The sequence below is a fragment of the Zingiber officinale genome, chromosome 6B, assembly GCF_018446385.1.
Source record: "Zingiber officinale cultivar Zhangliang chromosome 6B, Zo_v1.1, whole genome shotgun sequence".
NCBI classification, from domain to species: domain Eukaryota; kingdom Viridiplantae; phylum Streptophyta; class Magnoliopsida; order Zingiberales; family Zingiberaceae; genus Zingiber; species Zingiber officinale.
In genome coordinates this window covers 100,778,826-100,850,914 of record NC_055996.1, presented here as the reverse complement: position 1 = coordinate 100,850,914, position 72,089 = coordinate 100,778,826, and the positions used below count along the sequence as shown (strand labels likewise).

The window sequence follows — 72,089 nt, the reverse complement described above, 5'->3', positions numbered from 1 at the left end:
GAAATTTTAATTAATAATTTTGTATCAAAAAAAAAGTGAGAAAATTAAATTTTATAAAAATAATATTTTAATTTGTTAAAAAAAATTTAATCCATTATTTTCGATTGAAAAAAGAAAGGAATTTTTTCATAAACAATGTGTTCACATCTAATTTTTTTTCCGCCTGGAGCTTTAAATGAGCGTGAGCAGACCCTGCCTTATTCTTTTCTTCTTCCCATTCTTTTGACACTTACATCTTCATGAATTTGTGATTCACAAGCCTCCACTAGTTGCCATTTTTACCGGCGCCCTGCTCTATAAAACGCACGCGGCCCCAGCAGCAAATTACAGGCCGTCGCAAGTCAGAACGTTCTTCTCCATAATTTTTCTCCTTTTCCCTGCACCGTATTGTTGCCGGCCGGGATGGCGGATCAACTGCTCTCCACCGCGCCCCACCAACTCGGTTCCTTGCCGGAGTTCTTGAACTGGGCATGGAGGAATGCTATAGGCGCCCTCTTCATCATCGGCAGCATCTCCTTCTCCAGCACCGACCGCCAGGTCGGATTTAACATTCTTTGAAATTTATTCAATTACTGTTCAAGGTTGTTTACTAAAATTCGATTATATTATAAATAATTAATTAACTTGAAGACGGAGCTCCAACGTCCACATGCGCTAGAACAAGGCCTCGAGGCAGCGGCGGGAGTGACAGCGGAGGCGGCGGTCGAGCTGCAACCTTCTTCATCACATGCTCCGACGATAGATCTGGTGGCCGCAGAGGACAGAGCGGTCTCAACCAGTAGTGGCGGTGGCGGGGGCGCCCGCAGTGGCGATAGTGAGGGTCGGGCAGGGAGAGGGCTTAGTCCTACGGCGGCGGCTGAGAAGGCCAGGGCTTCAAACACTAGTAACTTAAAGTCCATCGGAGTATTAGCCATGCCGATGCTGGCGTGCATTGGAATCTACTCGACCATCCACGCCGAAGAGCAACAGCAGCACCTCCACCCCTCCCTCTACTTTCCTCTCCTCACCTTCCTCGCCTCCGGGGCCTGTGCAAGCCTTTACTCCGTTTTCTACGCCCTGGGCAATCCCACCGCCGGAGACGGGAGAGGAGGAGGAGGAGAAGAGAGGGAGTTGGTGAAGCGCGAATGGTTGAAGGTGGCTTTAACGTGCACTGGTTTGGCTGTAAGTTTCAGAGTTGCACTGAGTTTGATTAATTAGTTAAATCGTTAAGCTCGCTGTTGCAAAATTGCATAATCTTTTGGTAAGCAGTAGCAAATTGAGACTTTGTGTTCTCAATTTATAACTGTTTTACAAGTTAGTTATTCCTTTGAACCGCCAGGAACTATAAATAAATATGGCAGCTAGCTGAAATATATGTATGTTTTTTTTTTCATGTTTTAATGAATTAATTAGCATTTTTAATAAGGCAAATCAAATCTGTCTGAATCTCCCAAGCTCTTTTTTATGTTCATTTAACAGTATTTAAAATTATTTATGTTCATTCTATAAAATCCCATTTATTTATATTCAACTATATAAAATATAGTAATAGGTAAATTAAAGTTAGAAAATTAAATTAAGTAAAGCAAACAAATTGAAATATAATAATAAAAGAATTTATTGTTTTCTCTGCTTCCACTTATCGTAGGATACTGTATGTATGTATATATACCAAACTACCTACCTTGAGCTTGCCCAGATCAACTAACACGTTTCGATCAATTGGCTTGATCAGTTTAATTAATTTAATGAATTCTATTAGCATGATTTGTCTATTCTGTTATCCCTCGAATGGGTATAGTGACTAATATATGAAATGTTATCATCATGAAGTTTGGAATTTGAATCTTGGTAAAGGCGAGGTAAATATCTCCCTTGTGTGCTAGTCACTATTCCAAAGGTTAATAGCCGTCCGTGATTTACCTCCTCCGTGTTGATCATTGGACGAGTTGACGGAGACGTTGGAGACGAACGTATTTATCTTTTTTTTACCACCATGATTTATCAAATCTGCTAATAAAAAAAAAAAAATAAGAACTTTTTCTCCATGCGTCAGTTTAATTAGTTTAATTAATGCATACGAATAATTTTTCTACCTTTTACCCCACTATCATCATTCAAAAAAAATATTAAAATTATTAATATTATATATATATATATATATTATATAATTAAAAAAAATTAAACATTTATAATACTACTTCTAAGAGCATCCACATCTATTACCCTAAATTAAATTTTTACCTTAAATTTTACATTTTGCATTAAAAAAACATCCGCATCAGGTACCCTACTCATTCCCTAAATATACATTTTATGAATAGTAGTTCTTTAAATTTAGGGAATGGATTTCATTCCCTAAACATTAAAATATTATTTCTCTCTCCTCCCTTTAATAATAAAAATTTTCTCTCTCCTTCCTCTATTAATAAAAAATTTCTCTTTCCTCTATCTCTTTCTTCCCTCTAATAATAAAAAATATGAAGGAAAGAGAAAAAATAATAAAAAAATAAACATATGACAAATTATAGGGAAGCTGATGTATCATGCAGTGAAAAATAGATATCTAAATTTAATAAAGTAGTTCTTTTATCCTAAATTTTAAATTTTGGATGAGGATACTGATGTGGATGGTCTAACGTAAAAATATAATTAGTAAATTTTAGAAATATATATATATATATATATATATATATATATATATAATTTAATCATGTATTTGAGTTAAATATCAAAAGTCTCTCTGTATACTCTCCTATTCGAGTTTATTTGAGTTGAATATTAAAAGTCTCTCTGTATACTCCCCTATTGGAGTTAAATATCAGATTTTTTATTAGGTTTAGAGAAAATTATCATCCTTAATAGAGTTAACCGGTTAAAATTTGGAGAAAACAAATATTTATCACCTTTTTGAATGTTTATTTTTTTTTCTTGACACTACTAAGGAAGCACATTTAGACTCCTTACACTTTATAAACTCATAGAATTTGGAATGAGTACAATTGAAGTTATCTAGCTAGATTGATCAATATTTTTGACTAAAATTTACTAATTAACCTAGATTATTTAGATTTCTATGAATATGTAACCACATAAAATAGTAGAGTTTGGAAAATATAAGTTTGATATCAAATTTTAGTTATGATTTTAATAGTTAAATTAAAAAAAAAAAAGGTGGTAAATTGATAGATAAGAGGAAAAGCGAGAAATTTCCAGAGATACATTGAGAGAGAGTGCGTGTGTGTGGAAGGGAGAGAAGTTGAAATTGCACGCATTCAAATCACGGAAATAATTTTTATATTTAATGTGACTCGAATACTTTGAAGTTAGGATAGATAGAACGGGAAAGTCGCCTGTGCCCTTTAGTCAATTTTGACTTTGACTCTTCAAATATTCCCTCATTCCCTGCCATTACATTTGGTTTAGCAGCTCCTTCAGTGTTATTTTTGACGTTGTAGAAATCAACGGTTCATCCATTTCCAAAACATACAAATGATAAAAACACAGAGTCATTGATCAAAACTCTTAATAAACATTTAAATCCTTGGCTACCCAATAAATAAACAAAGATTTGCTTCAGATCTTTTGGCATTGGCCGGCTCTGCACACATAAATCATTTTTTTTCACTTTTTTTTTTCCATAACAAGGACAGCTTCTTGCATGCAAGCTGCCCAAAAAAAAAATAATAATAATAATTATCACCCATATTATAATTCAGTTGCTTTATCTATCTTTAAATTTACAGAGCCACAATGGAATCTCTAAAGGAATGTAGTTCCTTAATAACATCAACCATCTGCATTCTTTTCCTTGGATCTTCCTCACAACACCCAAGACCAATTCTAAACAATGAAGTCAAAAGTTCACACAGCTTACCAGCTTCCAAGTCTTCATCCAGGTACAACTTAGGATCAACCACGTCAATGACTTGCCTGGTTAATGACTCATTGGCGTAGATCCGAATGTTTAAGCCGTCGTTGAATAATTCGTTGGTCGGCCTCAATCCGGTAAGCATCTCTAGGAGAAGTATTCCGAAGCTGTAAACATCACCCAGAGGGGAAACTTGACTTCCCATCCCATATTCTGTAATTAAAATTTTAATGATCATGTGAACTCAAGAACAAGATTAATCATGTTGCTGATAGTTCTTTCCTAATTCTTATTAATGGTTGTTTAATTTCTTAATGAAATTGCTTTGAGCAAAAATGAAAGAGATGAATGCGTACCTGGTGCAACGTATCCAATGGATCCTTTAAGTCCAAGGGAAATGGAGGAAGCAGTAGACGAGTTGCCACAGTCGCTGTCGAGAAACCTTGCCAACCCAAAGTCACCTACATGAGCCACCAGGTTATCGTCGAGAAGAACATTGCTTGGCTTTAGATCGCAGTGGACAATTTGTCCTTGACAATGAAGATACTCCAGAGCTGAAGCTACATCAATGGCTATGCTCAGCCTTTGAACCAGGCTAAGTCCCTTTGACTGCTCATGTTCATACCTCTCTAGCTGCAGCCACTCATCCAGGTTTCCTCTTGGCATGAAGTCATACACGATTGCTTTGAATTCTTCACCTTGAGAATCGATGCTTGAACAGGAGGTTATGACTTTCAATAGATTTCGATGCCGAATGCTTCTCAAGGCTTCGCACTCAGCCATGAAGCTCTTTGAAGCTCCTCTTTGTTGAAGATTGAATACTTTCACTGCAACTAGTTGTCCATTGTGTGTTCCTCTGTACACAGACCCAAAGCTGCCTGAACCTATCAAGTTTGAAGAAGTAAATCCATCGGTTGCTTTGTGCAAATCAGCATATGATACTCTGGGATATTGGCTCCCATTACTCTCCAAGGATGATGATTTCATTCTCGACCTATTCGGCACACCTCGAACGAGCAATAGGCAAGCTAGAAGGCAGAGAATCACAGCTCCACCACCAACTGGTAGTGCAATTCTTATTACAGAAGTGATCTTCGTTTTGGTTTCCTGCCTGATGCATGGATGAAGATGTAGTGTCCAAGGACCCCCACAAAGGTTATCATTCCCTGCGATCAAATCAAAACTAATATTTGCAAAAATACCTCCTGTTGGAACTGCACCTTCAAGATTGTTATAAGATAAATTTAGGTACTGCAATGAATCAAGACTCGCAAAAAAGTCTGGAATTCTCCCAGAGAGACGATTTTGAGAGAGATCTATTTCTTGAATGCCTCTTAAGTTGCTCAAAGATTGAGGAATTATACCTTCGAAGTTATTGTTTCCCAAGTACAAGTAATCCAGAACTCGGCACTCACCCAGACTGCTAGGGATTTCACCCGACAGTTTGTTGTTAGAAACGTTGAATTCGTTTAGGTTTTTCAGGTTACTCACTTCCATTGGCAGAGACCCAGTGAGCGAGTTAAATGACAGATCAAGGTACCAAGAGAGAGAGAGGGTAACAACTTCTTTCGGAATTCCACCGCTGAGGTTATTGGAGGAAAGATTCAATGAGCTAAGAGCCTGCAGATTGCCTAAACTTGAAGGTATGTTTCCTTGCAGATTGTTTACTTGAAGATACAGATGAGTCAGCAACGTCAGATTTCCAATGGATACAGGAATATCCCCTGATAACTTGTTGTCGAATAACCACAAGCTATTTAAACCCTGAAGCTTCCCAATGGCATCAGGAATGACACCAGTTAGAATGTTTTCTTCCATGAAAAGTGCACTGAGACCGACGAGATTCTCAATCTCAGGAGGAATGCTTCCTGATATGTGATTGTGTCCGATAGTAAGCCAGTTCATTGTCGCAGAGAAGTTTGCAATCGACCGCGGAAGCACACCTCGGAGCTCATTGCGATACAATTCAAGATACACTAAATTGGTGCAGTTCGTCAAAGAAGTGATGAAACTCAATTCACTGTTTTCTAGCTTATTTCTACTAAGGATTAGCCAGGACAGATTCTTCAAAGTTCCTAGATTTGCGGGTATTATACCACTAAAAGAGTTGTTATCCATGCCAATTACCTCAAGTCCAGAAGCATTTGCAAGAGAGCTCGGAATGGAGCCTTGGAACTGGTTGCCATACATCCCAAGAAACTGAAGCTTGGGAAGTGTGTGGCCTATGTCTGATGGAAGCTCTCCATGTAGTTGGTTGTTCCCCACATTGAGGTAGTAGAGTCCCGAAAGGTTATAAATGGAAGAAGGAACTTTACCAGAGAGCATGTTGGCAGCTACATTGAAATATTCCAAGCCTGAGATGGTTGCTATATTCTCTGGAATTCTCCCTTCCAAGAAGTTTTCAGCTAGTAGAAGCAATGTGAGGGAGGAAATATTCCCAAGAGAAGATGGGATTACCCCTGTGAAATTGTTGGAGTAAAGAAGGAGCTGAGTGAGCTTCGACAGAGAACCGAGCTCGGCCGGGACTGGTCCAGCAAACATGTTCTGATTGAGACTGATAACTTGGAGATCCTTGCATTGAGTGAGGTTTCTGGGCAACTCGCCACCAAGGGAATTGGAGCTGAGGTTGAGGTATTGTAGATGGATCAACTGGCCAAGCTGTGAGGGTATGCGTCCTTGGAGATTGTTGTTAGGAAGGTGGAGCCTTTTGAGGAAGGTGAGGTTGCATATCGAAGGAGATATAGAACCAACCAGGTGGAGTGAATCAAGGTCCAACACGATGACTCTTTGTCGATTCGCAGAAGCTGCGCCGCATGTCACTCCTCGCCACTGGCAGAAATGGAGAGTGTTGTTGTTCCATGACTCTAGTGCTCCAAGGGGGTCGCCGGCGATGGAATCCTTGAAGGAGAGAAGAGCGAGTTCATCGTTTGTCTTCTCCGAGGACGAGCTGCTCAAGCTGAATAGAAGGGTAAAATGAAAAAGTGGTCTGATAACTCTGTGAATCTGCATGGTTATCAACAGAAGAGGAAGAGGAAGAGGAAGAGAAATGTAAGCAACTGTGCTAGGGTTATAATACATCAGAAAGAAACCAAACACCAAGTCAATCGCTAGAACCATAAGAAAGGCACCAGAAGAGAAGAGGCGAATGTGAAATCATAGGTGATGCAAGCGGACACAAACAATTCAGTCGTCACATCATGAACCAACCATGCATATAATTTGACAGGATGATGCAAACAAATCAAACAAGAAATTTTTTTTTTCTTGAAAAAGATGATAAGATTGAAGAAATGCGTTCACTCCAAGCAGGCCAAACGAGTGCTAGTTTGACAAAATCATCAGGAGGGCTATAACTATGTCCATGGAGCTCCAATCGTCAATGGAATTATCAAAAGAACCACTACAGGAAGGATCAGAACAGCGTATCCGTGCAGCGCGTGTCACTCGCTGCGAAGTCATGGACGAAGCAATCCACGCAATTTCCATATCCCACGCTTCGAAACATTTCCACGCGGTCAGAGAATCTCCGGCCGTCGCAGGACGGCCAAATTTCCACGCACCTTCGGCTGAACTCCACCGCAATCCATATAGAGACGAACCACGCGTCGCCTAAACAAAGCCAAGCCAAAACCCTCAAAGTTGACCTCAGACCAGTTTTCTGGGATCAAAGTCCCGTTAAAATCTATTAGTTGATAGAATCAGAATAAATATAAAGTTAGAGTCAACATTAAATTTTTTAATGATTTATTATTTTATATCATTATGTAAACATAAGATATATTTTTATAAAAAATTATTTTTTCTTAATAATATTTAACATAAATAATATCTATGTAAAATTTTTAAAAAATTATAGAATTATTTATAAATTTCTAAATTTCAATCAAAATTTGAGTTTGAAACCAGATACCCAAATAGGGTTGCAAACAAGCCGAGCCGAGCCGAGCCGAGCTTTGGGGTGTTCAAGCTTGTTTGATAAGATAACCGAGCCGAGTCGAGTCGAGCTTAAAATGAATCAAGCTGTTGAAATGAGTGTTCAAGCTTGGCTTGATTGATTTTTTATGAGTTTGAGCTTGGTTCATTTAAATGTTATTAAGCTCTCAATTCAAGCTTATTTGATTGTTTTAAACTTTTAGTTTTTTGATTGGTTATTGAGTTTGATAATTTAAATTTATTTATTTATTTTATTGTTTATTTAGCATATTGAAAAGAGTTTTATTAATAAATATAGTTCGTAAATATTGTTCATGAACGTTATTCACGAACATTGTTCATAAATATTTTTCACGAATATTATTCACGAACGTTGTTCACGAAAGTTAACGAACTGAACACATATGTGTTCAAGCTTGTTTATTTAGCTTAACAAGTTGTTCAAGCTTGTTCATTTAATTAACCTTATGTATATTAAACGAATATAAACAAGTTCTTACCAAGCCAAACACCAAGTTTGTTCACGAACGTTTGGTTCATTTATAGCCTTATACCCAAATACCAATTGATTGGTAAGTGGAACAATCGATTGACAGCTAATGTCAATCTATTGACGTAGGTAGAAATCAATTGTTAACTAATGATAATCGATTGATAGTGGTTGATTTTGACTAAAATGATTTATTTCAATTAATTGAGTCTCATTTAACTAATTAATTATCTCTAACCTTTTGAAATGTTTGGATAAATATTTAAGGATAATTTTCTTAATGAAAATCATTAGAAGATTATTAAAGGGGAATAATGTGGAATTTAGGATGAAGTTTTTGATTCAAGGTTGAATTCTCAACCTCATACCTTAGACTTTAGGATTTTTTAAAGGTTTAGGAATTTCAAATCATTATTGGTGCAAATAATAAAAGTTAAAACATATTTTGAGAGGAGGTTCACCTTAAAGGAGATGGTTTGGATATGAAAGAAGGATGATGGATGAATGCTTAAGGTTGAACATGTTAGACACAAACAATCTACCGGAGATTTTAGGGGTATTAGCTGAATTCAAATAGCACTGATTTAAATTCAACTTACAATAGAGATGACCTGAGCGGATAATCTCAGGCTGCCAGTAGGGGCTGGTTTCTACTCCGAGCAGAAGAATTGCCGAGCAAGAAGATCGGCTGAGCCACTAGTCTGTGTTGCCGAGCGGGCGGATCGACCGAGCAGAGGGCATATTGGCCAAGCAGATCGGTCGAGATGAGGTCGGTTGGTCGGCCGGGTCGGTCGGTCGGCTGGGTCAGCGGTCGGCGGTCGGCTGGGTCGTCGTGCAGCAGAACAGGTCTTGACAGAAAGGAAGACCAGGTCTGTTTAGAGTAGAATGACCAGGTCTGTTCAGAGCAGATCTGCATAACAGAAGACCAGGTCTGCAGAGCAGTCTCGAAAGAGCAGTAAGGTCGGGCAAAATCCCGACCGGGCAAGCTGACCGAGGCCTGCAAGTAGCAGTTTCCTTGAAACAGATTCGCCCCCACCTCCGGCTGTGCTTCGAGGCTTATTTGGGAGGTCTGTTTCCCAGGATACAACGGTCTGACCGCGAACTCCACCAAGCACCGTTGGTCACGGCGAACTGAGTGGTACCCGAAAGCTACCGCGGGCAATCTGTCGAGCAAGAGTTGCACGACAGAGAAGGGGAATGAGGAGGAGAGTTTTTTCTTGCTTTTGCTGTGTTATCTGTGTAACCTTTTGCCTGAGGTCGCAACCTCCTTATATAGGAGCTCAAGACCAAAGGACACCATTAATGATCATTACTCAACGCCAACTTTTCACTTGGTCGTTTTGATTATGCATTAATTTTCCTTTAATGCATCCGTTACACAAGCAGCAGCAAAAAGATATATGTGGCAAAATGTTGGTTGTTCCGCTTGGGCAATTTTTTGCCTCGACCGGTCCGACATTCGTGTGCGCAGGTCGCGCTCGAGTCAACTTGGTTCAATGCAATCCGGGCCTTGGATTTGCACCCCCCCTGCGCACCCACGCGTGAGAGAGAACCTCTCCCCATGCATTTGTTCACATCCTCAATGCATGTGAATCAATATAAACCAACACACTTGCCTTGAAACTTCCAATGTGGGACTAAAGTCTCATTCACAATGGAGCTTCTTCTCTTCCACCTCTTCTCCATTCACACTTATTCAACAGAACATTGGAGGCAATAGAAGGTAGGGAACCTCCATCAATGTTTGAAGGATAAGATAAATGAATCTTTAGAGAAGATTTTTGATGTGTGTCAAAGGGGGACAATGTGGGAAGAATGTAGTGTTGGTGCAACCTTAGGTCAAGGTTGACCTGGGTGACCCGACTCGAGTTGACCTGACTCGAGGTATATTTTGATGTTTGACAAGAATGGAGAAGTTGTACTTCGATGTTTGACAAGAATAGGAACTTGGGGAATTGTGGGTGCAACCTTTGGTCAAGGTTGACCTGGTTGACCCGACTTGAGTTGACCTGATTCGGGAAAAGTCCAAGTATGGAGACTTGGCACGGAAAAGTCCAAGCAGGGAGCTTGGCACGGGAAAAGTCCAAGTATGGAGACTTGGCACGGAAAAGTCCAAGCAGGGAGCTTGGCACGAGAAAAGTCCAAGTATGGAAGCTTGGCATGGGAGGTCAGAGAGGGCTCGGTAGCTCGTTCTCTGGACTGGATGGAGTCGGAGAGGGCTCGGTAGCTCGTTCTCCGGACTAGGTCAGAGAGGGCTCGGTAGCTCGTTCTCTGGACCGAAGTAGAGTCGGAGAGGGCTCGACAGCTCGTTCTCCGGACTAGGTCAGAGAGAGCTCGGTAGCTCCACTACAAGAATTTTTGCATTCAACAACACCCAATAGACAACGCTTTTTAATAAAAACGTTGTCGTTCTTTGTTTTACAACGCTTTTAGTGAAAAGCGTTGTCTATGGTATTTACTTTTTACTAAAGACAACGGTTTTTAATGAAGTGTTGTCTTTAGTGTTGTTGTTTATGGTCAAAGACAACATTTTTTTAAAAAACGTTTTTTAAAGTGTTGTGTATGTTTCCCCTAAACTCACTTAAAATAAATTCGCAGCCCTCGCTTTGCTAAACTCTAAACCCTCAACGCGCGCGCGCCTTCTCCTCACCACTCCTCTCCACGAGTTCTCCTCTCCACTCCTCTCCACGAGTGCCTTCTCCTCTCCTTCTCCTCTCCACGAGTGCCTTCTCCTCTCCACTCCTCTCCACGAGCGCCTTCTCCTCTCCACGAGCGCCTTCTCCTCTCCTTGCCGCGTGATCTCCTCTGAACCCTAATCTCGACCCAAACTCCTCACGCAAAACTCCTCACGCCGGCCCAACTCCTCCAAGTCGAGATCCCTAACCTCGCCTTTCCTCCTCCCTCTCCTCCGCCGCCCCCTTCTCCTTCGCTCCCACCGCCGCTGGCGCCGCCTCATCTTCCGCCACTGGTTTCTCCCTAGGCGCTTCTTCCTCCGCCGGTTCCTCCCCATCTCTCTTCGGCCTCTCAACCTTTGGCTCCTCATCGGCCGCATCCTCAGCCTTTTCTACCTCCAGTCTTTTCTCGACGTCTGCTCCATCTTCCGCCGCTTCTACCTTCAGTCTTTTCCCGCCATCTGCTCCATCCTCCGCCTCTACTACCTCTAGTCTTTTCTCGCCATCTGCTCCATCCTCCGCCTCTACTACCCCCGGTCTCTTTTCCTCGCAGGCGGTCTCTTCTCCCAAACCCATCCCTTTTCCCTCAGCATCCGCCGCACCTTCCGCTTCCTCAAGCCCTAATTTTGGTTTTGGATTGGGGGCTTCGACTCCCAACTTCGGCTTCGGTTCGTCTTCCACTGCTGCCTCTCCGTTGTTTGGTACTTCCGCTTCCCCTCCGGCGCCGGCCTTGTCCTCGGCTCAGACACTGTTTGCTTCGTCAGCTAGTGCCGCACCTTCGGTGCCTTCGTTTGCTACGTCCTCATCTCCCCCCGCCTTTTCTGTGCCGACGACGTCTGCTCCAGCTCCATCCTTCGTATCCCCGTTTCCTGCCTCCTCCTCTGCGTCCCCTCTATTCTCTTCTTCTGCTACCGCTACCTCCTCTCCTGCCATCACCAGCATTTCGACCTCTCCTTTCTCCTTTGGAAGTGGCAGTTCCTTTGCTCCGAGTTCGTTCGATGCCGTGTCGTCTGGTAGTACTACTTCGTCCTCACCTGTTACTACCACGTCCACCTTGGCAACTGGCTTTTCTTTTGCGACTCCGACATCTGCTGTGTCCCAACCTTCCTTTGGGTTTACCAATGCTGCTACATCAACTCCCTCCAGTGCATCTATGTTCTCCGCTCCTACTGCTGCAAAGCCTTCAACTCTGTCATTTGGATTTGGGGTGCATGGGACAATTCAATTGATGACAAAGGCAGTTGCTCGGTGAAGTTTCATCAGAAGAATATTGAAGAAGATGACGTACAGATTGTGGGTAAAGACGAAGTTTTACAGGTAAAATACAAGTTATAGTGATATTCATTATTATTATAGCATTATAAACTAAATATAATCAACATGTTTTTTTTTTAATATTTTAGGGTCAATCAGTTGCATTGACATTGGAATCTTGCTCAAATATTGCTGCATATGGTACAATTGTTTGTTTCAATGGCATGGAAAAAATGCTTCATGGTATTCCATTTCCCAAGAATTGCATTCGAGTCTCCATTGATCAAGCAGTGGACAAATCCGCTCCTTTGCCATATCCAATTCCAAGTGAATGTGAAGTAATTGGTGATGCCATAGGAACTGTTGTGGCTTGGCCTGAACAAGCAGATTGTGAAGCAAGATGAGGTATATGAGATATTATATTTCTAATTATATTGTCACTTTATTATTATATTTCTAATTATATTGCCACTTTATTATTATTCAACCTAGCTATATCTAACTTGTTTATATTTGAAATTATTAGAAGCCTAGAAGGAAGAAGTTTGAACGAAAAAAATCAAAACCTACTTTGTCAACAAGTGTCCCAAGAGCATTACATATGTTATATTGTTACAGTAAGCATGCTTTAGATGGAGGAAAATGTATATCAATGTGCTTAGATAATGAAGTGTTTGATGAAGATTGTGAACTTTTTCTTGACCTTGAGGACATCAATTCTTTGTATCATTTGGAGTCAATTTCAGGAAATTTGATCGTTGCCTACATATGGTAAGTAAGTTTATTTAAGCAATTTCAGCAACTTTTTCATCACATGTTTGCTTCCCAATTTTAGCAACTTATTATGGTTTATTGTTACAATTTCACCAACTTATTATGAGTGATCATTATTTTTTAATCCACATGATTGTTTTGTATCTAAATTTTATTATTTAGTATCTAAATATTATTTTCTCGATTAATTGCATTGCTTTACTTATGCTGGGAAATTACTGCATTGCTTTATGTTTGCTGGAAATTCTAATATCTAGCAAGACAGAAAATCCCTGATTTGAACTGCAAGAAGTTTACTAATATTGTTGTGTGAACAAGTTTACTCTTGAAAATTCAACTTCTAGTAATTTTCTCATACCATGTTATTCTCATTAAGTTAATAGTTCATCATTTCTATTGAGAGGTTTACTAATATCAATTGATGTGGTACACTTTACATAAATATAGCTCATTCATTTTCAACCGCCCTTAATGTTTGCCTTTTGCCATTTGTTCTTCTAGACAGGAAGTACTTTGCTCATATCTTTTTCTTGTATATTTTTAAGTATCTTAAATGTGCTTGTCCTCAAGAAATAAAAGAATTTGCATGTATACATTTCTGGTATGTTTAATATGCAAGACTGCTCATAGTAAGTTCTCATGTATGGATGTTACTATCATCACCATAACTTAGTGTTATGAGTGATCATTATTTTTCCAACTTATTATGAGTGTTTTGTATCTAAATTTTATTATTTAGTATCTAAATATTTTTTTCTTTGCAATGATAGGTGTCTGTATAAAAAGATGGTGAAAGATACCAAGACAAAGAAATTCAGATTTATGAATCCTCACAAACTCCCATATCTGCCAAAAACGGAACAAGACAAATCAGTTAAGCTTGAAACCCTGAATCAAAGGGCAACTCTTTTAGCAGATAAGCTGACAAGTGCATCAACAGATCAACTAGTGTTAGTGCCATGTAATGTCGGGTAAGCAAGAAGTAAAACATCACTTTCAATTGCTTCCTTTCGATAATTTATTCAATTTTATGATCTAATCCTATGTATTTGCCTAGTTTCCATTGGAATCTTAGTGTTATTGAACCTTATAAGGATGCTATTTACCTGCTGGATTCCCTAAGTTGCCGCATTCGCGATGATGATTCAAAATACGTAATGGAAATGTGAGTTCAGATTTCTTTTAGTAAATATTTATTATAATAAAAATCTTATTTAACAAATATTCTTAACGTATGAAGGGCCTTAAAATTGTTTAATTCAACCAAGGGAAGGAAAGGTAGGAAAAATGTTAAGTGGGAAGTAGTTAAGGTATGTGTACTTTTGTTTAACATATATTGTAATGTGTATAATTTTCATTAACAATTTGACTCTAATTACTATATATAGGCTCCTCAACAACCGGATGCGAAACAATGTGGTTTTTTTGTGATGCGATTTATGAGAGAAATTATTGAATAAGTTGAGACTATTGAGAGAGATTCGCTGCAATCAATAGTAACATTATTTAGCTTATCTCAAATTATTTGACATAAACTATTTAAAATTGCAAAGTGATCAGTGTTGATTATTTTTTCCATTAGCATAAATTGTGTATGCTCACAGTTCACAAAAATAGGGTACTCTCGTGAACAAATTGATGAGGTTCGGTCCGAGTTGGCGGAGTGCATACAAGATCATATTTATGAATAGGTATGGAATGATAGTTGCCATAATTCTATTTAGATTTAAGTTCATGGAATGGTGGTTTTTTTCGGTGGAATCATAGTTAATGCCAATTTTTTTGATGCAGGTATAGTTACCAGATCGACCTTGAGCAATTGACCCCAAAGAAAAGTTGTCACTGAAGTTTAAAAACTTGTGAAAATTTTTAGTGAATGATGATGTTTTGTGAATGATGATGTTTTGGAAAAATTGTCACTTAGGTGAAAGGATGTTTTCTGGATTAATATGCAAGTACAAAGCACTGTATTATATGTTATTCTGTAAAGTTCTGTCAGTGTAAATTATCTAGTTTCTTTATCTAGCTTTTGTTCCACTATTGGGTTTGTTTTTCTAATAATTACTCGTGCAGCAAAATACTGAGCAAGAAGTAGATCTTATAATCAGGTAAAGTAGAAAAAGTTAACTACTTCATTATGCTTTCATCTTAGTATTTGTATATTTGATTTGTCTTCTTTGAACCAGCTTCAAGTCAAAAAGCCAGATCCTCTAGATAGCTGTTAAAAATAAGGTATTATTTGGTTTGTCAGTGATCTTAATATTTGGTAATATTTGGTCTTTGATGCTCACGACAGAGTTCCAACGCTGCATGATTACCTTGTTCAAGCAGATTGCTCGCTGCCTCAGTAGCTCGCATTTTCAGAGTTCCACAGCTCTTCTTTCTTATGATGATCTTGTTCTTGCAGATTTGTGTTTCCTCTGTGGACCCTTTGGCATTTCCTTCTGCAGTGGAAGCAGGTGCCCAAATGGTTAGGATGCGATGAACTTGACTGGTTTCGATCGGATTGTCTGTCATACCAAACATTAAAATCCTTGTGCTAAATGCAGGTGGAAATTGGAAATTATGATTCTTTCTACGAGATGGGAATTCAGTTTTCCCCTGAACAGGTATATGAATCATGATCGTACTTTTCCTTGCAGTTCCTCGAGTATTTTCAGCTATTTCTATCTCGTCACTATTCTGTGGTGCCATTGTCAGATTCTAAAGCTCACTAGAGAAACTAGAAGGATTCTTCCATCCATTACACTGTCTGTAACCGTGCCACACATGCTTAGTCTCCCTGATCAGGTAGCTCATTTATTTCCTCGTAAACTGAGATTTGTCACTAACACAATCTCTCGTTGTTTTTTGTTCAATTTAAAAAGGTGAAGCTAGCAGAGTTGCTGGAACAGGAAGGTGCTGATATAATCCAAACTGAAGGAGGGAAATACTCAAGTCCATCAAAACCTGGTGTCCTTGGTTTGATCGAGAAGGTAACAACAGTACGAATAAGAAATCTTAGCACACTTGTGATGAAAAATGTGATATTTTTCCTCTTTAAAATGTAGGCCACACCAACGCTAGCAGCTGCATACTCCATTTCCCGAGCAGTTCAGATTCCAGTTATGTGCTCATCTGGATTAAGCGCTGTCACTGCACCTATGGCTTTAACAGCAGGAGCAGCTAGTGTGGTATGCGTTCTTTTGCTTTCTAATCTAATCATTATCTGCTACTAGTGAAAGAAATATAGACTCTTTCAGATTCTCTTGTGTTCTTGATTATCTGCTACTACTTCATTGTCAGAAGTAGTTGAACACTAACACTTGGACGCCAACATTTTTGAGTTGGCGCCTAGATTTGACCATCTAACAGACACGGCTAAAGGATCAACTTCTATGAACACCCTTAATAACTTATATAGATATTTGTGAACAATTAGGTTGGTGGCTATCATTTATCCTCCCTTTTTGTTGTTTTTTCCATGTACCCAATGCAGCTTTCATTTCAAAGGTTCCAAGCTGATGAACAAGGATGGGTGGACACAATCAAGTCAGTGCGATTTGGAGGAGCTGTCAGGATTAGTACCATGGATTGGCTTGGGCAATCTCAATATTTGCGTCAAACTGTCTTCTGGCCTTCCCTATCATCTGCAGTATCTGAGGTATACTATGCACATTTACCGTGAATTTTCCTTATTGAGCTTGGGCTAGTGACGGTTACGAATGTATTTTATTTCAAGAACCGTATAAGCAAGTGTTCGTGCATCTAGTTTTATAACAATGCACTTCGTATCTTTGATCTAAAAAGCTTCTGAAACAAGTCATCTTCTCCAAGCATGCCCTGGTCAACATGCTAGTCACCTACTGGAGTCATTTCCTCGATGGCACGGATGAATACCTGAAATCCATCCTCTACTCCACCATTCTTTGCCACTCCTCAAGCCGAAACAACTGCAAAGGTAGAGTCAACATCAAGTATTACATTGTGCCTGGCTACAAGAAGACCGGGGCCGCAAAATCCAATAAAGACAGGTCAAACATCAAGTAGCATTTTGTAACTTATTCCTCTTAGGTTATATGCTTGGTTAATATATATGCTTAGAACTTGTAAAGACAGGTCAAACATTAATATGCTTGGTTAATATATCCATCTACAAGACTCCCGCTTTTTCCTCTAAATATGATTTTCATTTAGCACATAACTAATGCCAATTTTTATTTTGATGCAGTGTTTAAAGAGCTTGAGTAGAAGTTGGCCCTAAAGAAGACTTGTCATTATTTATATAAACACACTTACGGTATGAATTACATGTATATATAACATTGACATATTATTTAGTACGAGATTTACATGTATGAAAGTTTTCATACAAAATTTCTTGATTGCCTACAACCCAGTGTGCTGATGACAAGTTGAAGAAGATGGCTCTAAGAGTGATAGTCGAAAGCCTTTCAGAAGAAGAGATTGCTGGACTTAAAGAAGCAATTCCATGCGATGGACACCAACAACAGCGGTTAGTCAATGATGAGGTTTTGTAAAACTTGTGTGTTTGAAAAATTATTGTCATGAAGTTAAGGATAACTTGTATGATACAAATTTAATTTGTGGATCAATATGTATACATTTTGTTTGTATAATATAAAGTTTTATTTATTTGTTAAATAGTCTTATTATAAAAATGATTGTGGTTGTGGATATTCAATTATATGTAAATTTTGAGTATTTTTTATAATTTTGCTATTTAATTAAGAAAAACACTATTTTTTATAAATTTAAAAAGACAACGTTTTTAAGTAATAAAAGACAACGCTTAAAAAACAATGTCTTTGAGACCAACCACAACGCTTTTAAAGCGTTGTCTTTGATATGTGCATTTTTACAACAGCATCTTTAACAACGCTTTTTAAGAACGAATAGACAACGCTTAAAAAGCGTTGTCTTTGTGACCAACCACAACGCTTTTAAAGCGTTGTCTTTGATATGTGCATTTTTACAACAACATCTATAACAACGCTTTTTAAGAACGAAAAGACAACGCTTAAAAAGCGTTGTCTTTGTGACCAACCACAACGCTTTTAAAGCGTTGTCTTTGATATGACTTTCTACAACACCATCTACAACATCACTTTTTAAGTTACATACGACAACGCCAAAAAAGCGTTGTTGTTTAGCTTTTTTCTTGTAGTGCACGTTTCGTTACCTTAGCGTCGTTAGTTCCTTCGTGCAGCTCAATCAACTTGTCCCATAGTTCTTTCACGTTCTGGTACAGTCCTACCCGGTTCAGCTCTTCCCTTGTTAGTCCGTATTTTAGCATGTTAATTTCCTTGTTCTCCGTCGAGGGGCTCGGCATGCTCTCCTGACTAGGCCGAGAGGGCCCTGAGCTCGCTCGGACCGGACGGTCGGAGAGGGCCGGGCTCGTTCTCCGGACTAGGTTAGAGAGGGCTCGGTAGCTCGTTCTCTGGACCAGGAAGACGTTAGGGTTTAGGGCTGGGAAGCTCTAAAACCAACAGAGGCATTGGATCGGTCTGTTGACCGATCCAGTGATACCTTAGTTATCTGATCGGTCTCGTGACCGATCAGTAACCACACAGTAGCTCTCTGTGGGTTATCTGATCGGTCTGGTGACCGATCAGTAAGAAGAGAACAACAGGGGGATCAATAGGGGGATCGGTCTATAGACCGATCAGGAATCGGCAACCCCTCACAGTGAAGAGTTGGGATCGGTCTGGGGACCGATCAGACTAGGGCCTGATCGGTCCACAGACCGATCAGGGATGTCCTGGACCGATCAGGCTATGGCCTGATCGGTCCAGGCCTAGCCGTTGAGACACAACGGCTAGATTTCTGTCTTCTTCTTCGCAGGTTCAAGTTATATAACGAGGTGGAGGGCCTCTACAGAAGAAGTTCTTGTTCTCCTTCTTCCTCACTCTTGCGATCTGAGCTTTGCTGAGCTCCCTATTCCTGAAGCTTCGTGTGAGCTTCCCTCGACTGGGTGATCAGCTGCTGTTGACATCGTGAAGTTGCTGCTTCATCGAACTCCAGTCGACGAGAAGGCAAGCAAAGTGTTTTTACATTTATATTGTTCTTGTTTTCTTTCTCTATTGGTTGTACTCCATTCTTGCTGTTGCAAGAGAGATTGTGGCGAGGTTTCTCCACCCAGAAGGAGTTCATATTAGCCGGTTATCCGGGGTCTCATCCACCGACGGATTGATAGGCTTCGTCCACCTTACGGACACGCCGAGGAGTAGGAGTATCATCTCCGAACCTCGTTACATCATCGTGTTTGAGGTTTGATCTTCTCCACTTTCGTTTCTACATTGTATTTCCGCTGCGCTAACCTAAATTGTAGGAAGAAACGTGAATTTGGGGTCGGCTATTCACACCCCCCCTCTCTAGCCACATCTGAAGGTCCTAACAAGTGGTATCAGAGCAAGGTTGCTCTTCGACGGATTAACACCCGGGGGAGCACAAGCTAGAGAATGGATCGACTTGGAGAAGACATCACAATTCCACCCTTCTACGATCGTGACGACTTCGCGTATTGGAAGGTAAGAATGAAGTATTTTCTTATGACTAACCTAGTAAATTGGAATTGTGTACAAGTAGGTTTTATTCCTCCAGTGGATAAAGAAGGAGAACCTCTTGAGAAGAAGAAGTGGACGAAGGAACAAATCCACCGATCCATGATCAACGACGAGGTAACGAAAATCTTTGAATTTTCATTACCTAATGATGTCTTGCGTAAGATAGGTGGATACAACGATGCCAAGGAGTTGTGGAACAACTTGGCTAAGTTCCATGAGGAGAGCTCCAATTCAAGTCATGAAGAGGAGTCAAGTGAGCCAAGTAGCTCACATCATGGAGGTATGGAATTAGAAGTTGAGGGCTACTCAACATCTAAGGAAGAAGAGGAGAAGAGTTCTTCTTCAAGATTGGAGCAAGAAGAAGAAGTCTCTACCTCCGGAAGGGATGAAGAAGAGAGCTTATATCCATCCTCAACCCTAGGTAACTCAAGCAACTTAATTTCAAGTAAATTACATATAATGTGCTTTGAGTGTAGGGAATATGGGCATTACAAGAGTAAATGTCCAAAGAGGATTAGGAAGACTCCACCGGCGCCAAAGGTCAAGGAAGCCGGAGTCCCGATACGCAAGGGCAAGGAGCACGTGGTGTGCTTCCAATGCAAGCAAAGGGGACATTATAGGAGCCAATGTCCGAGGGGGAGGCAACCTCACAAGGACAAGAGACCAAGCACATCTATGGGGGGAGCTAAGGCAAACCCTAAGGTACCCTTTAAGGCATATCCTTGCAATTCTAATAAGACACATGCTAGTAGCTTTATTGCATTTGTCAATAATGATAAGCATGATAACTATAGAAACCGATACATGTGCTTAGGTGCCAAACATGTTAGTCTAGATAAGGACAATACTAGAAGTACCAACCCTAGAATTAATTCATCTAAGGTTAAGGAAAACCTAGATAGGAATCCCAAAACAACTAGACATATGCCTAGGAATACCTCAAAGAAAAATGACAAATTAAAACTTGAGGTATTAGAGAAGGAAAATCAAGTCTTAAGGTCAAGACTTGACACTTTAGAAAAGGCCCTTAAGAATTTGGAGAAGTCAACTCTAGGGTCTAAGGGTCAAAAACAAAAGCCCAAGGACATGAGAGGTTTGAGTCACAAACCTAAGTCTCAAGTGGTCAAGCCCACTTACCATAATGTTCCATTCGATTATGGAACAAGACCTAGGGCTAGGAAGACCATCACCAAGGTCACAAGGGGAGTCACCCCTAGAGTTGATCTTGATGAGTCCCAAATGATCAAGGCTTTAAAGCCTAGGAGGGTCATTAGGAGGGTTGCTAGGGAAGTCATCCCTAGTGAATATTTAGTGAACCCAATGAGCTCAAATAGGTTTTGGGTTCCTAGGAGCGTGATTTCATCACGCTAGATGATTTAGGGTGTGCCCACCTTATTTGGATAGGTAGTTAACCTAATCATGGCAAAAGGTGGCATTTTAGGAAGTTTCAAGGTATAACCAAGCCTTGAAAATGAAATTAAAAATTATTCCTAAGGTGATTAGGATGTGCCAACCACATTTGAGGAATTTTCTAGGGTCAATCTAATTGGCACATAGTGATCTAAAAATCTTTAGTATATGATTTTAGGTCTATTACACTTAGGAATATAGAATTTATGACAAAATGATCAAAATTATCAAAATGGTAACTAAGGCTAGAATTAGGTATTTTCTATACCTTTATATGTTATTTGTCATATGTTGTTTGCCATATGCCATGTCATGACATCATATTTAGTTTATTGTCATTTGAAATGTCATGATAATGCATAGGTTAGTTATATGTCATGCCTTATTTAAGTTTCATACTTTATGCCATGACATCATGACATTGGCACATATGTTCACTTATGATATTATTTTATGTCATGTCATCATCTCTTGCATTTATGATCAATTAAATTGATTTAAGGATAAAAACTCAATTTGATATGGAAATCAAATTGTTGTCTAGAAAATGCATGAGAACTTAGCTTAAGATGACCTAAACCCATATCTCACATCAAAATTGACTTGGATGTGTTTGATACACTTTAGATGTGTGTGAGATATTAGGATTATGAGTTAGGATCAAGGTGCATAGCTCTTGTACCTAGATGAGCCTAATTCTAAATTAAGGATCATAGGAAAAGCTTGTGTACAAGTCATGTACATTTAGCCCTAAGATTGTGATCCTAAATTGAATGATTTAAAATCATTTCAAAATTGATTTGAAAAACCTTGATGAAGCTTTTCTAGTGATAGCATTCATCATTGAGCAAGTTGATACAAAGATGGATTAACCTTGGACTATTTCAAAGTCTTTCGAACTTTGTATCAAGATTTAAAAATGGAAGTTATTTTTATAGAAAACTATTTTTCCATGATAATATATGTTATGGGGAATGTATCCTCAAAATTTTACAATTTTTGGAATTTTCTGTGATTTTTTAGGGGTTTCTGAATTTCGGGAGAAAAATCAGAAATCCCTATCAGAGATTTGTGGACCGATCAGAGGGGATCCTGATCGGTCCAGGGAAGTCTGGATCAGTCACTGGACCGATCCAGAGAAGTGTGGATCGTTCTGGTGACCGATCCAGTGAGGTTCTGATCGGTCTGGTAATTGATCAGAGCGTGCCAAAATGCTGATTTTCGATTGTTGTCTGAAATTTCAGCTTTGGAAGTTGGTATTTTAGATTTCTAAAGGATTGAAACTCTCCAAGACATTGTTGGTGCAATGGTCAAGGGGGAGTTGACCTTTAGGGGGAGTTTTACCTATTGGTCAAGCGGGAGTTGACTTTTAGGGGGAGTTTTTACTCGTCAAGATTAGTGATATGGGGATTGTCGCTATGTTGATTGTTGTATTTAGTTTCAAGGGGGAAATTAAGGGTTTCAATGAAAGGTATGAGACTTTCATTAGGAAGAAACTCTTGACCTTGATTCACTTTTTTTGATGTGTGTCAAAAAGGGGGAGAATGTCCAGAGAATGTTCAAGGAAGAACATTGGAGTTTGGGGAGAATGTTTAGAGAATGTTCAAGGAAGAACATTGGAGAACTATTGGAAAACCTAAGTTAGGTTATCAGGTTAACCTAACTTGATTATAGTTTTTGTCAAACATCAAAAAGGGGGAGATTGTTGGTGCAACCTTAGGTCAAGGTTGACCTGAGTGACCCGAATCGAGTTGACCTGACTCGAGGTATATTTTGATGTTTGACAAGAATGGAGAAGTTGTACTTTGATGTTTGACAAGAATAGGAACTTGGGGGATTGTGGGTGCAACCTTTGGTCAAGGTTGACCTGGTTGACCCGACTTGAGTTGACCTGATTCGGGAAAAGTCCAAGTATGGAGACTTGGCACGGAAAAGTCCAAGCAGGGAGCTTGGCACGGGAAAAGTCCAAGTATGGAGACTTGGCACGGAAAAGTCCAAGCAGGGAGCTTGGCACGAGAAAAGTCCAAGTATGGAAGCTTGACATGGGAGGTCAGAGAGGGCTCGCTCGACCGATGGAGTCGGAGAGGGCTCGTAGCTCGCTCTCGATCGGATGGAGTCGGAGAGGGCTCGATCTCGCTCTCCTGACTAGGCCGAGAGGGCCTGTAGCTCGCTCGACCGGCAGAGTCTGAGAGGGCTCGACACTGCTCTCCTGGACTAGGTCGAGAGAGCCTGTAGCCTGCTCGACCTGACGAAGTCGAGAGGGCTCTGTAGCTCGTCCTGACCAGGCCGAGAGGGCCCAGAGCCTGCTCGACCGACGGTCGAGAGGGCTCGGCACTGCTCTCCTGACCAGGCCGAGAGGGCTCCAGCTCGCTCGACCGGACGGGTCGGAGAGGGCTCGACTGCTCTCCTGACTAGGCCGAGAGGGCCCGAGCTCGCTCGGACCAGAAGACGTTAGGTTTAGGGTCGAAGCTCTAAAACCAACAGAGGTATTGATCGGTCTATTGACCGATCCAAAGTTACTTGTTATCTGATCGGTCTCGTGACCGATCAAGAACCACAGAGCTCTTCAGGTTATCTCGATCGGCCCGTGACCGATCCGCAAGAAGAGAACAACAGGGGATCATTAGGGGATCGGTCCGTGGACCGATCCACGATGGCCCGATCGGTCCACTGACCGATCGTGAATCGCAACCCTCACGCTGAAGAGTTGGGACGGCCCGGGACCGATCAGACTAGGGCCCGATCGATCCACGCATCGATCAGGGATGTCCTGGACCGATCAGGCTATGGCTTGATCGGTCCAGGCCTAGCCGTTGAGACACAACGGCTAGATTTCTGTCTTCTTCTTCGCAGGTTCAAGTTATATAACGAGGTGGAGGGCCTCTACAGAAGAAGTTCTTGTTCTCCTTCTTCCTCACTCTTGCGATCTGAGCTTTGCTGAGCTCCCTATTCCTGAAGCTTCGTGTGAGCTTCCCTCGACTGGATGATCAGCTGCTGTTGACATCGTGAAGTTGCTGCTTCATCGAACTCCAGTCGACGAGAAGGCAAGCAAAGTGTTTTTACATTTATATTGTTCTTGTTTTCTTTCTCTATTGGTTGTACTCCATTCTTGCTGTTGCAAGAGAGATTGTGGCGAGGTTTCTCCACCCAGAAGGAGTTCATATTAGCCGGTTATTCGGGGTCTCATCCACCGACGGATTGATAGGCTTCGTCCACCTTACGGACACGCCGAGGAGTAGGAGTATCATCTCCGAACCTCGTTACATCATCGTGTTTGAGGTTTGATCTTCTCCACTTTCGTTTCTACATTGTATTTCCGCTGCGCTAACCTAAATTGTAGGAAGAAACGCGAATTTGGGGTCGGCTATTCACACCCCCCCTCTCTAGCCGCATCCGAAGGTCCTAACATGTAGGAATTAAGTTATGAAACCCTCATTCATTGTGGCAAAAGGCGAATACGCTCGCCCCCAGCGCCCCCGCCAACCCGTCCCAACAAAACCCTCATTCATGCTTTGACATGAGAAGAAGAAAGTGTTAGAATGTATACTAAAAGCCTAGCTTTTGGTATAAACATTAATCTAGGAATAAAAATCACATTGGTCAAATGTCTACATTTGATAAACGTAGTTGTTCAATTAATTTATATTGTAGATAACATGGTGTGTGGAGTCACACACAGAGGATCATGTTATCAGTACCTTATAAATTATAAACAGTAGCTCACGACCAAGATGGAAAGGAACAAACCATTGGAAGGTCGTAATGTAATTAGGTATTAGTTTATCTTAACTATATAATTACACTAGTACACTTAGAGTGTATTGAGTAGGACCATTAGAGGTCATTTCTTTTTATAATGACTTTATAAAGGAACAAAGACCTCAGTTATTATGGAAGTGTGTGTTCTTAATCCTAATATAATAACAAGCACATATATTTGATATTTATTTTTTTTAATTTATCAATGGGTGAGATTTAGTTCGATAAATCAATAAGTCCGATAAGTTGGGAAATAATATCACTTATAGTGTGTGTTGTTGATTATAGAAGGAAACTGTGTCCTAGTGATCTAGGTTGATAATGTCCCCAAGAGGAGCTCATAAGGATTGTCATGTTAAATCCTACTGGTGGACTTAGTCCGACATGACGATAAGGTTGAGTGGTACTACTCTTGAACTAAGATATTAATTAAGTGAGTTGTCAGTAACTCATTTAATTAGTGAACATTTGACAGCTTAAACACAGGGAGATTAACACACTCATAATAAGAAGGAGCCCAAAATATAATTTGGGATTGGTGCGGTAGTTCAATAATAGTTCTTTAGTGGAATGAATTACTATTGATGGAATTAAGTTGTGTGTTCGGGGCGAACACGGGAAGCTTAATTCCATCGGGAGACCAAAACCAATTCCTTCTTTTGGTCCCTATCGTAGCCTCTTTTATATAGAGATTTATACCCACCACATACCCACCACATACCCACCTTCTTACCCAACCTATAGGGGCCGGCCAAGCCAAGCTTGAAGCTCAAGCTTAGGGCCGACCAAGCCTAAAGGTTGAGCCTTAGGGTGGCCGGCCAATTGCTTGGAGCCCAAGCTTAGGTGGTCGACCACATCATATTAAAAAGGATTTTATTTATAAATTTTTCTTATGTGGATTCCATGGTTTTAAAAGAGAGTTTAAAATTTAAATCTTTCCTTTTATAGTTTTCTACAAAAGATTAAGAAAAGATGTGAAATCTTTCCTTATTTGTAGATTGAAAGGTATATTTTAATTTTGAGAAAACTTTCCTTTTTTAATCATGTTCATGATTTAAAAGAGAGTTTAAAAATTAAATATTCTCTTTTATAAGTTTCTACAAAAGATTAAGAAAAGATTTGATATCTTTTCTTATTTGTAGATTGAAAGGAGATTTTAATTTTTAGATATAACTTTCCTTTTTGGAAATCATCCATATGTTTAAAAGAAAGATTTTAATTTATAAAATTTCCTTTTTATAATCCACCATGAAGGGAAAAATTATTGGAGAAATTTTTATAAATTTTCGGAAATAAATTAGGAAGTTTTAATTCTTGTGTTAATTAAAACTCTCCTTGTTTTGTTTTTAAAAGTGGCCGACCATTATAAATTGAGAAGAGAAAATTGTTTTTAATTAAAAAAATTTTCCTTTTCATGGCAAAAAAATTAAGGAAGTTTTTATTTAAATTTCCTTATTTGTCAAGACCAAGGATTATAAAAGAGGGGGTAGAGGTGCTTTCAAAGGGGAACAACTCTATTATTTTTCTTCGTCTCTTTTATTCCTTGGTGGTGGCCGACCATATTGGTTTTCTCTTCTTCCTTTTCTTTCTTCTTCATTGGCCGAACCTCATCATCTCATGGAGCTTGAAGGTGGCCAGATTCTAGCTTGGAGAAGAAGGAGAGAAAGGAAGCATCCCTTGGAGCTTGGTGGTGGTGACCGGACCTCTACTTCTCTTGGAGAATTATGGTGGCCGAATTTAGCTTGGAGAAGAAGGTGCTTGGTGGTTCTCATCTCGGAAGATCGTTGCCACACAACGTTTGAGGTTAGAAGAGGAATACGGTAGAAGATCAAGAGGTTATTTTGCTTACAAAGAAAGGTATAACTAGTAATTATTTTCCGCATCATACTAGTTTTCTTTGTATAAGTTATTTTTGGAAATACCAAACACAAGAGGCATATGATTCTAGAGTTTTCGAATTTGTTTCGAAGTTGTGTTTCTTTTATTTTATTTTTTCGAATTTGTGATTCGATTGTTCTTTTGGTTGACCTAGAGTTATTTAAGGAAATAAATATTAGCTTTCCTTAAAAGGTTTTGCCTAGGCGGTGGTGGTTGCTCCCATATCCAAGAAGGCCATGTGCCTCGCCATGCAGTCCTGGAAGCCGATTTTGAAAATTAATATTTATGGAATTAATAAATTAGGTAGATTTGAATCAATAGTGTTATGTTCCACTTGTGATTCAAATCTAAACCATTAAGAACAGATAAGTTAAATTTGGAATCAATGATGTTAAGTTCCGTCTGCGATTCCTAATTTAATTTCTAAAGAATACAATAGGTTATTTAAGGAAAGGTTCGACACTTGTACAAAATTTTTTTGTACAGTTGAACCGGTACGATTTTTTTAGGACTAACCAACAATTGGTATCAGAGCTAGGATTTGCCTCTGTGTGTTTGGTTTTCAAATTAGGTTATACACATGTCATACATAATTTAGGCAGGATAATAGTAGGATGTGCTAACTTTGTGGTTGCAGGCTCCAACTATTATGGCTTATAGATGTTGTGTGTGATTGGACCCTTGGACATGTCAAGGGCATTATTTTGTGTGTGCATGTTTGTATGTAACTAATACAGCAGGAGATGTATTAGCCCTAGGATTTTAGAATTTTATTTTCGATCTAGATTATATGTACATTCCCTCGTGGAATATAGAATTGATATATGTAAAATTCTATTTTTATCGCGGATCGGATTCTTGTGAGGCGTGGTACTTTTGGAGCACCAGAGGCGCAGTGGAATAAGAAGTCAGATGGATGTGACAACTCGACCCGATGGCGGTGGCTAAAGATGGCAACAGCTAGGGTTGGAGCACATGGAGGACAATAACAGGAAAAAGTCATAATAGTTGGAAAATAATTTCCATATTTATTGCTTTATTTACTGTGATGTGTGTGTATGCATATGATGTATGCTAGGATAACTTAAAATTCCTCACTTTAAATAACTAAGTGGGAGATGAATTTATTTTAATAAATTCCACGGTCTTCATTACCGGTTTGTAAGTAATGCAAACAAACTTGCGCGTTGGCTCTGAGTACCTTCCTCCATATCGGATGAGTTTGTTTGCGGATCACTAGATCAAACTTCCATTTAGGATGACTGTAGGAAATTAATCAAGAGCGTGTGATCTTTCCCATCGGAAGGGGCATAATCTTATTAATGGACTTAGTGTCAAGTAATGGTATACACTTAGGCACGTCTAATAGTATCCTCCCCATTGGAGTCACTGCTATTATTTGTATGACCGAAGAAAACCAACTATTAATTTGTCATAAAGATAGGTTGACAAGATAATAAAATTAAAACACCCTCTTACAAATGTTGAGATTTTGTATACATCCACACTATCGTGGCATACAAAAATTCATGATGTATGAGGTAATTTTATTTGTCAGTTTGACAAGGAAATAAAATTAATGGGAAAAACCCCTCTAACAAATGTTTGGTTTTGTATACGTCCACACTATCGTGGTATACAAAATTCACGGTGTTTGAGGAAATTTTATATGTCATAAAGACTTATTGACAAGATAATTAATGGGTAAAACCCTCTTACAAATATTCAATTTTGTATACGTCCACACTATCGTGACATGCAAAATTCACGATGTTTAAGGTGTTGGTGAATTTAAATAATATTGTTTGAGGAATCAATGTTATTTTAAATTCAAAAGTTTTGACCAAATATTTGATCAAAGATAGATCAACTATTAATTTTATTCGTCATAAAGTAAAGTTGACGAGATAATAAAATTAATGGATAAAATCTCCCTTTTGATTTTGTATACGTCCATACTATCGTGGCATACAAAATTCATGGGGATTTTAAGGTGTTGGTCTTGACCAAATATTTTTGTGATTCTTAGGATTTAAAATGTTCGGTAATCCCCTAGTTGTTATACTATAGAATAGACTTAGTAGTCCCAATTGTAATGATTGGAAATAAGACTTGGACATTTAGGTAGACTGTCCTCTTAGAACTAAGAACAAAATAGGTGTATTTCATTCATTAGTTAATACATGATTAGTGGTGTTATCTACCGGTACTTGGTGTGTAGATACGGGAGCCACTGATCATGTCTGCAATTCATTGCAGAGGTTCCAGGAAACCCGATAACTATATGAAGGGGAAGTCACCGTTTTACATGGGCACTCTGCAAAAGTGGTAGCTGTTGTAGTGGGAGATATTTATCCTCTGATAGAAATAAAATATGGATTTTAAGAAATTATCTTTACATACCAAGTTTAGAAAGAATTTGATTTTGGTTTCTAAACTAATCAAAGAATAAATATTCTATCTATTTTGATAACAAACTTGTTATCAAGAAAATAGGAAAGATATCTGTTCTGGTACGTTGGTTGATAATTTATAAATCCAATAACTCCCATAATGCAATAAATGGAAATTAGTAACACATCTTCTAACTTTAATAAGGGAAAGGAACATTCGGAAATGAACCAATCACATCCTTGGCAGTCTAAGGCTAGGTTATATTAACTTGAGTAGGATTCAAAGGATAAAAACCAATGAACCTAAGTTCATTGGTAGTGGAAATCTTTCCAATCCTGCGGGTCTTACTTGGAAGGAAAAATAACCAAGAAGTTTTTAAAGTCTAAGGGGTATAGAGCCGAGGATATGTTGGAATTTGTTTATTCTGATTTGTGTGGTCCTATGACTATCCAGACAAGAGGAAGGTTCGAAAATTTTGTCTATTTTATAAACAACTATTTGAGATATAGATACATTTACTTGATGCACTGCAAGACTAAGTGCTTTGATTAGTTCAAAGAGTACAAGGCTGATGCGGAGAAACATCAAAGTAAAAGTATCAAGTCACTATGGTAAGATCATAGTGGCGAATACCTCTTGGGAGAATTTAGGAGTCACTTATCAGAAGTAGAGATTCAATCCCAACTAACTACATCTGGTACATCCCAACAGAATGATGTAGTAGTAAGAAGGTATAGGACTCTTATGGAAAAGATTAGATCGATGATGAGTTATTCAAAATTACCAAATTCGTTTTAAAAGATATACACTGGAAATGGAAGTGAACGTAGTACCTTCTAAGTCAGAACTCTCTACTCCCATAGAATTACAGAATAGGCGTAAGCCTAAACTGAAGCATATTCGGATTTGGGTGGTCTAGCACATGAGAGACACTGATAAGTTGGGCAGGAGTTCACTTGTTTGTGAGTTATCCTAGAGAAACGAAAGGAGATTTATAGTCCTCATAATCGGAAGGTCATTGTTAGCACCAATGCCCGATTTTAGAAGAGGACTATACAATGAACCACAAGCCCATAAGTAAAATTATTCTTAAAGAAATGACACGTCTAATCTAGTACCAACTGTACAAGATGAAATATCACAATAAACTGCAACACGTATCACAATTGATACACAAACAGTGCCTCGTCATAGTGGGAGGGTTGTTAGGCAACCTAAAAGATTCATGTTTTGGAAGAGTCTTTGGACTTGATCCTTAGTAGGCATGAACCTGATCCCCGGACATATGACGAAGCACTCTAAGATAAAGATGCAACATCTTTGCAAAGAATAAAGAATTAGAATATATGTATTCTAATATAGTCTGGGAGCTTATAAAATCACCAAATTGTGTAAAAGCCATTGGGTGAAAATAAGTCTACAATAGGAAAAAAGGGATAGATAGGAAGGTAGAAACTTTCAAAGCAAGGCTTGTTGAAAAAGGAAACTTTTCACCGGTAGTCATTCTTAAGTCTATCCAAATTCTTTTAGCTATGAGATTTAGCAAGTGGATGTCAAGACAGCTTTCCTTAATGGAAGTCTTGAAGAAAACATCCATATATAGCAACCAGAAGGGTTCATTGCAAAGAGCATCTTGTGTGTTCAATCAGTCTATGGACTGAAGTAAAGCTTCAAGGTCTTGTAACATCCGGTTTAATAAAGTAATCCAGACCTATGGATTTATTTTATAACCGAATGAGTTTTCTGTATACAAGAAGTGTGATGGAAATGTGGTGGTATTTCTTGTACTATACATAGATAACATTTTTGGTAGTTGGAAACAATATCAAAGTGTTGTCAGAAGTAAGGGTATGGTTATCCAAACAATTCGATATGAAGGACTTAGGAGAATGCATATATTCTTGGGATCAAAGGGATCGCAAGAAAAGAATATATTTTACTTATCCCAAGCTTCATATATTGAAATAATCCTTGCTCGTTTTAGCATGCAGAACTCCAAGAAAATGTTTCTTACCTTTTAGGTATGGAGTAGCTTTATCTAAAGAGATGTCTTCGAAGGCATCAAAGTAGATAGAGGAAATGAAGGCAGTTCCTTATGCTTCGGCTGTCGGAAGCCTAATGTATGCTATGCACGAGATCAGAAATCTGGCATAGTTAGCAGATATCAAAGTAACCCTGGACAAGGACATTGGACTGTGGTAAAGCATATATTGAAGTACCTTAGAGGCACTTGAGATTATATGCTAGCTTACAAGACAGATAATTTAGTCCCTGTGGGTTGCACGGATTTTGACTTCCAATCGGATAGGGACAATAGTAAGTCGACCTCGGGGTTTTGTGTTTACTTTAGGAGGTAAAGTCATAACTATGGAAGAGTGATAAGCAAAGGTGTTTTTTCGGACTCCACCATAGAAGCTGAGTAAGTGGCAGCTGTATGGCTCAGACACTTCATGATGGACTTAGACATGTTTTCTGGTTTGCCCAAAAATTATTACAATTTATTGTAATAATAGTGGTGCAGTAGTAAACTCGAAGAAACCATAAGTCCATAAGGCAAGTAAACACAATAGAGCGCAAGTACCACCCAATACGAGACATCATATAACGAGGAGAAGTTGTTGCCGCCTAGATTGCATCAGGTGATGACCTGTAGATCCTTTCACTAAGATCCTTAAGGCAAGAGCTTTTGATGGGCATGATGAAGGGTTGGGAATTAGATGTATAGCAGCAGATATGACAGCTTAGTCTTTTAGTATAAGTGGGAGATTGTTAAGATGTATACTAAAAGCCTAGCTTTTGGTATAAACATTTATCTAGGAATAAGAATCACATTGGTCAAATGTCTACATTTATGATAATTGTAGTTGTTCAATTAATTTATATTGTAGATAACATGGTGTGTAGAGTCACACACAGAGGATCATGTTATCAGTACCTTATAAATTATAAACAGTAGCTCACGACCAAGATGGAAAGGAACAAACCATTGGAAGGTCGTAATGTAATTAGGTATTAATTTATCTTATCTATATAATTACACTAGTACACTTAGAGTGTATTAAGTAGGACCATTAGAGGTTGTTTCTTTTTATACTGACTTTATAAAGGAATAAAAACCTCAGTTATTATGGAAGTGTGTACTCTTAATCTTAATATAATAACAAGCACATATATTTGATATTTATTTCTTTAATTTATCAATGGGTGAGATTTAGTTCAATAAATCAATAAGCCCGATAAGTTGGGAAATAATATCACTTATAGTGTGTGTTGTTGATTATAGAAGAAAATTGTGTTATAGTGATCTAGGTTGATAATGTCCCCAAGAGGAGCTCATAAGGATTGTGATGTTAAACCCTGCAGGTGGACATAGTCCGACATGATGATAAGGTTGAGTGGTACTACTCTTGGACTAAGATATTAATTAAGTGAGTTGTCAGTAACTCATTTGATTAGTGGGCATTCGATATCTTAAACACAGGGAGACTAACACACTCATAATAAGAAGGAGCTCAAAATGTAATTTGGGATTGGTGCGGTAGTTCAATAATAGTTCTTTAGTGGAATGAATTATTATTGATGGAATTAAGTTGTGTGTTCGGGGCAAACACGGGAAGCTTAATTCCATCGGGAGACCAAAACCAATTCCTCCTCTCGGTTCCTATCGTACGTAGCCTCTTGTATATAGAGATTTATACCCACCACATACTCACCTTCTTACCCAACCTATAGGGGCCGGCCAAGCCAAGCTTGAAGCTCAAGCTTAGGGTCGACCAAGCCTAAAGGTTGAGTCTTAAGGTGGCCGGCCAATTGCTTGGAGCCCAAGCTTAGGTGGTCGACCACATCGTATTAAAAAGGATTTTATTTATAAATTTTTCTTATGTGGATTCCATGGTTTTAAAAGAGAGTTTAAAATTTAAATCTTTCCTTTTATAGCTTTCTACAAAAAATTAAGAAAAGATTTGAAATCTTTCCTTATTTGTAGATTGAAAGGTAGATTTTAATTTTGAGAAAACTTTTCTTTATTAATCATGTTCATGATTTAAAAGAGAGTTTAAAAATTAAATATTCTCTTTTATAAGTTTCTACAAAAGATTAAGAAAAGATTTGATATCTTTTCTTATTTGTAGATTGAAAGGAGATTTTAATTTTTAGATATAACTTTCCTTTTTGGAAATCATCCACATGTTTAAAAGAAAGATTTTAATTTATAAAATTCCTTTTTTATAATCCGCCATGAAGGGAAAAATTATTGGAAATTTTTTTATAAATTTCCGGAAATAAATTAGGAAGTTTTAATTCTTGTGTTAATTAAAACTCTCCTTGTTTTGTTTTTAAAAGTGGTTGGCCATTATAAATTGAGAAGAGAAAATTGTTTTTAATTAAAAAAATTTTCCTTTTCATGGCAAAAGAATTAAGAAAGTTTTTATTTAAATTTCCTTATTTGCCAAGACCAAGGATTATAAAAGAGGGGGTAGAGGTGCCTTCAAAGGGGAACAACTCTATTATTTTTCTTCCTCTCTTTTCTTCCTTGGTGGTGGCCGACCATATTGGTTTTCTCTTCTTCCTTTTCTTTCTTCTTCATTGGCCGAACCTCATCATCTCATGGAGCTTGAAGGTGGCCGGATTCTAGCTTGGAGAAGAAGGAGAGAAAGGAAGCATCCCTTGGAGCTTGGTGGTGGTGGCCGGACCTCTACTTCTCTTGGAGAATTATGGTGGCCGAATCTAGCTTGGAGAAGAAGGTGCTTGGTGGTTCTCATCTTGGAAGATCATTGCCCACACAACGCCCGAGGTTAGAAGAGGAATACGGTAGAAGATCAAGAGGTTATTTTGCTTACAAAGAAAGGTATAACTAGTAATTATTTTCCGCATCATACTAGTTTTCTTTGTATAAGTTATTTTTGGAAATACCAAACACAAGAGGTATATGATTCTAGAGTTTTCGAATTTGTTTCGAAGTTATGTTTCTTTTATTTTATTTTTTCAAATTTGTGATTCGATTGTTCTTTTGGTTGACCTAGAGTTATTTAAGGAAATAAATATTAGCTTTCCTTAAAAGGCTTTGCCTAGGCGGTGGTGGTTGCTCCCATATCCAAGAAGGTCATGTGCCTCGCCATGCAGTCCTGGAAGCCGATTTTGAAAATTAATATTTATGGAATTAATAACTTAGGTAGATTTGAATCAATAGTGTTAAGTTCTGCTTGCGATTCAAATCTGAACCATTAAGAACAGATAAATTAAATTTGGAATCAATGATGTTAAGTTTCGTCTGCGATTCCTAATTTAACTTCTAAAGAACACAATAGGTTATTTAAGGAAAGGTTCGACACTTGTACAAAAAAATTTTGTACAGTGGAACCGGTACGATTTTCTTAGGACTAACTGATAGATGGAGCGATAGAGGGGGGGTGAATATCACGCGTTTTAAAACTATTCTTTTCTTTTATATCAAAGTCGTGCACTGCGAAAAGTAAAAAGAGACATATTGTTTACTTCGTTCGGAGCCTAGCTTGACTCCTACTCGAAGGCTCGCGGTCCTTGACCGCATCGGTGAGTAAACCACTATAACTCTTCTTTCCAAAATTCTTCGGAAAGAAGCAGATCGTACAATGGAGCAAGATAGTAATGTTAGGATATATACTAAAAGCCTAGCTTTTGGTATAAACATTTATCTAGAAATAAGAATCACATTGGTCAAATGTCTACATTTATGATAAATGTAGTTGTTCAATTAATTTATATTGTAGATAACATGGTGTGTGGTGTCACACACAGAGGATCATGTTATCAGTACCTTATAAATTATAAACAGTAGCTCACGACCAAGATGGAAAGGAACAAACCATTGGAAGGTCGCAGTGTAATTAGGTATTAGTTTATCTTAACTATATAATTACACTACTACACTTAGAGTGTATTGAGTAGGACCATTAGAGGTCGTTTCTTTTATACTGACTTTATAAAGGAACAAAGACCTCAATTATTATGGAAGTGTGTGCTCTTAATCCTAATATAATAACAAGCACATATATTTGATATTTATTTCTTTAATTTATCAATGGATGAGATTTAGTTCGATAAATCAATAAGCCCGATAAGTTGGGAAATGATATTACTTATAGTGTGTGTTGTTGATTATAGAAGGAAACTGTGTCCTAATAATCTAGGTTGAGAATGTCCCCAAGAGGAGCTCATAAGGATTGTCATGTTAAACCCTGCAGGTGGACTTAGTCCGACATGACGATAAGGTTGAGTGGTACTACTCTTGGACTAAGATATTAATCAAATGAGTTGTCAGTAACTCACTTAATTAGTGGACATTCGACATCTTAAACACAGGGAGACTAACACACTCATAATAAGAAGGAGCCCAAAATGTAATTTGGGATTGGTGCGGTAGTTCAATAATAGTTCTCTAGTGGAATGAATTATTATTGATAAAATTAAGTTGTGTGTTCGGGGCGAATACGGGATGCTTAATTTTATCGGGAGACCAAAACCAATTCCTCCTCTCGGTCCCTATCGTAGCCTCTTGTATATAGAGATTTATACCCACCACATACCCACTTTCTTACCCATCCAATGGGGCCGGCCAAGCTAGCTTGGAACCCAAGCTAGGGCTGGCCAAGACCAAGTGGATGAGCCAAGTTGGTGGCCGGCCACTAGAATATTAAAAAGGATTTTTATTAAAATTATTTCTTATGTGGATATCATGTTTTTAAAAGAGAGTTTAAAAAATTAAAAATTTCCTTTTATAGCTTTCTACAAAAGATTAAGAGAAGAGATTAATCTCTTTCCTTATTTGTAGATTAAAAGGATGGTTTTAATTTTTGGTAAAAACTTTCCTTATTTGTAAATCATCTACATGTTTAAAAGAGAGTTTAAAATTTGAAATCTTTCCTTATTTGTTGATTAAAAGGTGGATTTTAAATTTTAAGAAAACTTTCCTTTTTAACCATGTTCATGATTTAAAAGAGAGTTTAAAAATTAAATATTCTCTTTTATAAGTTTCTACAAGAGATTAAGAAAAGATTTAATATTTTTCCTTATTTATAGATTAAAAGAGATTTTAATTTTTAGAAATAACTTTCTTTTTATCCACATGTTTAAAAGAAAGATTTTAATTTATAAAATTTTCTTTTTATTAACCAATCATGAAGGGATTAAAATTATTGGAGAAATTTTTATAAATTTCTGGAAACAAATTAGGAAGTTTAATTTTTGTTTTAATTAAAACTTTCCTTGATTTGGGGAGAAGAGTGGCCGACCAAATAAATTGGAGAAGAGAAAATTATTTTTAATTAAATAAATTTTCTTTTTCAATGGCAAAAGAATTAAGGAAGTTTTTATTAAATTTTCCTTATTTGCCAAGACCAAGGATTATAAAAGAGGGGGTAGAGGAGGCTTCATGGTGAACAACCTCTATTATTTTCTCCCTCTTTTCTTCCTTGGTGTGGTCGGCCTCTTCCTCTTCTTCTCTTCTCTCCATCCTTTGTGCCCGAACCTCACATCTTCTTTGGAGATCAAGTGGTGGCCGGATTCTAGCTTGGAGAAGAAGGAGAGAAAGCTTACATCCCTTGGAGCTTGGTTGGTGGAAAAAGATCTTCATCTTTTGGAAGCATTGTGCTTGGCCGAAACTTGAAGAAAGGAGAAGAAGGTGCTTTGGTGGTTTCTCATCTCGGAAGATCGTTGCCCACACAACGTCCGAGGTTAGAAGAGGAATACGGTAGAAGACCTAGAGGTTTTTGTTGGTTGCTACTCGGAAAACCTAGAGGTTCCACTGTACAAAAATTTTGTACAAAGGTCTGAACCTTTTCCTAGCTACCATGTGTTCTTTTAAATTAAATTTTGGATCGCCTGCGGAACTTAACACGTTTGATCCAAAACTTAATCTATTCGCTCTTTTAGATTTTGACTTGGGTCTCCTGCGGAACTTAACACGTTCGACCCAAATCGCCTTAAGTTATTAATTCCATTAAATATTAATTTCCATAATTGGTTCCCAGTACTGACGTGGCGAGGCACATGGCCTTCTTAGATATGGGAGCAACCACCACCGACTAGACAAAACCTCTTATGGAAAGCTAATATTTAATTTCCTAAAATAACTTTAGGTTAACCGAAAAGAACAATCAAATCACAAGGAAAAAAAAAAATAAAAGAACACAACATCGAAAAAACATATTCGAAATTCTAGAATCGTAAGCCTCTTGTATTTGGTATTATTTCCATAAATAACTAGTATGATGCGGAAAGAAAATTTACTAGTTATACCTTGTAGAAAAACCTCTTGATCTTCTACCGTATTCCTCTTCTAGCCTCGGACGTTGTGTGGGCAACGATCTTCCAAGATGAGAAACCACCAACCACCTTCTTCTCCTCCTAGCTAGGTTCGGCCACAAAAATTAAAGCTTCACCAAGGAAGAAGAAAAACACCAACCAAGCTCCAAGAGATGCAAGCTTTCTCTCCTTCTTCTTCTTCTTCTCCAAGTAGTATCCGGCCTCCACAAGAGCTCCAAGCAATAGAGAATTTCGGCCACCACAAAGAGGAAGAAAGGGAGAAGATGTTGGCCGGCCACACCAAAGAATAGGAGAGGGAGAATAATAGAGGTTGTGTCTTGTGAAGGCACCCTCACCCCTTCTTTTATATTCCTTGGCCTAGGCAAATTAGGAAATTTAATTACAATAAAATTTCCTTAATTCCCTTGACATGATTTAATTGAGAAAAATAAAATAATATTTCCCCAATTAATCTCTAATGGCCGGCCACATCAAGAGGAAATAAATTAGACAAGTTTTAATCAACAAATTAAAACTTCCTAATTTGTTTCCGGAAATTTTAAAAATAAAATTTCTCTTTAAAAATCTCTTCATGGTTGATAAAAGGAAATTTCTATAATTTTAATTTTATCAACATGTGGATAATTTTAAAGAGAAAATAAAATATCTCACCAATCTACAAATAAGGAAAGAGATTTAATCTCTTTCTTTAATCTTTTGTAGATCTTTTACAATAGAGATATTTTAATTTTAATTCTCTTTAATAAATTATTTCTTCCACATAATAAAAATTAAAATTAAAATCCCTTTTTAATTTAATTTGGCCGGCCCCCACTAGCTTGGGTTCAAGTTAGGGTCGGCCACCCAATTTTATACCTAAGCCGGCCCTAGCTTGGTTCCCAAGCTAGCTTGGCAGGCCCCCTATTGGTGGGTATAGAAGGTGGGTATAGGTGGGTATAGTACTCGATAAATAAGAGGCTACGATAGGGACCGAGAGGAGGAATTGGTTTTGGTCTCCCGATAAAATTAAGCATCCCGTGTTCGCCCCGAACACACAACTTAATTTTATCAATAATAATTCATTCCACTAGAGAACTATTATTGAACTACCGCACCAATCCCAAATTACATTTTTGGGCTCCTTCTTATTATGAGTGTGTTAGTCTCCCTGTGTTTAAGATATCGAATGTCCACTAATTAAGTGAGTTACTGACAACTCATTTAATTAATATCTTAGTCCAAGAGTAGTACCACTCAACCTTATCGTCATGTCGGACTAAGTCCACCTGCAGGGTTTAACATGACAATCTTTATGAGCTCCTCTTGGGGACATTATCAACCTAGTATCTCTAGGACACAGTTTCCTTCTATAATCAACAACACACACTATAAGTGATATCATTTCCCAACTTATCGGGCTTATTGATTCATCGAACTAAATCTCACCCATTGATAAATTAAAGAAATAAATATCAAATATATGTGCTTGTTATTATATTAGGATTAAGAGCACACACTTCCATAATAACCGAGGTCTTTGTTTCTTTATAAAGTTAGTATAAAAGAAACGACCTCAAATGATCCTACTCAATACACTCTGAGTGTACTAGTGTAATTATACAGTCAAGATAAACTGATACCTAATTACACTACGACCTTCCAATGGTTTGTTCCTTTCCATTATGGTCGTGAGCTACTGTTTATAATTTATAAGGTACTGCTAACATGATCCTCTGTGTGTGACACCACACACCATGTTATCTACAATATAAATTAATTGAACAACTACATTTATCATAAATGTAGACATTTGACCAATGTGATTCTTATTTCTAGATAAATGTTTATACCAAAAGCTAGGCTTTTAGTATACACTCTAACAGTTTTTGCTTGTAAAAGAAAAGGTATACTAGTATTTAATTTCCGCATCATACTAGTTTTACTTCTTTGTAAAAATACCAAATACAAGAGGCATGCGATTCTAGTATTTCGAATTTGTTTTCGATGTTGTGTTTTTTTTTTGTTTTTTTTCTTTTCCTTGTGATTTGATTGTTCTTTTCGGTTGACCTAAAGTTATTTAAGGAAATTAAATATTAGCTTTCCTTAAAAGGCTTTGTCAAGGCGGTGGTGGTTGTTCTCATATCCAAGAAGGCCATGTGCCTCGCCATGCAGTCCTGGAAGCCAATTTTGGAAATTAATATTTAATGGAATTAATAACCTAGGTGATTTGGATCAAACGTGTTAAGTTCCGCAGGAGATCCAAGTCTAAACCTAAAAGAACAAATAGATTAAACTTTGGATCAAATGTGTTAAGTTCCGCAGGCGATCCAAGTTTAATTTAAAAGAACACATGGTAGCTAGGAAAAGGTTCAGACCTTTGTACAAAATTTTTGTACAGTAGAACCATTAGGTTTTCCGAGTAGCAACCAACAAGTAACACCCTACTATCTTGCTTAAATGAATTACAAATGCAAGCTTAAAATAAATTTTACCGACAAATAAAATGGAGATGTAGCTTAGGTCGGCACTTCCGAATGATGTAGCTTGCTGCACAGATGAAGACGAGACGATTGCAGAGCAGGAATTTTTTTTCAGAAAAGTTATTCGTGGCCTTTGACTTTAAGCCTCAATTTATAGGTATGATGGATGTTCGGTCGACCGATCCCTCTGTTCGGTCGACCGAACAACTCCGATCCCTTCCAGCTGGAGTCTGACGCTGGCTCGATATTCTGCATTAACTGGACTTCAATGGTTCGGTCGACCGATCCCTCTGTTCGGTCGACCGAATAGGCTCCTTCCCTGTTCGTCGAGATTTACCGTGATCTGCATTTACTGTGCCTTTAATATTGATGGTTCGGTCGACCGATCCTCGGGTTCGGTCGACCGATCAGTGTATTTTCCTTCTGCATCTAATCGTTGCTGATTAAACTGTTCTGTGCTGAGTCATCTTGGTTCGGTCGACCGATCCGGCCAAACCTGCGACACAGTATTAAGCAAAGTATCCCTGCAACACAAAGGTTAGCACAGTAATATATAATGCATGAGTATGACAGTTAGGACTGTCTTGATCTCAACTTAGAAACCTTCCCGGTTTCTTTAGTTGGATCAGCGACCTTAGGTTGTTCCCTTTTAGGAACCCGACCTCACTGTCGCTCTTCCAGTTGCATACCTCAACTTACTTGCCAAACATGATTCTTCAGACATATTTGGTCTTTTGTCTGCTCAGTGTCTGATTGCCTGATCCACTAACACTTTTCCTGCAATACCATATTACCCAACAACAATAATAGTAATACAGAAAATAATGGTAAACCTAAACCTAGATTTACCGAGATCCGCTGGTCCGGTCGACCGCGCACGGTCGACCGGAAACCATCCGATCAACCTTGCTTGGAGTTCACTCCTCCAAGACTTCTCGTTACCTAAGGTTACCACCCCCTAGGATTTTCTCCACTTGGCTTCACTCATCAAGACTCAGTATTCGGCTATCCAGGGATCAAGTCCTCCAGACCTATCCACCTGGCTTCCACGACATACCGAGATTTCCCTTACCTAGCCTACAACTAGGACTCATTATTCGACTACCCAGGGATCAAGTCCTCCAGACCTATCCACATGGCTTCCACGATATACCAAGATTTCTCTCCTTGCCTAGCCTCCAACTAGGACTTCCCTTGCCTAGCCTACAACTAGGACTTCTCTAGATCAAACTCCATACTTAAACATACTTAAGCATACTTAAACATATTTGTCTGACATTAAAACCTTGGAGGTCGATTGCACCAACACTAACCAACAGAAAGTTGGGCTAATGAGTGAGTCTAACTTAAACATATTATCAAATATAAAAAAAGAAGAGATTATTGGTACAATTGACCTCGGGTGAAGGTTGACCAAGTTGACCAATCCTAGGTTGGCTCGAGCTTGGATTTAATATTTGACAATATGTGAGAGAGAAGTCAAGTAGGTCAAGGAGGACCGGATACAACTTGAGAAGTCCAACGGGAAGTTGGCAAGAGGAAAGTCCAAGTGGATCAAGAAGGATCGAACACTTGGTGATTGAAAGTCCAATAGGAAGTTGGCAAGAGGAAAGCTCAAGTGGGTCAAGGAGGATCGAACACTTGGCGATTGAAAGTCTAACAAGAAGTTGACAAGAGGAAAGTCTAAGTGGGTCAAAGAGGATTAGACACTTGGTAATCGGAAGTCTAACAAAAAATTAGTAATAGAAAAGTCCAAGTAAGTCAAGGAGGACCGGACACTTGATGATCGAAAGTCCAATAAAAAGTTGGCAAAGGGAAAGTCCAAGTGAGTCAAAGAGAACCGGGCACTTGGCATGAGTAAGGAAGGCGTAGCAAATTAAGGTTAATTGAATATTGGGTAGCGTAAGTCCTAATAGTTTGATGTCAACCAGATACCAGGCAAGATGCGAATTCAGCTTGAAAAGGTTGAATTCAAGGTTACCAATCAATTGGCGAGAGGTACCAATCGATTACCCTAAACTCAAAATTTAGAATTTAGGATTGGGCAATCGATTGGTCTGGAGCAATCGATTGGAAGAAAATGGTCAGCGTGTTAATATTAGCCCTAGTACCAATTATGAGATAATTGTAAAGGGCACATTATTGTATCATATATCATTATTAATAAAAGGCAAAGTTGGTTATTATATTTATTTCAGTTCAGTGCCAATTGAATAAGTATAATAATGTCCTTGGGTAGTAGGTTCTTATTTACAATATATCAATTGGTTGAATTGATAGTGATATATTGTAGAGAACACTACTCTTAACTATTCCTAGTCAAACATTAATATACAAGGATAATATTAATGCGTTGAAACTAGCATGTAGGTCAACGGATGACTTGATCTCACAAGTCATGGATATGAGATATCAGGTTGACACATGGGTATATATTAGAGAATATATACTGAATGACCCGCCATGAGAATGTTTCATGGATCGTTATATGAGTGTCATAAACATTCTCATGTGACTATTGATATGAATAGTCCTTAGACCTGAAGTCACTATGGTTCCCTACATAAGGAGTTGTGTACTTTGGTATCGGCAAACATCACTTGTAACAAGGTAGACAATAAAGTCGATCACTGGGTATGTAATGAATTATGCGGAGGGATGTGAGTGATGTAGATGAGATTTATTCCTTCCCTATGACGGAAGCGATATATGTGGGCCCCTTTGATTAGTAGGACACAAGAAAGCATGACTATGCGCAAATGAGTCAATATGAGATATTGAGCTTATTTGATTGAGTGTGTCTACTTAGAAATCAAGAAACACAAAGGTTGATAAGAGGATGCCACAGTTTATGCCTCATTGATCAACCTAGATATCAAGGATAGAGGGACAAAGTCATACAAGATAATAACCACGGACAGGTTAGGTTGGATCTTAACCTTCTCGTCACTTGGGTAGCAATGATGCCTTGTTAGATGTCACTCATTGCTTATGTATCTAAATGTTGATTTGAGTACATTGCCAACGTTACGAGAACCTATTGGGTCACACACAAAGAACAAGTAGATTTGGAGATGGGTTCATATGATGAATCATTGGATTAAGTCTAATCCAAATTGGACTTATTTAGTTGGACTCAAGTGGATCTAATTGGATTAAGTCCAATTCAAACTAGATTCAAGGAGTCAATTCGAATTAATGAAATAGTGATTCATTGAATTTGAATTGCATGAGATCAATTGAGTAAAACTCGATTGAATTAAACTTGAGTTAGACTCGAGTAAATTAGACTTGAGTTAGACTCAAGTGAGGAGACTTGAGTTAGACTCAAGTGAAGATTAATGGAAATAATCATTGAATTTTGAAATTCAATGATTATTTATCCCATTCAATTTTCGAAATTGAAATTAGGAGTTACACTCATTCAAAATGAAGAGTTACAAGTTTGGTCCTTAATGGAGTGTAAATGCTCATTAAGGTCATTAATGCTAATTAAGTGTTTCATTGGATGAAAATACTTAAGCTTTTTGCTCTTCATTTTGGACTTAATCTTCATTCTTCTTGCTCCTCTTCTCCTTGGCCGAAATCCACCTTCAAGGTTGCTAGCACAACCTTTCTCCTTTTGTGAGTTTGTGAGACAAACGAACACTTGTTTGTGTGGATACCGTAGAGGCGCGAACGCGAGATCGTGCTATGATCCGAGCTGTCGAGAGTCCGTGAGCACGTACCAAAGGTATACTTCATCATGTTTTAGATCTAACTTAGTATAAAGTTTTGTTTCCCTTCGCATGGATCTTCTGGAGGAACTAGTATTTTCCGCTGCGCGTTTGCGTGTTTAGCGCATCTAGTTCCTTACACAGCGAACAGAAAGGTTTAGAATCGATTGAAGCATTCGATTGCCTGTGTTTTCTCAAGTGAACATAAGGGTACAAAATCGATTGAGGCAATCGATTGACACATGACAATTAATATTAGCTATGTTTTCTAGAGTGAACAAAAAGATGCGGAATCAATTGAGGCAATCGATTGGTGTGGCTCACCAATCGATTGGTCAGGCGAAAAATAGTCATTCTACAGGTTTGAACAATTGAATCTAATGTGACAATCTATTGGTTAGTAAGGTCAATCGATTGTTAGGCAGAAATTAACTCGAACAACATCTATATAAAGGGTATTTCCAAGAGGATTCTCGCTGCCAGTTTTTTAGAGACAAAATACTACTGTATTTCTTACCACAAAGCGATAATCCAAATCAAGAAAAATGCAAGCAAAGCAATGTTTTTCATTATAAAATCGTTTTCGATTTCATTTGCCTTTGCATTTTCATTACCTGTTGTATTCAAGCTTACAGGAGACTTCTCTACCTCCGGAAGGACTCCGAAGAGAAGGAAGTTCTTAGTGGAAGTTGTGAGTGAGAAGTGTACCCTTGGATTAGTCATCTCAAGGAGGTGAATACTAAATACAATCAAAGTATAGTGCATGTGATGTCCAAGTTGATTGAAGTTTCTGTTGCACATTCAACAACAAACACAAAGCAACGAGGAGAAATGATCGAAACTATTGACCCCTGCTCTAGCTCGAGCGGTCCTAACACTTGTAACAAGCAGCAATGGGTAGCAGACTAAACTCCAAATGTTGTAAAAACTCTAAACCATAAATGAAAGCTTCGGGATGACGAATAAGAAATCCTACAATATTACATTAATTTCACCTTCTATTTGAGACACCCTATTGCATACCTTCGAATTCATTTTTGGTATTTGAAGAGGAAAACTGAAGTGGTTGCAAGAGTTGAAGCGGAAGGGAGAATCGTTGCCTTTTGATCTCTGTAAAAACTAGCGCTCTTTTGAATTAGTCTGCTGGCTATGGTTTAAAGTTAAAACCCTTAAATCTGGTTTAGAATTTAATAAGATAGCATGTTTAGAATTTGGTGGTTCAGCATGAGAGTGCTTCTAGAACTTGTAACTCGTCAGAAGTCATATGGTGCAATCGAGTCGCCTAGTTCGGCTTAAGTTTTGTTGTCCGAGCCATTATCTCGTCCACCTACTGGTCAGATCAGGTCCGGCCAATAAATTTATTGGGTTTAGGTGAGGAGATAGAGATGCACACTCACTGTTATTCGTGTATCTAAGTGTTGATACTTTATCGTAGCTGTGCATATATTATTGTTTGGGAGTTTTAAGTTTTATCCATGGAATTAATATGTCTGTTGGAGTCGAAAGAATTCATTAGCGATATTAAACATGTTAGATGTTGAGTTTTAAGGGCTATTGATTCAATTGCTTATAAATTCCCTAGATTTTTTAAAATGGATTTAAAATATAAATTCTTATACTTTAAATGATAATTTCAATTCCTCTTATTTTTTATTTAAATATTTTCTTTCACCCTCCAAAAGAAATTCATATTCAAATTGTTAGATAGATAAGGCAGGTCTGAGTGATGACTGATGAACGGGTAAGTTTGCCTCGCGTCAGATGTGCGGAGCAAGTAAGATGATTTAATAAATAAATTTAAATGTTGAGTGTAACCCTTCAGCTGTGGATCCGTGGCGCAATGGTAGCGCGTCTGACTCCAGATCAGAAGGTTGCGTGTTCGATTCACGTCGGGTTCAACTCCCATTTTTTCCATTATTCCTTTTACAGATAAATTAACTTTATGCGGACATCGCAGTAGTCAACTGTAAACATCAGCCAGAGGGGAAACTTGACTTCCTGTCCCATATTCTGTAATCAAAATTTTATTGATCATGTGAACTCGAGGACAAGATTAATCATGTTGCTGATAGTTCTTTCCTAATTCTTATTAATGGTTGTTTAGTTTCTTAATGAAATTGCTTTGAGCAAAAAGTAATCATGCTACGTATCCAATGGATCCTTTTAGTCCAAGGGGAATGGAGGAAGCAATAGAGCTGACTGTCCCTGTCGAGAAACCTTGCCAACCCAAAGTCACCTACATGAGCCATCGTCGAGAAGAACATTGTTTGGCTTTAGATCGCAGTGGATAATTTGTCCTTGACAATGAAGATAGTCCAGAGCTGAAGCCACATCAGTGGCTGTGTTCAGCCTTTGAACCAGGCTAAGTAAGGTGTGCGCTATCTCCCAAACAGTATTTTAACTTTATTAATTTTTTTTTTAAAAATTTAGTGAAATTAAAAAAAAAATACTGAGTTAAAATTGAATTTAGCTAAAACATTTTCCTTAGAATTATTTAACAATTTAAAATTAAAAAATGATAAATTGAAAATACAAATCGAAAGTTTGAAAAAATATGCATGCTTAAAACCAAATAGTTTTCAAAAATAAAAACTTAAAATTTATGGAATGTTAAATTGGTACATTAAAAAACATCAAGGATAACTTAAAAGAATTCCCAAAGGATATGTATCCCTAGATTCTTAGCTAACCCAGTAGGAAGGAACCTATATTGAGTTTCAGAATCATACTTAGATTAACATTTTTTCTTTGAATCAAAGGTTTCAGAAAAGTTAAATGTTTAAATTTTTTAAGAGGCTTTGTCTAGAAGTGGTTGATAATACAATAACCAAGAAGAGTTAGTGCCTCGCCACAGTCTGGAAACTAATTGCTGAATTGAATATTTAATTAACAAACTGATAAGCTTGTGCAATTAATGAAATGTTTTCAATCTTTGTTAATTATTTGTAAACTTCATAACTTAGAAATTGTTTTAATTTTTTTAAATTTCAAGTTATTTTCTTATTGTACCCTATTTTTTTGATATGATCAAAGAGGGAGGAATATGTACAAGTTTAAGGGAAGTTAGATTGTTTTTTAATTCTACTAACTCTATTTTATCAAATGTTGTCATTTCTTTTATTTGCAATTTTATGCTTAAAATGTTTGTTTTGCAAATTCTTTTATTGCATCTTGTTCGTTATTACCCTAACTTGAACTTGAGTTGATGTACATCAAAAAAAGGGAGATTGTTGGATCCCGTGGTTATTTTGGTGTGATCAACCAAGTTAAGTTAGGTCATATTTTGGATTGATCCTTGTGTCTAAGTGTGCAGGAGTTTAGGAGCACAAGAAGTCGAGTGGAAAACACAACTAGCAAGAAGGATGACACATGATGGGAGCTGACAGGCTTGGTGCATCCGAGGGATGAGGTGCTGCGGAAGAGTACACCGGTGGACGAGAAGAACATACGTAACGTTCTAGAGACAAGAAGCTGGAGTGAAAGCCTGCTTGAGGAGAAGGCCGGAAATTGGGTTCGGGTGAGCCCTATTTTAGTTGGCTGCAATCACCTAGGCGATCGTAGTAGCAGAAGTGCGAATGAAGCTGATGAAACTGTTGGAGGTGCCCTCAACAAGAGTTAAACGTGCCTCCAAGGCGCCCACGCGCCTCTACCACCTTCGGGCGGAGGCGCCTCCCATGAGCATGGAAGACACTCTCCATAAGCATGGAAGGCGCTCTCCATGAGCATGGAAGGCGCCTTCGACCAGGAAAACTGACCGTTGCCAAGGGATAAAACTCTATCCCTTGGCGCCTTGGTAGAGGCACCCTCCAATCCCTTTGGAGGCGCCCTCAAGTTACGGATAGGATTTCCAAGAGCTATAAAAAGGTCCCTGAAGCTAAGAAATAGAATAACAACTTCAGTAATCACTTTCCTAGTTATTTCTGAGCTTTCAGTGTGTTGAAAATGTTTCTCCGCCTTCATAGAAAGAGATTTTTAGTGAGTTTTTCAACTATCTTGGATTAATAACCAACTAGGTTGTAACCAAATAAATAATGGTCTTTTTTATTTAAGTTGTTAATTCTGTTTTTAATTGCGTTTCTAGTCTAAGCCCAAGGATCGAGAAGGTTTTATTTTTCTATTTTAGACAATTCACCCCTCTTTTGCCGGCCCCGCTGCATCAACAAGTGGTATCAGAACCCAACCGCCTCAGAAGGATTAACCGCCGACTGAAGCATCAAAGATCAAAGACGATGGCCGGATCGACAATCTACCCACTAAAATTCGAGGGAGAATTTGCGTCATAGAAAAAACGAATGAAGGTATTCTTCAAAACCAATTTTGAAATATTTCTAATAATTAAATACGGTTTTGTAGCTCCAAAAACCCCCCAAAGAGAAGAAAAAGAAGAATATCAGTGGACCAAGAAAGAGCAAGCAAACTTCGTAGCAAACGGACGAGCCGAGTTCCACCTACTCAGCGTACTTCCACCCCAGGAAGTAAATCGAATCGGAGATTACGACTCAGCAAAGGAACTTTGGGAGAAGTGTTAGAGTATATACTAAAAGTCTAGCATTTTATATAAACATTTATAAGAATCACATTAGTCAAATGATTACATTTATGCTAAGTGTAGTTGTCCATTTAATTTATATTGTAGATAACATGGTGCGAGAAGATACACAGAAGTTCATGTTATCCATTCTTTATAAATTATAAACAGTTGTTCACAACCAAGATGGAATGAGACAAACCATTGGAGTGACTGTAGTGTAATTAGGTATTAGTTTATCTTGATTGATAAATTACACTAGTACACCATGAGTGTATTGAGCAGGACCATTTGAGGTAGTATCTTTTTATACTGACTATATAAAAGAACAATACCTCTGTTATTATGGAAGTATGTACTCTTAATCATGATATAATAACAAGTACATATACGTAATATTTATTTCTTTGATTTATCAAAGGGTGCGATTTAGTTCGTTAAATCAATAGACCCAATAAGTTGGGAAATGATATATAAAATACCGAGTCAGATAATAATTAAATAATAAGGTTTAATAGGCTAATAGCCTTAATGGGATTTTTGGGAATTTTTAGAAATTTTTGGGGATTTAATCGAAGTCCGTAGGGCGTATTTTGAGGGGATAAAATTATAGACTTTGGAAAAGGTCTGTTTGGAATACCTATTTATTAGGGAGTTGATTGAGCAAAAGATTTTAATTTCCCTAAACCTAAGTTCAAAATTATATAAAAACCTAATCTCCCTCTTCTCCTTCACCGCCGTATCTTCCCCGAGCCAGCCCACGACGCCGCCTCCTCGAGCCCTCATGCGCCGCCGCCTCGCCTCCTTCGCCGGCCTCCAGCCTCTTTCCTCCTCACTCGAGCAGCACAACCGACGACCTCCTTTCACGCGGCCACTACAGCCGCGATCGCTCCCTCACGCGAGCACCGCAGTGCCGCCTCCTCTGCCCCTCGCCGAGCCTCGCTTCCTCACGCAAGAACCACAAACGCCGCCGACCACCTCGACCCGTCTCCAACCGAGACCTAGGTTAGGGGGTGAATGAGTCTCCCGATCCTCCTTCCTCTTCACTAATCTGGATAAGGGGTAAGCCGCGGTTCGATCTCATCTTGTTGTAGTTGTTCTCTAGTTAGATGTGGATTTGGGGCTTTTGATTGAATTTGATGTGCTGCGTTCTTCTCACTAATTGGGTTTCGGTTAATTCTTGTTGTAGAAGTGTTAAGTCTTGATCGATGATGTTTTTGTTGATCTATTGCTACGAGAAGTGTTAGGCAGGCAATTGGTAGTCTAATTTCTGGTCGATGATGTTCTTATTTCCTTCCCGCTGCTTCAGGAATTTTGATCAGAACGTTGGTGGTTTAACCATGAGGAATAACATTTTTTGCTCTTCTTGTTGTTTCCCCGTGCTGGACAGATTCGGTAGTGGTGGGTTCAATTCGTTATTGTTCTATTTTTCCGCATGGTTATGGAATTGGTGTGTTTTCTAAATCGATGATGTTCTATCGTCTCTCGATTGTTGTCAATCTCATTGGATTTCTTAGTGGATTTGATATCACTATTCGGATATGTTTTGGAGCAATGATGTAACACTAGAGTTTTAGTGTTTGCTTTTGGTGGAGGTTTAAACTCGGGTGGAACACATTTTGGTTCCTGTTGGTGCTTTAGAAATGCTGTTTAGATTTGGGTGAATCAAGGTTCATAGTTGGATTAGGGCTTTTCCCTAATTAAGTTGGGTTTCAGTTTAGCTAGTGTCGTTTATGAAATTAGCTAAATTGTACATCACGTGATTTGCAGGACGTTGATTGAAGACGGTTGACACGATCTCCACATAAGGCGGGTATTTCTTACTTTGATTCTCTAGTTCTTCGAACTTAGTGCATGAGCTATTTTGGGATAAGAATTGCTTTACCTTGACTCCACTCGTAATTTTTCCTATGCTTGATACTTCCACTCAAAATCTTTGAGCTACTCATTTTTATATCCATACAGTCTCTTGTTGTTGTCCATGATCAGTAGCAGATACTAGATACCATGTTTGTATGCTTTGACTGTTGTTTATTTATGTACTATATTGAGCATGCTGGCTTCATGTAGCATACCTGTTTCTGCTTATATTGGTATGATGACTGTTGCATTGTTTGCATCATGTCATTACATGCATGCCGCATCCTCGGCCACTCGAGAGAGTGGTAGCTGGAGTTGATGCCGCTTGTCCTGTCGTGCCGCACTCGGCCACTTGTGTGAGTGGTAGCTGGAGTACGAGCAGCAGGGACCCCGTCGCAGATGTAGCTAGTTAGCTACTATGCAATTGTCCCCTCGACCACTTGTGTGAGTGGTAGCTGGAGTGGTGTACAGTCTGTCACTGACCCGACCTCTCGACCATACAGGGGTCATGGTGTAGAGAGGTGGGCGGGAGTGACCATTCGTGCATACGCTGTTGTTATTATATTTGCTATAGCTGCTGCTGTTTATATATGCTGTTATTGCTTGCTGTTGTTCACTTGTGCTGATATGTTTACTTGTGTTGAGATATATTCTCATCGTAGATGTTTAGTCATTGGATATTTGTATATACCTTGCTTATTACCTCTGTAGTTATGAGCAGTACTGTAGCAAATTAGTACCAGTTCTGACCTACTATACCTAGCCTAGGATATGGTTTCAGGTATGAGTGCTTATGTTGGTTCTATTGTAGTATCTGCTATTTCTTTTATGAGACTGTATACTCTTGGCTCCCTTTCTAGTTATATGTTATGTTCATGCACTATCTCTTTCCTTACCCGCTGAGTTCCAATACTCACCACCTCGCAAATTGGTTTCCTTTCGCCAGGTAACAGATAGATGAGTCATGGATGCTTGGAGAGTCTCGGCTGCCGGTCCCACGTCACACTTGAGGATAGTTCCTTTTGGGTCTTGTCACTGTTTTGGATGTATATTAGCTTTGCGTATTTTGGTTTTGAACAAGTCGATGTGTTTTTAGAGTCTAGTCTGGTGGTTGTAGGTAATTTAGTTCGTGACTTTGTCGGTCATACATTTGTTTTCTTTTGTGATTTCCGCTGCGTTTATATCCAGCCGTGAGGGCTGAGTATTTATCGTTCTGTCTTCCGCTGTGTGTGTTTCTATTTTGTTCCAGCCGTTTAGGCTGATGGTTATAGATGGTGGTTATGCGTTATTTCATTTTGTCCAGCCGGGTAGGCTGAGTATATTAAACTGCGTGTTATGTTGTCTCTATTTGTGCATATATTCCAGCCGAGTGTGGCTGATGTATATTTTGTATGTAGTAATGTTTCAGATTATCACCCGTACAGGGGAGATGTTGCCGAAATTTCTTCGGACAGGGACTCCTCTGGGGCGTGACATGATATCATTTATATGGTGTGTTGTTGATTATAAAATGAAACTGTGTTCTAGTAATCTAGGTTGATGATGTCCTCTTGAGGAGCTCATAAGGATTGGTCATGTAAACCCTTCAGGTGGACTTAGTCCGACATGACAATAAGGTTGAGTGGTACTACTTTTGGAGCTAGATATTAATTAAGTGAGTTGTCAGTAACTCATTTAATTAGTGGACATTCGATATCTTAAACACAGGGAGATTAACACACTCATGATAAAAATGAGCCCATATAGTAATATGAGATTGGTGCGGTAGTGCAATAATAACTCTTTAGTGAAATGAGATATTATTGATGAACTTGAGTTGGGTGTTTGGGGAGAACACGGGAAGCTCAAGCTCATCGGGAGACCAAAATCAATCCTTCCTCTCGGTCCCTATTGTAGCCTCTTATTTATAAAGTCCTATATCCACCCAAACCCAACTTCTTACCCACCTTAAGGTGACCGACCAAGCCAAGCCTGGAGCCCAAGCTAGGGCCGGCCAAACCAAGGTTAGATGGATTCAAGTTATGGCCAACCCTAGATTGGAGCCCAAGCAAGGGTGGCCGGCCACATAATTATTAAAAGGAGTTTTAAATTTTAAATCTTTCCTTATGTGGAAGCCATGGTTTTAAAAGAGAGTTTTTAAAATTTTAAATCTTTCCTTTTATAGCTTTCTACAATGGATTAAGAGAAATGTTTGATATTTTTCTTTATTTGTAGTCAAAAGGAAGATTTTAATTTTGGAGAAAACTTTTCTTAATTGTAACCATCCACATGTTTTAAAAGAAAATTTTTAATTTATAAAAGTTTCCTTTTATAAACAACCATGAAAGGAATTTTAAAAGAGAAATTTTATTAAAATTTATTACCGAAAACAATTAAGAAAGTTTTAATTTTTTGTTTAAAACTTCCCTTATTTGGAGGACAAGATAGGGGCCAGCCATTAAAGGTTTATAAGGAAGTTTTTAATTAAAATTTTCTTCTTAGACATGGGCAAGGAAAATAAGAAAAATTTGATTATGTTTTAAAACTTTCTTTATTTGTCAAGACCAAGGAATATAAAAGAGAGGGTAGAGGTGCCTCACCTTACAACACATCTATAATTTCCCCAAGGCTCTTCCTCTTCCCTTATTCTTCTTCTTTGTGGCTAGCGGCATCACCCTCTTGGAGAGATCTTGGTGGACGGATTTTGCTTGGAGAAGAAGAAGAGATAGGAGACATTGTTTCCTAGCATCCCTTGGAGCTTGGTTGGTGGTCGGACTTCATAATCTCTTGGAGAAAATTGGTGACCGAAACTTGGAATGAAGAAGAAGGCTTGGGTGGATTCTTGTCTTGGTAGATCGTCACCCACATGATGTCCGAGATAAAAAGAGGAATACAATAGAAGATCAAGAGGTCTATAAGTTACAAGAGATATAACTAGTTATAAGTTTCCGCATCATAACTAATTCATCTTTTGTATAGATCTTGTAAAACCAAACACAAGAGGTTATCGATTTTAATTATCATTTTTGTTATTGATTTTCGTTTCGATTTCATATTTCGATAATGTGTTTCTATTGAGGTCTCTATTGTTAAACCTTGTTTACTGTGAGAAGTTTAAATATCTGATTTCTTTAAAAAGTTTTGTCTAGCCATTGGTGGATGATCTCATACCCAAGAAGGCCTAGTGTCTTGCCACGTTTGACCTGGAAGCCGATCCTTGAAATAGATATTTAATCAAATTTTGTAATATGGTTTAACTTAGAAAGATCACATCGGTTGAACTTGAAGTAAGAATGTTAAGTTTCGTTCCCAATTCAAGTTTAACTTCTAAAAGGAAAATTTGGATTAATAATGTTAAACATCGTTTGCAATCCAAATTTAACTTTAGTAGAACACATGGGTAGCTAGGATAGTTCTATGCTTGTACAAATTTTTATACAAGGGAACTAGGACAGTATTCCGAGTAGCAACCAACAATTGGTATCAGAGCTAGGTTTTAACCTCTGTGTGTTTGGTTTTTGTTTAATTATGCATATGTCATACATATTTTAGGTAGGATAATAGTAGGATGTGCAAATCGATTAACTCTGTGGTTGCAGACATCTAGATCCAACTATTATGACCCTAATGTGATTGTGTGTGATTGGACCCTCAGACATGTCGAGGGCATTTTATGAGTGTGCATGATTATATGTATTACATACAGCAGGAGTTGTATTAGCCCTAGGATTTTATATTTTTATTCGATCTAGATTTCATGTACATTCCCTTGTGAAATATAGGATCGATATATGTAAAATTCTATTGTTGTCGCGGATCGTATCTTTGTAAGGCGTGGTACTATTGGAGGACCAGAGACGCAGCAGAAAAGGAAGCTTGATGGACTCGACGACATGAACCCTAGGGCTGATAGTACACGGAGGATAGTGATGGAAGAAGCCATAATAGTTGGAAAATTAATTTCCATATTTATTGCTTTTATTTCTCTCATTCAATGGTTAAAATTTAACAGATAGAAATTAAAATGTGTGATTGACAGTATTTCTCTCATTCAATGGATAGGGATAAAATTTCTTTGTGGATAGAATTTAATTTTCTGAACAACTATATATGTATCTTGCATGGTGAGTACTATAAATACTCCCCCTACATTCATGTTTGATCATCCAACTAAAAATAAAAGTGTAGAATCTTCAAGTTGAAAGTTATTCTTCATCTTCTTTTTCTTTTTCTCTCTAAAATTATAAATGATGCTCAAAAGTATTGTAATATCTTTGAAATGTAAATATAATATAAATAATTTATTTATTTGGTTATAGTCTAATTTTCTAACAAGAGATGCACACTCACTGTTGTTTATGTATCCAAGTATTGATACTTTGTAGTAGGTGTGCATCTATTATTGTTTGGGGGTTTTAAGTTTTATCCATAGAATTCATGTGCCTGTTGGAGTCGAAGGATTCATTAGCGATATTAAACATGTTACGATGAAGAGTTTTAAGGGATATTGATTCTATTGCTTATAAATTCCCTAGATTTAATAGAATTTAAAATATAAATCCTTATATCTTTAAATGGTAATTTCAATTCCTCTTATTTTTTATTTAAATATTTTCTTTCACCTTCAAAAGGAAATTCATATTCAAATTGTTGGATAGATAAGGCAGGTCTAGCGTGAATTCCCTGATGAACGTATAAATTCCTTAGATTTAATAAGAAATGGATTTAAAATATAAATTCTTATACTTTAAATGATAATTTCAATTCCTCTTATTTTTTATTTAAATATTTTCTTTCACCCTCCAAAAGAAATTCATATTTAAATTGTTGGATAGATAAGGCAGGCCTGCGTGATGAACGGGTAAGTTTGCCTCAAGTCAGATGTGCGGAGCAAGTTAAGATGATTTAATAAATACATTTAAATATTGAGTGCTGTCCTTCAACTGTGGATCCGTGGCGCAATGGTAGTGCGTCTGACTCCAGATCAGAAGGTTGCGTGTTCGATTCACGTCGGGTTCAACTCCCGTTTTTTTCATTATAGTTTTTACTGATAAATTAACTTTATGCAGACATCGCAGTGGTCAATTTTGACTTTGGCTTTTCACATGTGCCAGTACATTTGTAGTGTTTAGCAGCTCGAATTCGTCAACCTTCAGTGCTATTTCTGACTTATAGGAATCAACGCCCGGTAAGCATCTCCAGGAGAAGTATTCCGAAGCTGTAAACATCAGCCAGAGGGGAAACTTGACTTCCTGTCCCATATTCTGTAATCAAAATTTTAATGATCATGTGAACTCGAGAACAAGATTAATCATGTTGCTGATAGTTCTTTCCTAATTCTTATTAATGGTTGTTTAGTTTCTTAATGAAATTGCTTTGAGCAAAAAGTAATCATGCTACGTATCCAATGGATCCTTTAAGTCCAAGGGGAATGGAGGAAGCAATAGACCAGCTGCTACTGTCCCTGTCGAGAAACCTTGCCAACCCAAAGTCACCTACACGAGCCATCGTCGAGAAGAACATTGCTTGGCTTTAGATCGCAGTGGATAATTTGTCCTTGACAATGGAGATAGTCCAGAGTTGAAGCCACATCAGTGGCTGTGTTCAGCCTTTTGAACCAGGCTAAGTAAGGTGCCTACTCTATCTCCCAAGCAGTAATTTAATTTTATCAAAATTCTTTCTAAAAATTTAGTGAAATTAAAAAAGAAAAATACTGAGTTAAAATTAAACTTAGCTAAAACATGTCTCTTAGAATTATTTAACAATTTAAAATTAGAAAATGATAAATTGAAAATGTAAATCGAAAGTTTGAAAAAATGTGCATGCTTAAAACCAAATAGCTTTCAAAAATCAAATCTTAAAATTTATGGAACGTTAAATTGGTACATTAGAAAATATTAAGGATAACTTAGAAGAATTCCCAAAGGATATGTACCCCCTAGATTCTTAGCTAACTTAGTAGGAAGGAACCTATATTGAGTTTCAGAATCATACTTAGATTAACATTTTTTCTTTGAATCAAAGGTTTCAGAAAAGTTAAATGTTTAAATTCTTTAAGAGGCTTTGTCTAGAAGTGGTTGATAATACAATAACCAAGAAGGCTTAGTGTCTCGCCATAGTCTAGAAACCAATTGCTGAATTGAATATTTAATTGACAAATTGATAAGTTTGTGCAATTAATGAAATGTTTTCAATCTTTGTTAATTATTTGAAAACTTCATAACTTAGAAATTATTTTAAATTTTTTAAATTTCAAGTTATTTTCTTATTGTACCCTATTTTTTTGATATGATCAAAGAGGGAGGAATAGGTACAAGTTTAGGGGAAGTTAGATTGTTTTTTAATTCTACTAACTCTATTTTATCAGATGTTATCATTTCTTTTATTTGCAGCTTTATGCTTAAAATGTTTATTTTGCAAATTCTTTTATTGCATCTTGTTCGTTATTACCCTAACTTGAACTTGGGTTGATGTACATCAAAAAGAGGGAGATTGTTGGACCCCGTGGCTATTTTGGTGTGATCAACCAAGTTAAGTTAGGTTATATTTTGGATTGATCCTTGTGTCTAAGTGTGCAGGAGTTTAGGAGCACAGGAAGTCGAGTGAAAGACGCAACTAGCGAGAAGAATGACACGGGATGTGAGCTGATGGGCTTGGTGCATCTGAGGGACGAGGTGTTGCGAAAGAGTACAACGATGGACGAGAAGAACGTACGTAACGTTCTAGAGACGAGAAGCTGGAGTGAAAGCCTGCTCGAGGAGAAGACCGGAAATTGGGTTCGGGTGAGCCTTATTTCAGTTGGTTGCAATCACCCAGGCGATCGTAGTAGCAGAAGAGCGAATGAAGTTGATGAAAACTGCTGGAGGCGCCCTCAACAAGAGTTAAACATGCCTCCAAGGCGCCCGCGCACCTCTACCACCTTCTGGCGGAGGCGCCTCCCATGAGCATGGAAGACACTCTCCATAAGAATGGAAGGCGCTCTCCATGAGCATGGAAGGCGCCTTTGACTAGAAAAATTGACCGTTGCCAAGGGATAAAACTCTATCCCTTGGCGCCTTGGTAGAGGCACCCTCCAATCCCTTTGGAGGCGCTCTCAAGCTACGGATAGGATTTCCAAGAGCTATAAAAAGGTCCCTAAAGCTAGGAAATAGAATAACAACTTCAGTAATCACTTTCCTAGTTATTTCTGAGCTTTCAGTGTGTTGAAAAAGACTTCTCCGCCTTCAGAGAAAGAGATTCTTAGTGAGTTTTTCAACTACCTTGGATTAACAACCAACTAAGTTGTAACCAAATAAATAGTGGTCTATTACTTATTTATTTAAGTTGTTAATTCTGTTTTTAATTGCGTTTCTAGTCTAAGCCCAAGGATCGAGAAGGTTTTATTTTTCTATTTCAGGCAATTCACCCCTCTTTTGTCGACCCTGCTGCATTAACAAGTGATATCAGAACCCAACCGCCTTAGAAGGACTAACCGCAGACTGAAGCATCAAAGATCAAAGACGATGGCCGGATCGACAATCTACCCACTAAACTTCGAGGGAGAATTTGCGTCATGGAAGAAACGAATGAAGGTATTCTTCAAAACCAATTTTGAAATATTGCTAATAATTAAATACGGTTTTGTAGCTCCAAAAACTCCCCAAAGAGAAGAAAAAGAAGAATATCAGTGGACCAAGAAAGAGCAAGCAAACTTTGTAGCAAACGGACGAGTCGAGTTCCACCTACTCAGCGTACTTCTACCCCAGGAATCGAATCGGAGATTACGACTCAGCAAAGGAACTTTGGGAGAAGTGTTAGAGTATATACTAAAAGTCTAGCATTTTGTATAAACATTTATAAGAATCACATTAGTCAAATGACTACATTTATGCTAAGTGTAGTTATCCATTTAATTTATATTGTAGATAACATGGTGTAAGAAGATACACAGAAGTGATAGATCGTTGGAAGCGATAGAGGAGGGGTGAATATCGCTCGTTTAAAACTTTTTCTTTTACCCTTTTGAAATCAAAGTCGTGCAGCGGAAATAAGAAAGAGACACAATTCGGTTACTTCGTTCGGAGCCTAGCTCGACTCCTACTCGAACGCCCGCGGTCCTTGACCGCACCGATGGGCAAAGCACTATAATCCTTCTTTCCGAAATCCTCGGAAAGAAGTGAATCGTACAATGGAGCAAGATAGTAACACCCTACTATCTTGCTTAAATAAAAGTACAAAGCAAGCTTTAATTAAATTATACTGACAATGTATTGCAGATGAAGCTTAGGTCGGTACTCCGGACGATGTTGCTTGCTGAGGTGACGAGATGAGCAGCGTGAGCAGCTTGCAGAGTAGCACAGGAATTGATCAGAAAGTTATTCTTGGCCTCTGACTTCGAGCCTCAATTTATAGGTATGATAGTTGTTCGGTCGACCAATCCCTCTATTCGGTCGACCGAACCAGCTCCGATCCCTTCCAGCTAGAGTCTGATGCTGGCTCGATATTCTGCATTAACTGGACTTCAATGGTTCGGTCGACCGATCCCTCTGTTCGGTCGACCGAACATGCTCCTTCCCTGTTCGTCGAGATTTGCCGTGATCTGCATTTATTGTGCCTTTAATATTGATGGTTCGGTCGACCGATCCTCGGGTTCGGTCGACCGATCAGTGTAGTTTCCTTCGGCATCTGATCGTTGCTGATTAAACTGATCTGTGCTGAGCCATCTTGGTTCGGTCGACCGATCCCTCTGTTCGATCGACCGATCCGGCTATTCCTGCAACACAGAGTTAAGCAAAGTATCCCTGCAACACAAAGGTTAGAACAGTAATATATAATGCATGAGTAATATAAAGACAGTAGGACTGTCTTGATCTCAACTTGGAAACCTTCTCGGTTTCTTCAGTTGGATCAGCGACCTTAGGTTGTTCCCTTTGGGAACCCGACCTCACTGTCGCTCCTCCAGTTGTTTACCTCAATTTACCTGCCAAACATGCTCCTCCAGACATGTTTGAACTTTTGCCTGCTCAGTGTCTGATCGCCTGATCCACTAAGAATTTTCCTGCAATACTATATTAGCCAACAACAATAATAGTAATACAGAAAAACAATGGTAAACCTAGACCTAGATTTATCGAGATCCGCTGGTCCGGTCGACCGCACGCGGTCGACCGGAAACCATCCGATCAACCTTGCTTGGAGTTCACTCCTCCAAGACTTCTCGTTACCTAAGGTTACCACCCCCTAGAATTTTCTCCACTTGGCTTCACTTACCAAGACTCAATATTCGACTACCCAGGGATCAAGTCCTCCAGACCTATCCACCTGGCTTCCACGACATACCGAGATTTCCCTTACCTAGCCTACAACTAGGACTCAGTATTCGGCTACCCAGGGATCAAGTCCTCCAGACCTATCCACCTGGCTTCTACGATATACCGAGATTTCTCTCCTTGCCTAGCCTCCAATTAGGACTTCCCTTGCCTAGCCTACAACTAGGACTTCCCTAAATCAAGCTCCATACTAAAACATTCTTACTTAAATATATTTGTCTGACATTAAAACCTAGGAGGTCGATTGCACCAATAAGAAGTTCATGTTATTAGTTCCTTATAAATTATAAACAGTCGTTCACAACCAAGATGGAATGAGACAAACCATTGGAGTAGTTGTAGTGTAAGTAGGTATTAGTTTATCTTGACTGATAAATTACACTAGTACACTATGAGTGCATTGAGCAGGACCATTTGAGGTAGTATCTTTTTATACTGACTATATAAAAGAACAATACCTTTGTTATTATGGAAGTGTGTACTCTTAATCATGATATAATAACAAGCACATATACGTAATATTTATTTTTTTTATTTATCAAAGGGTGCGATTTAGCTCGTTAAATCAATAGACCTGATAAGTTGGGAAATGATATCATTTATATGGTGTGTTGTTGGTTATAAAATGAAATTGTGTTCTAGTAATCTAGGTTGATGATGTCCCCTTAAGGAGCTCATAAGGATTGTCATGTAAACCTTGCAGGTGGACTTAGTCCGACATGACAATAACGTTGAGTGGTACTACTCTTGGAGCTAGATATTAATTAAGTGAGTTGTCAGTAACTCATTTAATTAGTGGACATTCGATATCTAAACACAGGGAGATTAACACACTCATGATAAAAAGGAGCCCATATAGTAATATGGGATTGGTGCGGTAGTGCAATAATGACTCTTTAGTGGAATGAGATATTATTGATGAACTTGTGTTGTATGTTCGGGGCAAACACGGGAAGCTCAAGCTCATCGGGAGACCAAAATCAATTCCTCCTCTCGGTCCCTATTGTAGCCTCTTATTTATAAAGTCCTATATCCACCCAAACCCAACTTCTTACCCACCTTAAGGTGGTCGGCCAAGCCAAGCTTGGAGCCCAAGCTAGGGCCGGCCAAACCAAGGTTAGATGAGTTCAAGTTATGGTCGGCCCTAGCTTGGAGCCCAAGCAAGGGTGGCCGACCACATAAATATTAAAAGGAGTTTTAAATTTTAAATCTTTCCTTATGTAGAAGCCATGGTTTTAAAAGAGAGTTTTTAAAATTTTAAATCTTTCCTTTTATAGATTTCTACAATGGATTAAGAGAAAGGTTTAATATCTTTCCTTATTTGTAGTTGACCCTGCCCTGAAGCGAAGTGAATGGTCACCGGGAAATAACGCTGAAGTAGATCTCCACTGCGAAGAAGGTTCTACGCTCCTGCGATCAAAGGTTGTTAGTGCCAAGCCGGGAGGGGGTTCCCGGCGATGACCCTCCGACGCTCAAGTCACACACCAGCAAGTGGAGAATAGAGAAAGCAAAAGAGAAGTGAATAGTGGCTCTAGAGAGTCCCTGTGCGTACCTCCGCGGGTGGCCACTCCTCTTCTTATATAGAGCTTCGACGGGTTGACTACACACTTCCCGGGCCGACGCGACTTCTTAAGCTTTCCTCAATAGCTAATATCGAGAAAGGATCCCTGACACCTTACCATAATGGGGCAGACGCATTTCTGTCAAGGCGGCGCAATCTTCTTCCGTACGATTTCCTGTCCATTCGCGCCGTCAGCCGGCGGCATTGACTCCCAAAAGGATGTTAAGACATATTTCCCTTCTTAAGTGTCAGCCGCTAATTTGATGACACTTCCCTTGGTCTATCCGGTCGGCCAACTCTTTGGCCTTCTACGGGTATATCTATTCCGATTGACTTGAGTATCCCTTTCCTCAGCCCGTCTTAGATTCAGCCCGCCTTCTTTGAACTCTTTAGGTTGATCGGGTTGTGGGCTCGGCCTCACTGCCACAAACTCCTCCTGCCGCTTGGCCTATGGGAACTTCGGCTCGGTTAGTCTCTTAGCTGATCGCCTTTTGACTTTGACGACTATCCGAACGTTGAACCTCCTCGGCGGTGGGCCCTCTTAGGTCATCACCGGATCACATGCCTCCCCTTTAAGTCTAGTCGAAGGAGGCTATAAGTCCGACTGACTGGACCAACTGGTGCGAAAAGACAATCTTTGCCGGGTTTTTTGGTCAACTATGCCTCTCGGCCAGCACTTGGTTATCTGTCCTTGATTTTCCTTTCGACGGGGTGCTCTCGGCTAGCTGATCGGCAGGAACGAAGGACTGTCTGATCTATATAACTTGCTCTATCGGCTCAGGGAGTCGTTGCCTGGGCGATCTCTGCAAAATCTCTTGGAAATCGTATCACCCTGACGTATTGATGTGCCACATGCTTCCTTAATTACTCTGGCAACTGCCCTATCAAGGCACGCCATGCGTCGCCCTCTGTCGACGCACGTTTGACGTGACCCGTTGGGATGTGACCTTTTAGCTATTTGAATTTGAACGGCCAGATCTGCCTCTAGGTGTTCATGCGGTCTATCGGACGGCCAGGCGAGATCTCTGGATGTTTATAAGCTTGTCGTCGCCGTCTTCTTTCGTGCTTTCATTTCTGGCGTCTTCGTCTGTTCCCCTCAGTAATTTCTTTCGTGTTCTTTGGCGAATCTTTGACAATCTTTCTACTTCCCTTGCTGCTTCCATCCCGGGTGAGTTTATCACCCTCTTCTGTGGCTCCTTTTTGTTATATCTTCTTTGCTTTTCCGGCGAACTCCTTTCCTTGCCCTTGTCCTCCTTTTTCGGTTTGCTTTTCTTCCCATCTTCTTTCGCTCCATTCCATTTGCTATGGTCAGCACATCTAAGCCCTCATCTTATGCCCCTGGCCCCTGGTACGATACTATGGAGTCCAGGTTTGACGAGCAGGACGCTAGAACCTTAGCCAACACCTTAGAATTTCCTCTTGGCTACGAGATTCATGTCCCGCTGTCTACCGATCGGCCTTCTGTTCCACCGACCGGCTGTGTCTGCTTCTTCCGCGACCAATTTGCTATCGGCCTACGACTTCCTCTCCATCCATTCATCCTGGATGTTTGTAAATACTTTGGCTTATCCATCTCCCAGCTAATCCCGAACTCCTTTCGCCTTTTGGCTAAGGTAATCATCTTATTCCGTTTACATCGCATCCCCTTGATCCCCTCGATTTTTCACTTTTTTTACTACCCGAAGCTTTCCTATCAGCCAGACACCTTTCTCTTGCAAGCTCGACCGGACCTGGTCTTTTTTGACAGGATGCCTTCTTCTAATAAGCATTGGCGAGAATACTTCTTTTTTGTTCGCTTCCCCGATCGACCTTCCTTCCAAACCACTTGGCAACTTTCGCTGGGGCCTCAACCTTCGTTGCCTCGGTACAAGAATACTCCTGCCTACTTGCTTGCTGCCTCCATGCTGGCTGGCCAGAAGTTCAACATTCACAAGTTGTTGGAGGAGGGAGTTTTGGCACTTTTTGGCCTTAGTCCGATCAGCCCGTCCGAGCCAGTCAACATAGGTACATCATCCCTTTGCCTTTTTCATCTTTATCTAACTGATTTCTCTCTTTATTTTGCAGCTGACATCATGATGAGGGCACGCTTGGTCAGACAATCGAAGCTTACCACTGTCGATGTTGACAAGGTAGTGGTTGAAGTCTTGGCTGAGCGGGGGTTTCAGCCGGAAGATCTCCCCGAACCGCTAATGCCCGAGCAGGGGCTTACTCAGGAAGCTGGTGGGGAGTCGAACCTGGTGTCGGTCGGATCAGCGGTGGTGGGAGCGCCAATCGCAGAGCCTCCGGCGGCTCAACTTGTTTCGGAGGAGGGCTCGTAATCTGAGGCGCCGCTCGAGAACGCACGCAAGAGGCGTCGAGCGAAAAAGCTGCTTGCTCTGCGTCTTCAGTTGAGAGGGTAGTCGATCGGACTGGCGCTTCTGGCCCGATATCGTCGGAGGCCGTCCACGTCTCGTCCGATTGAACACCTTCCGACCCTCTCATCGCCTCTCCTGCCGTTAGTCTGCCACCCTTATCGGCTCAAGGCCGCATCTTGAGGTCAAGCATCAACCCCATACCCTCCTCCTCCCGCGCGGGCCGATCGGCCTCTTCCCATTCGGCCACGACTCGCCGGAGACATGTCACAGCCACACTCCACCTTCCTATATCGAAGATCTTTTGGCACCGGGTGGCTCGATCGATCAGACTGAACACCGGATTATCATTCGGGGCCAATTGGCTGAGATATAGGAAGATGCCCGCGCCCGGGCGGCCACCGCCCCTCCCGGCGTGTTAGCAAACAGTTACACTAAGCAGATCACCGGGGTGAGTTTTCCTTTTGGCTTCCTCACTTATTAATTTAGCCTTGTTTTTGATCCACTTCTGCTTCTAACTCCCACAGTTTTGGGTGGACGGCCTGGCTATGAGCCAGAGGCTCGCCTTTGTGGAGGATGAGCTGAAATAGTACAAGAAGCCCCCGGTTAGTCGGGTACCACTCATGGTTTAAATGACACCCAGGTGGCTCAGCTGCAGGCCGACTTGGCTAAGAGCGAAGAGCTACTGACTGCCGAGCGGAGCAAGAGCGCTGAGCAAGTCTGGTATATTGACCGACTCAAGAAAGAGATATCCACCTTTGAAGGCAAGATCACCCTGGCCACCAACCGCAAGCAAAGGGCTGTTGAGGATCTGGAGAAGAAAAATGTGAAAGCCCAGCCTCTCGAGCAGAAATTAAAACAGACAGAAGACAAGTTAAAAAATGTTGAAGGTCTGTTGTTATCCGAGCGGCAGGCTCACGAGTCTGAGGAAGCCACTCTAAGAAGCCAGCTGTCCGACAAGGACGCTGATCTTGCGATGGTGAAGGCGGATCTGGAGAGCGCCCGGTTGGCCTTGGAGACTCATAAAGAAAGCGAGCCCAGCCGATTCGAAGTGATGAAGGTGACTTACATCCTGTCCGATACCTTTGTGAATAAGTTCGTCGACCGAGTTCTCCGACTTTTCGGCTGCGCCGTGGACAACATTTTTGATCAACTCAAGAAAAAGGGACATCTGCCTGCCAATCTGCCCGGCTCCACGATTGATCGCGACCAGCTTAATGCCTCTATCCCCGACGATGCTTTGGATTATTTGGAGTGAACCCTTGAAAGCGTTTCTGTTAGCTTGATTCACCAAGTGATTTTTTTTGGGTTGTATTAGTCGACCACTGTGTGTATCCGGTTGGCATAAACTTTTAAGACGTGACTCGTTTCTGTCTTATCTTTGATGATTTTCTTCGATATTTTGCTCGTCTTTGAATATGCTTAGGCGATCGTTTTGCTCTTACTTGTCGATCGATCACGCGAGATTTTAAGGTATTCGATCGACCACCGCTGACGCGAGGGTTTAAGATCGCCGCTCGACCGCCGATGATGTGAGAGTTTAAGGTCGCCGCTCGATCGCCAATGACGCGAGGGTTTAAGGTCGCCGCTCGACCGCCGATGACGCATTTGATAGGAAGGGGTTTAGGAGAGATCCAATTGTTTTCTTCCTACGTCCAAGGAAACATACATACATGCACGTGTACATGAATTCATTCGCTCATCTCTCATCTGGCTCTGTAAGGTTGGAGGTGATTTGCGCTCCACGGTCTATCAAGCCTCCTTCCCTTCGCGTCCTCCAAGTAGTATGCACCCAACCGCAGCGCCTTTCTACAACTTTGAATGGACCCGTCCATGGAGCTTCAAGCTTTTTGATGTCCCCGACCGGCTTGACCCTTTTCCAGACTAGGTCACCCACCTGGAAAGATCTAGGGATTACCTGGCGATTATAGTTTTGCTGCATCCTTTGTCTGTAAGCTGTTAGCCGGGCGACCGCTTTGTCGCGCGTTTCGTCAACCATGTCAAGCTCCATCCGTCGCCTTCCCCCGTTTTCTCTGTCGTAGCGAAGCACCCGATCAGACTCAATCCCGACCTCGACTGGGACAACCGCCTCTCCTCCATATACTAAATGGAATGGCGTGAAGCCAGTTCCTTCCTTGGGAGTCGTCCGTAACGCCCATAACACACTGGGTAGCTCGTCTACCCAGCTGCCCCCCATGTGATTGAGCCGAACCCGAAGTATTCGTAGGATCTCCCGACTGGCTACTTCGGCTTGATCATTGCTCTGAGGATATGCCACGGAAGTGAAGTGTTGTTCGATGTCATACCCTTTGCACCATTCTCCGAGCTCCTGACCAACGAATTGTCGCCCATTATCCGAAATGAGCCGACGAGGAATGCCAAACCGACAAATTATATGCTGCTAGATGAACTTTTTGACCATCTGCTCGGTTATTTTGGCCAGTGGCTTGGTTTCCACCCATTTTGAAAAATAATCAACAGCCACCAGCAGGAATTTTCTCTGACCGGTTGCCATAGGAAAAGGACCGACTATGTCCATTCCCCACTGGTCGAATGGGCATGCCACAGTGGACACTTTCATCTCGAAGGTTGGTCGGTGAGTCAGATTATTGTATTTTTGGCAAGACCAGCAAGTAGCTACTGCCTTGCTCGCATCTCTCTGGAGTGTTGGACAAAAATACCCTGCTAGGATAATTTTCTTCGCTAGCAATTGTCCGCCCGGATGCTCTCCGCACGAGCCCTGATGTACTTCTTGAAGGATGTATTCGGCGTCCTCAGTACCCACACACTTGAGCAGAGGGCGTGAGAAGGCTTTTTTATACAATTGCTCGCCAACCATAGTGAACCGAGTGGCTCTCCTTCTTAAAATTCGCTCGGCTTCGCAACCTCTTGGTAAGGTTCCAGACTGGAGGAACCTAATGGTGGGTGCCCTCCAGTCTTCCGGAAGTGGTATTTCTACTGGCCGATCAACGTGCGCCACTAGGGAGACCTGCTCGATGGGATAACTGGCGACGATCGGCGTCACCGTGCTAGCCAGCTTCGCTAGTTCATCCGTTGCTTGGTTCTCCGATTGGGGTATTTTGTGAATAACAACCTCTTGGAAATTCGCCCTGAGCTTTTCAAAGGTGTCCGCATATAATCTGAGCCGAGCGCTATTGATTTCAGACGTTCCATTCAGCTGTTGGGCTGCCAACTGTGAATCCGAATGTAAGAGTACCTTGGTGGCCCCAACATGCCGAGCGGCTTGAAGGCCAGCTATGAGAGCTTCGTATTCAGCTTCGTTGTTGGTGGCTCGGTAGTCCAATTGAATGGATAGATGCATTCGGTCATCTTTCAGGGATATAAGCAGGATACCTACTCCACTACTCAGTCGGGCGGACGAGCCGTCAATGTATACCCTCCATGGGGATTCTGGCTCAGGGTCTGGTATTTCTGTAATGAAATCTGCCAACACCTGTGCTTTGATAGCTGACCGAGGTCGGTATTGTATGTCGAACTCACTAAGCTCAGTGGTCCATTTGATTAATCGGCCAGACGCTCAGGGTTGAGTAGGACCCGACCCAAGGCGCTATTAGTCATCACGATTATGGGGTGAGCTAAGAAATAGGGCCGAAGCCTCCGGGCAGCGAGGACCAGAGCGTAAGCAAGCTTCTCGAGACCTGTATAGCGTGACTCAGCGTCTTTCAATATGTGACTTAAAAAATACACCGGTTGCTGATTCCCCCCTTTCTCAGTGATTAACGCTGAACCGATGGCATGCTCGGTGGACGATAAATAAATTAAAAGCGGCTCCCCCACAGTTGGTTTGGCTAGGATGGGCAAGGAGCTAAGATATTGCTTGAGTTCTTCGAATGCCCTGTCACATTTGCCATCCCACTGGAACTTGGTCGCTCGCCTTAAAATCTTGAAAAATGTCAGGCTCCGGTCAGTTGATTTTGATATGAACCTTGATAGGGTCCTGATTCTCCCAGTCAGCCTTTGTACCTCCTTCAGGTTGCGGGGCGGTGCCATGTCTTGGAGAGCTCTTACTTTACTCGGGTTCGTTTCGATTCCCCGCTCAGTGACTATGTATCCCAGAAACCGTCCACCTTTAACGCCGAACAGGCACTTGGCTGGGTTTAGCTTGATCCCGTACTTTCGCAGAGTTCGACACGTTTCTTCCACATCTGCACACAGGTCGATAGATCGGAGTGATTTAATGAGTATGTCGTCGACATATACCTCCAAATTCCGTCCAATCTGCTTCCGAAACACCTTGTTCATCATTCTCTGATAGGTGGCGCCTGCGTTCTTTAATCCGAACGACATGACCTTATAACAGTATGTCCCGTCGGCCGTGACGAAACTGACTTTCTCCTGGTCTTCGCCCGCGAGTGGCACCTGATGATAGCCTTGATAAGCATCAAACATGCAAATCAGCTCGCATCCGGCCGTCGAGTCCACCATCTGGTCTATCCTTAGTAGCGGGTAGGAGTCCTTGGGACAGGCCTTGTTTAAATCCCTGAAATCGATGCACACCCGCCATTTATTACCTGGCTTGGAAACCAACACTACGTTGGCGAGCCAGGTCGAAAACTAAATTTTCTTGATGTGTCCGGCCTCCAGTAGCTTCTCTACCTCAGCCCGGATAATCAAATCTTGCTCAGCGCTAAAGTCACGCTTCCTTTGCTTGACCGGTCGGGCGTCTGGCCGAACGTGTAGTTCATGCAATGCCACACTTGGATCGACGCCAGACAGTTCGTGCGTCGACCAGGCAAACACATCGTGATTCTTTTGAAGGCAGGCGACCAGCTTCTCTTTTTGCGGGCCGGTCAGATCGGAGGCTACGAAGGTGGTAGCCTCCGATCGACTCGGATGTATCTGCACCTTCTCCTTGTTGTCGTATACCAGCGGGGGCGGCTTCTCTCTGATGACGTTTACTTCCAATTGGGGGTACTTCTTGGCAGCTTTAGCGTCCACCTTGACCATCTCCACATAACACCGGGCTGCCACCTGGTCCCCTCGCACTTCACCTACCAGATTCTCCACCGGGAATTTAATCTTCTGGCAGTAGGTCGATACCACCGGTCGAAATTTATTGAGAGCTGGTCAGCCCAATATCACGTTGTACGCTGAGGGCGCATCTACCACGATGAAGTTCATGGTGCGCGTCCTAATCAGGGGCTCTTCTCTGAGTGAAACGACCAATCTTGTCTGACCGATTGGCGAGACTTCATTGCCAGTGAAGCCGTACAGTGGTGTTGCCATGGGCAGGAGCTCGGCCCTATCAATCTGCAATAAATCGAATGCTTATTTAAAAATAATATTTACCGAACTTCCTGTGTCGATGAAAGTTCGGCGGATGGTGTAGTTTGCGATCACCGCCTTGATGATCAGCGCGTCATCATGAGGGATTTCGACCCCCTCCAAGTCCTTAGGGCCGAAGTTGATCTCGGGTCCCTCTGCTTTCTCCTTGCTGCATCCTACAACATAGATGGTCAGCTGCCGCGCGTGGCCCTTCCTGGCTCGGTTGGAATCTCCCCCGGTCGGGCCACCCGAGATCATCCCAATTTCTCCACGGGAAGCATTCCTCATGTTCTCCTCTTCTCGTGATGAATGTCTGTTCCGATCGGCTGAGGCTCGGGCAGGACTTCTTTCTCTGGGACGATGCTCCCGCGGCTCCGGAGCCCTTCGACTCTCGACTTTTCGGTCGATTCGGCGCTCGAGATGTCGATCCAGCGTGGGTGACCGACGTCTATACTCCTTGGGCGCAGGCCGATGCACATTAGGGTCGCCTCGGCATTCCCACGTGTTGTGCGTCCCTTATTGATGGAACTTACAGAACATCGGGGTCCACTTTTTGCCCTTCTTGAGTTGGGCGACCTCCATATGGACTGCATGCGTTCTCTGCTCGGAATACGGTTGTGACCCCGCGGCCCTAGGACCGGTCGGAGGCTGGTGGTTGCTTGGTTTCCTCCGATCGGACGCCTGTTGAGGCTCGGTTGGCGCCTCTTTCCTTCAGGCTGCTTGTGCCTCTTCTACATTGATGTATTCCGTGGCCTTCCTTTGAAGATGAGCGAAATCTTTCGGGGGCCTACAAATAAGGGATTGGAAAAACTCAGCTTCCACGAGCCCTTGAGTGAAAGCATTTACCAGTACTTCTGATGAGACTGCTGGTATGTCCATTGTCATCTAGTTAAATCGCTAGATGTACGCCCTGAGTGCTTCTCGAGGACCTTGCTTTAGTGAAAACAAGTTGACGCTCATTTTCTGATGCCGGCGGCTACTCGCGAAGTGGTGCAGGAAAGCAGCCCAAAAATCCTTGAAGCTACGTATGGACCCGGTCGGTAACCTGGTGAACCACCGTTGAGCCGGTCCCGAAAGTGTTGTCAGGAATACCCTGCACTTCACTCCATCGGTGTACTGGTGGAGAGTGGCCGCATTGTCGAACTTGGCCAAGTGATCATCTGGATCGGTGCTCCCATTGTATTCCCCAATCGCCAATGAGGTGTAATGGCGAGGCAAGGGGCCCTTCATGATTCCTTGCGAGAACTGCCCGTTGATCCGCTCGGGTGAATCCCCATCTCGCGGCGCTTTTCCTTTCCTTGCATCCCTCTTGGGCGCCTCATCTGACAAGGAACCTCGGTCTCGTCGGGCTCCGCCTTCTTCCTCTGAGGGTGTCCTAAACAACGCTCGGTGAAACGGGATTCGTGCGTTTGGTGTTGGTCCAGTCATCTCTGATCTTTTGCCTCCGACTGGCTGGACCATAGGTTCAGCCCTGCGACCAGGATCTCCGGGCTGGCCGGACCCTGAGATGGCTGGCTCTTGTGCTGGCCGCTCGGCTAGCATTCGCTGTTGCTGTTCCATTGCTTTTGCTATTCCGGCTTGGATTAACCTTTCCAACTCTTCTGTCATCAGCGTTACGGTTGTTGGTCGTCCGGCGTCTTCCATCCTCTGCTTCTGGGTTCAGGTTGACTTCCCACAGACGGCGCCAATTTGATCCTGCACTGAAGCGAAGTGAATGGTTATCGGGAAATAACGCTTAAGTAGATCTCCGCTGCGAAGAAGGTTCTACACTCCTGCGATCAAAAGTCGTTAGTGCCAAGCCGGGAGGGGGTTCCCGGCGACGGCCCTCCGACGCTCAAGTCACACACCAGCAAGTGGAGAATAGAGAAAGCAAAAGAGAAGTGAATAGTGGCTCTAGAGAGTCCCTGCGCGTACCTCCGCGGGTGGCCACTCCTCTTCTTATATAGAGCTTCGACGGGTTGACTACACACTTCCCGGGCGATGCGACTTCCTAAGCTTTCCTCAATAGCTAATATCGAGAAAGGATCCCTGACACCTTACCATAACGGGGCGGACGCATTTCTGCCAAGGCGGCGCAATCTTCTTCCGTACGATTTCCTGTCCATTCGCGCCGTCAGCCGTCGGTATTGACTCCCAAAAGGATGTTAAGACATATTTCCCTTCTTAAGTGTCAGCCGCTAATCTGATGACACTTCCCTTGGTCTATCCAGCCGACCAACTCTTTGGCCTTCTACGGGTATATCTATTCCGATTGGCTTGAGTATCCCTTTCCTCAGCCCGTCTTAGATTTAGCCCGCCTTCTTTGAACTCTTTAGGCTGATCGAGTTGTGGGCTCGGCCTCACTGCCACAAACTCCTCCTGTCGCTCGGCCTATGGGGACTTCTGCTCGGCTAGTCTCTTAGCTGACCGCCTTTTGACTTTGACGACCATCCGAACGTTGAACCTCCTCGGCGGTGGGCCCTCCTAGGTCATCACCGGATCAGTAGTTAAAAGGAAGATTTTAATTTTGGAGAAACTTTCCTTAATTGTAACTATCCACATGTTTTAAAAGAGAAATTTTAATTTATAAAATTTTCCTTTTATAACCCACCATGAAAGGAATTTTAAAAGAGAAATTTTATTAAAATTTTTTAATGAAAACAATTAAGGAAGTTTTAATTTTTTGTTTAAAACTTTCCTTTTTTGGAGGACAAGATAGGAGCCAACCATTAAAGGTTTATAAGGAAATTTTTAATTAAAATTTTCTTCTTAGACATTGACAAGGAAAATAAGAACATTTTAATTATGTTTTAAAACTTTCTTTATTTGCCAAGACCAAAGAATATAAAAGAGAGGGTAGAGGTGCCTCACCTTACAACACATCTATCATTCCTCCTCTCTTATTCCTTGTGGCCGACTCTTCCTCTTCCCTTATTCTTCTTCTTTGTGGCCGACGGCATCACCCTCTTGGAGAGATTTTGGTGGCCGGATTTTGCTTGGAGAAGAAGAAGAGATAGGAGACATTGTTTCCTAGCATCCCTTGGAGCTTGGTTGGTGGTCGGACTTCATCATCTCTTGGAGAAATTTGGTGACTGAAACTTGGAAGGAAGAAGAAGGCTTGGGTGGATTCTCGTCTTGGTAGATCGTCGCCCATACGACGTCCGAGATAAGAAGAGGAATACAATAGAAGATCAAGAGGTCTATAAGTTACAAGAGGTATAACTAGTTATAAGTTTCCGCATTATAACTAGTTCATCTTTTGTTTAGATCTTGTAAAACCAAACACAAGAGGTTATCGATTTTAATTATCATTTTTGTTATCGATTTTTGTTTCGATTTCATATTTCGATAATGTGTTTCTATTGAGGTCTCTATTGTTAAACCTTGTTTACTGTGAGAAGTTTAAATATCTGATTTCTTTGAAAGGTTTTGTCTAGCCATTAATGGATGATCCCATACCCAAGAAGGCATAGTGCCTCGCCACGTTTGACCTGGAAGCCGATCCTTGAAATAGATATTTGATCAACTTTTGTAATATGGTTTAACTTAGGAAGATCACATCGGTTGAACTTGAAGTAAGAATGTTAAGTTTCGTTCCCAATTTAAGTTTAACTTCTAAAGGGAAAATTTGGATTAATAATGTTAAGCATGGTTTGCAATCCAAATTTAACTTTAGTAGAACACATGGGTAGCTAGGATAGTTCTATGTTTGTACAAATTTTTGTACAAAGGAACTAGGATGGTATTCAAAGTAGTAACCAACAATTGGTATCAGAGCTAG

At 40.2% G+C, this 72,089-nt stretch overlaps 1 protein-coding gene and 2 non-coding genes across 3 annotated transcripts; 2 read left to right on the top strand and 1 right to left on the bottom strand.

The window, feature by feature from the left end:
- Positions 1-3,666: 3,666 nt before the first annotated feature.
- Positions 3,667-7,360, bottom strand: LOC121988500 (probable LRR receptor-like serine/threonine-protein kinase At3g47570). Its single transcript, XM_042541955.1, has 2 exons — positions 4,207-7,360; positions 3,667-4,063 (listed from the first exon to the last, which is right to left on the bottom strand). Exons 1-2 carry the CDS (start codon positions 6,965-6,967, stop codon positions 3,720-3,722), a joined length of 3,105 nt encoding a protein of 1,034 aa, XP_042397889.1. The 5' UTR covers positions 6,968-7,360; the 3' UTR covers positions 3,667-3,719.
- Positions 7,361-45,282: 37,922 nt separating this feature from the next.
- On the top strand, positions 45,283-45,354 carry TRNAW-CCA. Its single transcript has one exon. It is a non-coding gene; the product is annotated as a tRNA-Trp (tRNA).
- Positions 45,355-54,770: 9,416 nt separating this feature from the next.
- TRNAW-CCA lies at positions 54,771-54,842 on the top strand. The gene has a single exon. It is a non-coding gene; the product is annotated as a tRNA-Trp (tRNA).
- Positions 54,843-72,089: the final 17,247 nt, after the last annotated feature.

What these genes read in the sequence shown, in the direction of transcription:
- LOC121988500 (XM_042541955.1), bottom strand. Translation starts at nt 6,967, where the DNA reads ATGGTTCTAGCGATTGACTTGGTGTTTGGTTTCTTTCTGATGTATTAT. An exon ending in CATTGGATACGTTGCACCAG is followed by an intron (nt 4,064 to 4,206) that starts GTACGCATTCAT and finishes TTTTAATTACAG; the next exon opens with AATATGGGATGGGAAGTCAA.